General features: G+C 32.7%; 4 protein-coding genes and 1 pseudogene across 4 annotated transcripts; 1 reads left to right on the forward strand and 4 right to left on the reverse strand.

Moving 5' to 3' along the window:
- Positions 1 to 3,685: 3,685 nt before the first annotated feature.
- On the forward strand, positions 3,686 to 6,268 carry LOC114719630 (probable 2-oxoglutarate-dependent dioxygenase At5g05600). The gene is made up of 3 exons (XM_028905141.1): positions 3,686 to 4,295; positions 5,210 to 5,543; positions 5,694 to 6,268. The coding sequence occupies exons 1-3, from the start codon at positions 3,808 to 3,810 to the stop codon at positions 5,967 to 5,969; spliced, it is 1,098 nt and encodes a 365-aa protein (XP_028760974.1). The 5' UTR covers positions 3,686 to 3,807; the 3' UTR covers positions 5,970 to 6,268.
- Positions 6,269 to 12,241: 5,973 nt separating this feature from the next.
- LOC114719641 (PHD finger protein ALFIN-LIKE 1-like) lies at positions 12,242 to 15,339 on the reverse strand. Its single transcript, XM_028905155.1, has 5 exons — positions 15,100 to 15,339; positions 14,950 to 14,982; positions 14,224 to 14,446; positions 13,384 to 13,504; positions 12,242 to 12,722 (listed from the first exon to the last, which is right to left on the reverse strand). The coding sequence occupies exons 1-5, from the start codon at positions 15,188 to 15,190 to the stop codon at positions 12,474 to 12,476; spliced, it is 717 nt and encodes a 238-aa protein (XP_028760988.1). The 5' UTR covers positions 15,191 to 15,339; the 3' UTR covers positions 12,242 to 12,473.
- Positions 15,340 to 17,510: 2,171 nt separating this feature from the next.
- Positions 17,511 to 21,359, reverse strand: LOC114719637 (dnaJ homolog subfamily B member 1). The gene is made up of 3 exons (XM_028905149.1): positions 21,058 to 21,359; positions 20,458 to 20,870; positions 17,511 to 18,302 (listed from the first exon to the last, which is right to left on the reverse strand). The coding sequence occupies exons 1-3, from the start codon at positions 21,220 to 21,222 to the stop codon at positions 17,861 to 17,863; spliced, it is 1,020 nt and encodes a 339-aa protein (XP_028760982.1). The 5' UTR covers positions 21,223 to 21,359; the 3' UTR covers positions 17,511 to 17,860.
- Positions 21,360 to 22,498: 1,139 nt separating this feature from the next.
- LOC114719580 (uncharacterized) lies at positions 22,499 to 27,820 on the reverse strand. Its single transcript, XM_028905090.1, has 10 exons — positions 27,441 to 27,820; positions 27,226 to 27,332; positions 26,648 to 26,773; positions 26,360 to 26,453; positions 25,804 to 25,872; positions 25,651 to 25,730; positions 24,953 to 25,096; positions 24,424 to 24,496; positions 23,983 to 24,331; positions 22,499 to 22,928 (listed from the first exon to the last, which is right to left on the reverse strand). The coding sequence occupies exons 1-10, from the start codon at positions 27,706 to 27,708 to the stop codon at positions 22,853 to 22,855; spliced, it is 1,386 nt and encodes a 461-aa protein (XP_028760923.1). The 5' UTR covers positions 27,709 to 27,820; the 3' UTR covers positions 22,499 to 22,852.
- Positions 27,821 to 43,798: 15,978 nt separating this feature from the next.
- LOC114719628 (receptor-like protein Cf-9) lies at positions 43,799 to 46,916 on the reverse strand (annotated as a pseudogene).
- Positions 46,917 to 55,255: the final 8,339 nt, after the last annotated feature.

Below are 55,255 nucleotides of genomic sequence, written 5' to 3' on the forward strand. Positions count from 1 at the left end.
TAAGGTCTTTTGGAAGGGCATGAGTCCCGGTGATGCTACTTGGGAGACAGAGGAACGGATGCGTTATGAGTACCCTTACCTGTTTTCTTAGTAAGCACTTTGAGTTACTTTTGTTTTTACTTCTTGTGTGTGGTTGTTTGAATTTTGAGGACAAAATTCTTATTAGGCGGGGAGAATTGTAATATCCTATTAAAAAAATTAAAAAAAAAATTAAAAAAAAAAATAGAGTCAACTTTCCACCAAAAGTTGGTGGAAAGTTGAAATGTTACGGTGGAAATTTTGGGAGAGAGTGGAAAATAGGGTAGACGTGTGGAAAAAATGGGATTAGGAAGACTTAGGGGGAGAGAAGGAAGACTTTGGGGAGGAAAAGTAATTGCACGAAAGAAAAATGGTAAAGGGTAGTTAGAAGTTGCAGCATAAAAGGGAGAGGGGATGCAGAAGTTGGGAGAGAACGCGTGAGAGAGAGAGGGGAGGAGAGAAAGAGAGTGAGAGAGAAATAGAAAGAGCGTAGCAGCAGTCCTCGTGAAGGAGAAGGCTAAGCTTTGAAGATATTTTAGGTACATGAAATTATCTCTTTTCATCAAACTTTCTTCATAAATATTTCATATATATTTTATGCTTCCTAATAGTAGTATTATCATAGTGATTAGAGAAAATTTTGAGACTTGTATATGATCTAACTATTGAGTTTTGACAAAAGATGACTATAGAAATTTAGAAGTAAATGAGTTGTTAATTTTAATCGGTTTAGATTTCTCTATTTGCTAGTTTTAGTATTTAAATTAATTTATTTAGTGGAAAATCTGTTATGTATGAGATATACCATATTTTTACCGATTAAATTTAAGTTAAATAATTTATTTGGGTTGTTTGATATATTATTGAGATTTTAATCGGTTTAGTAGTTTTATTTATTGGGTGACTGAAAGTTTTAAAATAATTATTGTAGCTAAAAAGTTTATTATTTATGGAAATATATATATATGGTAGTTATACCATTAAAGTTTTATTATATTATTTAGTTATAAATATTTGAAGTATTATTGAAATTTTTGATAGTTTGATTTTGAGGTTTAAACTTAAAAAGAGTGTTTTTAGAATTTAGAACATAATAATTTTATATTTAGAAATTGTTGAAAATCCTTTTTATTAAGGTAAATAATTTGGAGGTGGTAAATAAATAATTTGGGGTTGTTAGAAATTTTAAGTTGTTTTTAAAATACTTAATAATTTTTGAGTTATGAGAGTTGCAGGAATTTAGAGTAAAAAAAAAATTTAAATAATATAGAGAAGTTTAATTAATTAATTTATTAGTTTATATTAATATGTGGTTATATTAATTGTGTAGATTAATTATTGGTTGAGCAAAGGATTGACCTTGTGGTAATCCTTAGTATTGCTTTGGCGAGAGGTAACCACTTTCCACTTGTTATATGTGCTAATATGTTGTTTGTGAGTATTTTGCTGTTTTTAGAATAATATTTGATATTTGGAACTTGAATAGATATGTTATATCTTTTGAGCTATGAAAATTGTCTTGTGGGATTTTTGGAATTGTGATTGAGAAGTTTGGAAAAGATATATGATTTATATCTTATGGATTATACTGGGAAAATATTGAGACATTTTTGTTATATTGTGAATGGTTGGTTGTTATTTGGATTTTGGATTGAGCGCTATCCTACCACGTGGTAAGGCCGCCATTGGTGCACATTGGTGGGCTTCTTCCTTCGTCCCTAGAGTAAGGGATAGACCTTTGTGGCTTTTTATTCGTCCCCCAAAGTGTGGGATAGGCCTGTAATAAGGGATGGATCTTTGTGACTATTTAATCGTCCCCCAAAGTGTGGGATAGGCCTATAGGTCGGTTTGATCCCCTATAGTGAGGGATAGACTTATGTGGCTTGTGTGTTAGCTCCCGTAATGAGGATTTGGATGATTGAGATTATTTGAATATACATATTTGTATTTTCATTGATATATATATTGAGATTTAATAATTATCCCACTTGACACCTCACGAGCACATGTTAGTATGTATGATGAGTTGGAAAGTTGGTTACTGAGGCGTTTGTCTCACCCCGTGGTTTAACATTTTCAGGCGATAGTTCAGGTGGTGGCCCATCAGGGAAGGCTCCAGAGGCATAGTGTGCTGTTATAGCTTGTATAGCCTCCCTGCTTTTGTTCTATGTGCTGACTTGTTATATATTGCCACATAGGGCTCATCTACTATCATGATGTAAAATAATACTTTTAATTACTACTATCTGGTATGATAGGGCGTGAGGAGGCCCGAGACATTCTAGACTCTACGTGTAACGCTCCTTTGAAAGTGTTGACTTTTGACTAATGAGCTCTATAGTTTATATTAAACTGATTTATCAGTTCGTATGTTGAAAATATAAGTTGGTTTGGGTAATGGTTGAATGATATTTCTGGACTTTGGAAGTCCAAGGCCCAAGGTAACATCGATGTTACTCTTATTATAAGTTTATTTCTTTTAACCATGATAGCGATTTTAAAATTTTAAGTTTTCTTCTTTTCTATCATGGTTAATCATTCAAATAAATTGTTGGATTTAATCTAAAATGGTTTTGAAAGAGCGGTTGTCACAAAACACACGTAGGGTATACCTGAAAAAGAAATTAAAAAAATGAAAACAAAAAAAAGTATAAAATCTTATACGCACTACTACTTTATCAACTGCTGGTCACCCCATCAATTCTCACTCCAAAAAACTAAGCACAATTTTTTTATTAGAAAAAGTAGTAAAAATAATAATAGCTAAGTGCAATTTGTGGGCCCCTGTATCCTTTTTCTTCCTCCTCCTTTTTTTACCTCTTATAATAACTTCAACTCATCACTACCAATCTATCCTAAGCCTTGCGGTTTTCATCCCTAACAACTTTTCCTTTTTACTGTTCTTTTTATGAAAGCTTCCCCTTACTTCATGCATTCCAAACGCATCCCTCAACTTTTCATCTTTCAAAATCTCTGATTCCCACATTTGTATTCGATTTTTCATATTTTATACGAAAGCCGAGGCAAACTTCTACACGAATAAAGTATACTCCTCTAGTCCTATTTATAGGATATTGAGTGAAATTTTTTGTATAGATGTACAATTTTATCCCTTATTTATTATTGTGTTGACTTGGTTTATATGAGATATAATGTATATCAAATAGGGATAAAGTTGGAAAGTCATTGAATTTTAAATGAGAGTTAATGAAGTTTAAGATTTTTCTTAGTCTGTGTGAAATATGCTGGAAGTGTCTTATAAATAGGACCAGAAGAGTATATGCTCATTTAGATTAGCAGTAGAAAAATGATTTTATACTGTATAAGTATATAAGAAAAATTTTTGTCTCATAGTAATAGTTTACGGATCCATATTACTACCTAGTATTATACTCCTCTGGTTCTAAATATAGAATCCATTTTGTAGTATAATTTACATTACAAAATTAGATTAGGACCGGAGGATTATAAGTTAAATTTTAAACAAATTAAATCAAACCAATTAAACTAGGTAGCAGCAGTAGTTGTGAAAGTGTTGGTGCGTGGACAAGTGTGACTGTTGAAAAAGAGGGAAGAACATTAATGCCCACGAGCAACTCAATTTCCTCACGGCGCCGAAAACAAAATTCCTTCTCCTCCTATTCTCATATACTCTCTATACCTGTACTTAGTCTTTGTATGTGCGTCTATGTGTGTATATAAATATGTATCCCTCTCTCCTACCCAATCCCACCACATCAAAAACACAAACACAAGCTAGCAGAACGCTTAGCTTCTTCGCCGGAAACGATGGAGTGCCAGGACTGGCCGGAGCCGGTGATTCGAGTGCAAGCTTTAGCCCAGAGTGGCATAAACAAGATACCAGAACGCTTTGTGAAGCCTGAATCCGTGAGACCCGTTGTTCACAAGAAGCCACCAGTTGATCATCACGATGACATTAACATCCCTTTGATTGATCTGAAGGGCTTGCCGGAGAAGGAGGCGGCGCGGCTGGTGGGAGAGGCGTGCCGGGAATGGGGATTCTTTCAGGTGGTGAATCATGGGGTGAGAGAGGAGCTGATGAGGAAGGCGAGGGAGGTTTGGAGAGAGTTCTTCATGCAGCCATTGGAGGAGAAAGAGAAGTATGCCAATTCTCCGACGACCTATGAAGGATATGGAAGCCGTTTGGGAGTGAAGAAAGGAGCCATACTTGATTGGAGTGACTACTTCTTCCTTCATTACACGCCTCTCTCTCTTCGTAACCAAGCTAAGTGGCCTTCCCTCCCACCTTCCTTGAGGTATCTTTCTTCTTCTTCTTCTTTTACTTTTAGCAGAATTTGACGAATTAGATTCTCCTTACATTCCTATTGTCATCATATTCACTTAGAAAGTTTCAAATCCTGTTTAGAGGCCGCACGATTCCTCCAACAGTAACGATACATATTATAATATTTTCAAGTTGGCCGGCACAACTATTTTATTTTTTTTAATATATCATAGACTGTGTGAGATAAAGTCATAAAAGCTTTTTGTTGCGGAAGAGGATATAGGTATTATTAGGGGAAAAGGTCTGTTTGCTTCTTAAGAAAACAAAGCAATACGTTGTTGGGGTTGAACAAGTTAGGAAAATTCAAGGTGGAACCTAATTGTGAGGTGCTGTGTTTGGTCATTAAAGCTGGAGAAAGAACTGATTAATGGTTGATGGACACAGTAATTGACATGCAAAATGCACTAGGTGGTTAATTTGATTTATAAAAAAGAAACATATTGATGCAGAAGTTAGGTATGAATCCGATTTGATACGAGTTTAATGATATCTGTTGATAAAGAACGAGGTTTATGAGATGATGAAACAACTAGATGTGGTTCACATGCAATATAAAAAGATGAAAACTAAAAAGAAGACCTGTGATGAGTAAAAAAGTGGCTTTGTGGAATGACAAAAATAAAGGGGTAGTGGAATATATTATAAAAGATGAAACTTTTTGTAATGTTGGAATGTTTTTGTGCATCACATGCTTCATGGGTCCATCTATAAGGTACTAAATATATGCAAACACTTCTGCTCCACCTTGTGTTTTCATTTCTGTGGCCACACAACAGTGTTTGATATATCATTATGTGCACTGTGTTATCTTTATACATATCCCAATATCTTTTGTGGAAATTTGAAGAAGAATTAAAAATTCACATATGAGAATTGGTACTGTAGGAAAGTGATAAATGAATATGGGGAGGAAGTGGTGAAGCTGGGAGGGAGAATTCTGAAGCTACTGTCATTGAATTTAGGGTTACAAGAGGATTTTCTAATGAAAGCATTTGGTGGAGAAGAAGGAGTAGGAGCATGCCTTAGGGTAAATTATTATCCAAGTTGTCCACAACCAGACCTCACACTTGGCCTCTCATCTCACTCAGACCCAGGTGGCATGACCATCCTTCTTCCCGACGACCATGTTTCCGGCCTTCAAGTCCGGCGAGCCGATGACTGGATCACCGTCAAACCCGTCCCTGGTGCCTTCATCATCAACATGGGTGACCAAATCCAGGTCCACTCTCTTCTTCTCTCTCTTTCCACAACTTAACTTTCTTGACACAGAATAGCACTTATACACTACACTACTGCAGAAAAGACTTTTAACATCGATCAGAAAAGGGCTTTTAACGTCGGGTTTTATGGTGTGATTATACGTGTATAGGTATTGAGCAATGCAATATTCAAGAGCATAGAGCACAGAGTGATAGTGAACTCAAACAAAGATAGGGTTTCACTGGCATTTTTCTACAATCCAAAGAGTGATTTGCTGATTCAGCCTGCAAAAGAGCTTGTGACTGAGGACAGACCAAGTCTATACCCTCCTATGACTTTTGACGAGTACAGACTTTACATTAGGACAAAGGGACCTTCTGGCAAATCCCAAGTTGAATCTTTGAATAATTCTTCTTCTTCCTCCTCCTCCTCCAAATCACCATAATCTCAAATAATAGTCCAAAGGGAAATTATAAGTTGCATCTAAAGATACAGATCCCGCGGAAGGATATTAAGTTCAATTTTCTTAAAAATCAGAATTTTGATTTTTAAAATTTTGTAACCTAGCTAGTTCTTTTAAAGATCTGTCTCTTGGATGTAACTGTTTCTTTTTCTTTTTTTTTGGAAGGAAAAAAGCCATTTCAATTTGTCATTAATCAGTATCAGATTCAGGAGTGTTCATGTCATACATATGTATATGTGAATTTTCTTTTAATCGATTTGCCTTTTTCCCATTTTTGTTTATTGGGCTCTTTTTGGCAGGCCCCACGACTGTGTGTGTGTGTCTCTATATATATATATAGCTGTATATTGTCTTGTCTGTGAAAGACATACGAGTGCAATTATTGGAGGTTGAAAGGGAAAGAAAAGAGAAAATAATAAAATATAAGTGAGAATCACATGTCAAATTTCAGGTTGTGGGTGTTTCTTATCTTAAAGCTCTGAGACGTTGGTTTGGCCAATTGAAGAAATAATTAATGAAATGTGATAAGGTTGTTTGTATTATTACTTTATACCTTCCTTTTTGGTTTCCCCAAGTGGCCACTGATCATTACTTTAGCATTTTGCCTTCATTTGCCAAAAAGAAGAAAAAGAGAAAGAGAAGGAAAATAAAAAGGGTCCTTAGTTTCCATAAATACAACACAGCACTTGAATAATTATTTTGTACAAAGTTAGAAATTGTTTAAATACGTTAAAGTTTAGGAATGGTATATTAGTGATATAATTATGGCAAATATAAATTCTTTAATAAGAGCTAGTTAACAAATTTAGATAAATAAATTAAACTAAATAAATTATTTAATTCTGAAAAATATGATTTAATCTATTTAAATAAAATATTTTTATATAACATTAAATTAGATGTAAGTTTGTAAGTTAAATAAATTAGTTTAAACAATGATAAATATAATCCAATCAGACTCCAAAGCCTGCCACAAGAGAGGACCTCCAATATGAAGCTAATAATTTTAGAACAGAAGTAAGATAAAAAAGACTGAAATATCATACTTAGGATTAAAATCATCTTTATATAAATAGTTTTTACATTTAGAATGGGAGAATACCATTATGAGCAATTAATGCATTTTAAAAATTTTTACCTACCTTGACCCTCTCTTGCATGCATATTTTATTTTCAATACTTCTTTTAAAATGATCACATTATATACATATAATATTAGATATATATTACTTAATAAAATTCATATCCTTTTATATTATTTTGCATGTAAACTTACTTTTTTTTTTTATCATCCAAATCAGTTTCAGCTTCTCAAATTAACTTTTTATACAAAACTCAATCCAAATATAAATCATATTATACTATCTTACTTTTGTCTAATCTAACTTCTATAAAAGCCAGATTGAAAAAAAAAATTACTTCTATCATCGCTAATCCAAACACATCCATAATAGATATAAGATAAAAACAAGTTTTAATTAAAAAAAATAAAAATAAGAGATAACATTTTCTTTGCAAAACGCTACTTCTTGCCGTTCTTGTTTCTCTTATGCGATAGCACTTAAATTTTTAAGATTAGATGTATGCTACAAAAGTCTATATTTATATAGTACTGGATATTTATGGAAGACATTTTCGATGAAGGAAAAATGTGGCAATAATTAAATTTTGACTTTATTTTGGTGGTGTTAAGTTTTATAACATGTGTAAATGGAAACATGCATATGTATGTACATATATCTAATAAGAGGAAACTTAAAAGGTTATCAAATTTTGAGATAGATAAAGTTAATGAAATTTAAAGATTGTTTTTCTGTTTCAGAAAAAAATATGTTAAAAAACTTTATAAATAGGATGAGAAGAGCATGTGAAAAAGAATGTTTTAGAAACAAATTAAAAAAAAACAAAAAATGTAAATGAAAGGAAAGAGTAGTGGAGGTGGTGCTCCATCGACATCTGCAGTAATGGTTTGTGTTGTAATGCAACAACTTTCCTCTTCTCATCATCAAAAGCATCCCTCCCTGGACCCACTCCCTTCAATGTGACCTACTTTTCTTTTTTCTAGCATGTAGGGAATGTTTAGGTAGAAACAAAACATAATTTTAAAAATATTTTTATGGTATACGAAGTAAATATATAAAGAAATTTGTTTCTATTTGTAAAAAAATGTTTTTAAAAAACACTTTTTCACCAACCCAAATACCTTGTAGTAATTGTCTAACGTAGCTCAGCTGAGTTGGATTTTATATTTTTTTTGTTTGTTATTGAATATGAAATAACATCGTTTTGAATTAAAAAAACTATAATGACATGTTAGCTTTGTGTTTTTATTATAACTTTGTTTTGTTGAACTATGTATTACTTATACATGAATATTTCATTTGCTTTCGAATAATGTCTTTTTATTTAAATATTACTTTTTTGAATGTCATATATGAATAATTTCTTATATACATTTTATTAAAATGATATTATTTTAATTATAATGAAATTGACCGATTTAATAACGGGTTCAATTTAGGAGATAATAAGCACGTTTATGTAGCGAAGCATATGGTCAAGAAAAGAGCTTTTTGTGTAGAAAAGATAAAGAAGATAGGGTTGCATTTCATTGACACATCAAGTCACCCACCATTTGGAGACTAGTGCATTACAGTGTGCACACACACACATATATATATATATATATATATATTTTGCTCCCTGATATTTCTCCCTTCCACTTTCACATAAATTTCTCTCTTTTTCTCAAAATAGAAAAATAATCCATATATATACATACTTTCTAGTATCTTTTTAAATAAATATCTAACAAATATATTCTATTTATTAATATCACATCAAGTGGGTTTTTTTTCCTAAAAATGAAAACATAATTTATACTTAATATAGATATCGCCTGAGAATGATTTTAGAATGATTATTCATTCGTCCTATACCAGGACGTTTTTCTTTTTCCTCATTTTTTTTTAACATCAGAAACATTATCTTTTTTTGCCCTTTGGCAGTCAACAATATTATTATTATTGGCCAAAAAAAAATCAACAGTACTTTATTCGTGGGCATAGTTTGTGTCGGCCATGGAAATGAATCTTCAGGGGGGAAAATTTTTTTTTTTTGGAAATTAATTTGTGTTCTAAATTTAAGACACGTGTCTCAAGGTTATAAGTGGAATACATTCATGTCGCCACATTATGAGGATACTAAAAAAGGAAAGAAAAAACACGTTACTGACGTGCCAAATTTATCAATGAGTTATTACAGATTGAAATATGATTGAGCCATTAGCGAGAATGGATGGCAGAGCCAGATTTATATGCAGTGGATAGCTTTGAATTGATGGCAGCCCATGCTTAAGAGATAATGTTTTTCTTTTTACTTGATGGGATAAGCTTAATTAACGTGGCCACATGTGCTAAATTTATGATTTCTATTCCCCTGAATGGATAACTCATAATAAGTCATAATTGTAGCTGCGGTTTTTAATATAAGAGCTAGTTGATTATTTTGAGTAAATTACAGAAGTTTGTCAAGTTAGTTATTTACAATAAATAGGTAATTCTCTCCTAGAATATTTTTACTGATCATGTATGTTAGTTATAACTATCATTTAATAAAATATTTAATATGTGCAACTATCACAAGAATTATTTTAAAAAAAATGAATAAATATGAGAGACAAAATGAACTGCGGTCTTATATTTAAAATCTAATTAAAAGTTAAACTATTTCTTATAGGGATAATTAATCCGCAAGTCCTTATAGTTTCAACGAATTTTGAATTAGGTCCTTATAGTTTTTTTTCTTTTTATCAGATCCTTATACTTTCACTTGTTTTTAATTAGGTCCTTGTATTTATTTTTCTTTTTATCAAATCCTTATAAGTTCATTTTATTTTAATTAAGTCCCTGAATTTTTTATTCTTTATTTTATGAATTCTAATAGTATTATTATATAAACATAAAATAGTATATATTATTTAATATTAGTTTATAAACAATAATATTCTAAAGATATTGAATTATTATAATGATTTTAAATTTTTTAGCAAAAAAATTAATTGTTCTAAAAAATTTTCCTGAATTAATTAATTCTATTATTTTTTATTACATAATTATTAATTTAATTTACTTATTAATATTTTATATTTCATTATTAATCTATTTAATTAAGCTTATATTTAATTAATAAATAAAAATTAAAACTACATGGACCTGATTAAAAATTTAATGAAATTATAAGGACTTAATTAAAAGAAAAATAAATACAAAGACCTAATTAAAAAAAGGTAAAAGTATAAGGATCTAATAAAAAGAAAAAAAACTATAGGGACCTGATTCAAAATTGGTTGAAACTATAAGGACTTACGGATTAATTAACCCTTTCTTATATTAAAGATCGGAGATAGTATAATAATTGTGCCGTACAGAAATGACAGATGGTTCTTTTCGGAGGTGGAAATTCTGAAAATTTATTATTTTACTGATTCATCAAATCATAAACCAAGGGCATTTTTAACTTTTTTATCTTTTGATGCTAACATGTATGTTAAAAATTTGACTTTCTCGTCAATTTTCACTTCCAATCTCTATGGAGATCTTTGTTTAAATGATAAATTATTGCTCTTTTAAAAATTTGTCTGGTAAATTTTCTAAAGTAGATTTTTTAGGATTTTCTCACTCTTTATTCTCTTCTCTTTTTCATCTTTATTTATGTAAACATATCGCTATTATGTAAACTTTTATTTATCTTTAGACTAATATATTTTATCTTTTTCTTTTTTTTAAAATATAAAAAGATGTCATCAATGGAATCCCCAATTCCCAAACCCTCTCCTATCCAATAGGACCAATGCACCAAAGTCCATACCATGGAAATATAGCATTTCCACATTTTGCCTTTATTTTACCGTGTCCCAAACGCAAGCTAAATTTCAGTGTGATTTATATGTTCCAAGTCATTTTATTTTTTCTCTGGAAAAAAGAAAGAAAAGAAAAAAATCACAAGTCAATTTTCAGTGACCACCGAGCATCCCTTTAAAAAAAGTACAACTAAGACATTTAATTTGAATTTTGAATTGTCCAATTTGGATCTAGATGTTTATGTTTTTTTATTAAAAATCTGACACTAAAAGAATAAAATTATCCATATTTAATCCAACAATTTAAATCAAATATATATTCGCAATCGCATACCACGTGAATCTGAGTATAATTGATTTTTGTTCAAAGAAAACGAGTACAATTATGGTATGGGTTTAACTACAGAAATTATAGACAAAAGCTACATAGTGTCGTTTGGGCCCATTGGGCCACATTTCAGGCGTGATTCCAATCAGGGAAAATTTTTATCAGCATTCCCCCAGTTCCTCTAAAGCTGTGTATAATCGTTTTGGGCCCAAATGGTCATTTTAAAAATGTAGTGTACCTAATTGAAACGGATTAGATGGGGATCGGCCCAATCTATGGACCCAAATCTATTTCACAGCGCTTGACATGATTTTGATTATCATGCTTCATGATTTCAACACAGAAAATTCTACTGGGAAGTAAAATATCAATATATCATAATAATTTTTCTTACATGTTCATATAACATCATGAAAGAGAAAGCTGAGGCATGAATCACAATTGAGTGAGTTTAAGTGTGCATCAGGGGAATTGTATGTATTTGCGTCTATATTCCTATATGGCCTGTATTCTTTTTCATTTTATTTATAAATTACTTTTAACATGTTTCACAAAAAAAATTTAAATATCACTAACTTTATTTGAAATTTAACAATTTTTTAGATCATTTTATTATTTAAATATACATTTTCTAAAAGAATAATAACCTATATAATAATAAATATAGGGTAAAATAGTACAATTACAGTAAAAATTTAATAAGGTAACTTATAAATAAAATAAAAAGATTTTTCCACATTGTAAATAGAACTATAGAGGAGTATTTTGCTTTGTTTCGTATTTATGAGAAAAATATGATTAAATAAATGAATAAATAAAGCATAAAAATTAGCTCCAGGGCATCCCATAAACTCAGTTTCCAAGCAGAGCAAGAGGCTCAAATTAAGATTCAAAAGTTTCCCACTTCAATAGTAAATTCGTAATCCATCCATCACAATAATTAAGTTGCATTTAGAGATTAGGATGTTTAACCTCTACCTGGAATTATCCAATCTTGCCCAAGGAAATAGCCCTCGGACTAACTCATAAAGACACAGGATAAATATTACGTGTGATAAGAAGAAGGTGGAGAAAATAAGCAACCATGCACTCTGTACATTCAAGCAAATTTCAAGTGATTAACAAATTAGAATATAACAAATTCTAATCTATATTATATATCATACACTAAAGTATTATCTGCGTGAAATTAAACATAATCCTTCAGACATGATCCTTTAGACACAGGCACCTTATGCAGGGCCTGGTTTGGGTAAGAGGCCAATATGTGAGCTGTTATTTTGTGGGGATATAGTATCTAGGGCTTGCCCCTCCTCATGCAGGATGGACATTTGTATTGCTTTATGCTCTCAGCCTTGGCAGGGGTAATCTTCACACATTTCCCGTGGAACCACCTCTCACAGACATCGCAGCCAATCCAAAATTCATCTGCATTGTAATTTCCACCACAGCTCCCACAAAGGGTTTCGCTATGCTCATCCTCATCCTCATCATAACCCTCATCTGTGAACTTCGGATTGCTTTTAACTTGCCCATCACTTGATCTCTGCAGATAAATTTATCGTGCATCAAATAAGGAATACATGTAGCTGCATGCCATTGATTTGATTGAAGTATGCTTACACCTTGACTCTCTTTTCAGTAATTTTATTCTCGTGGCACAATGACATAAACCCGACGTGGTTGAGAATAAAGCTTTGTACTATGCAGTCCAATGAAATAATCTCCGGTTTCAATTTTATTGGAGGTTCAAGTGATTACTACAGAGCAAACGTTATATGGCTTGGTTTGGTGCTCAACTACTACTTCCCCAAAGCTGAATCTAAAATTTGGTAACAAAAATTACAACGGATAAATGCATACCGTTTCAGAGTGATGCATGCATAATCGAACCCATGACTTAACAAAGTGAAGCCAACATGCAGATAAATGTGAACTGCATTTTATTTTCAATTTTTTTTCCTCAATAGTAGAACAAAGAAAAGGTACAGATAACTTTTTAAATGTATAACTTAAGTTACCGGTGGTTTTCTTTACCAAACACAAAATAGCTAAAAGATTTTTTTGGGGGGGGGGGGTTAATTAACGAAGTGCCATTGACAAAATTGATTCCATTGTTTTGAGGCAGTTCACAAGAAATATCATACTGAGGCAACCCATCCCAAAGAAACAAAGACGCAGCCATCAACTGTAAAGAAACTACTGACCTTGGTGCTGCCCCGGGACTTGCTTCCACTGTCCACTGTTGGCTTGTCCTTTATGGGCTTTCTCTCAGTCACAACTTCAAAGACAGTGGGAAGATCGTTGATCAAGCTAAATAAGCGCTTCCTGCCATAAAGAATCAAATTCATCATCAACAAAAAGAGCCGAGTGATTTGTAGCAACTCATATGAGGGACAACAGTTAAAACAAGAAAAGAAATCAGAGATAATGCATCTACTTATATCCCTTCCCATTCTGGTAGCTTCTATATAAAGGACAAGTGATTCAATTTTTCCCCTCATAAAAATCCGTATATCAAAACATTTCAAATGATTTCTGCCAGCCAAAAATTGCCAACAGTAATTTTACCCACCAAGTCATACTCAAAACCTTTAGAAAAAAGCAAATGTCCACGGTCGATGTCATGGTGTTTCTTAGTATTGGCATGTAAATTCCAAACTCTTTTCAACAAATTCTGCTCAACATTTCCTGGGGGGTCTCTTTTCAAGTTTTTATTTTTTATTTTTTTAATTTTTTGTTCAAGCTGTTGTTTCCAGAGCTTTTCTTGCCGCATTATATGTGGTTCAGCGTATTAAAACTTGAATGCATAAACCGATCTCGCTTCAGATTAAACCATAAAGCAAATACGGTGAAAGCTGCTTCATTAATGAACATTAAGCATTTATTCATTGTGATATTAATGCCACTTGAGTAACAACTCATATTATTAACCATTGTTTTAACCTCAATCTTGTATGCATTTAAGCATGTCCCTAACAGATACAGAGCACAACAAACGGGAATTATGACCTCATGCACGAACCTGCACAAGATCTAGATGGTACCTTTCATTGCGGTTGAGACGGGCCCCAAGATAAAATGCCACCGAAAGCAGCCATGAATCACTATGAACAGCGACAAGAGAAAGCCAGTCCCTGCGAATCATGCCATCCCTGGCAAAGTTGATTCCAAGAGCTGGCTCAGGAAGCTCCGGGGGGACTTCCTCTGCTGGCAGAGTTACTTCCCAGGTTTCATTTGGATGCCCATAAAGGCACAAATTCTCCTTTTCTTAAATAGATACATACACAACTTTAAACTTAATGAGATGAACATAAAGGATTGGAATGATTAGAAACATTTGGAGTCGACGAAAGTAACAGTAAACTTCAACAAGGTGAGTTGACAGTCACTCGGACATCCAATATTATACATATACCGGAACTTTAATTCAAACAGTAACAAAATAATCAAAATTCTCGTGTAAATCCAGTAAGGTAATCAAACTAAGAAACTTGTCTCACTTCCAGAGTACTGCGAAGTCAAGAGTTTTCACGACAACTATACTGCACAAGAGTCATGCAAGGCTTTGACTTTTGTTTTCCAAGAATTCTCCAGGAAAAAGAAAGTCAACATGAGCTATTCTAACGAGTGCTCATAATTCACATACAAACGGGAAATAGAATCATGAAATTTAGCTACAAATGATGGAAGCAACAAAAATAAAGTGACAAAAAATAAGCCTAATTTTACGTAAATGTCAAATGAAAACCGGATCGAAAACTTCGCGTTACCTGGATCACAGAGCCCGTAAAATTCATCCACATCTGAGAAGGAATAAAGCAAAAAAGAAATGTCAGATGCAACAGGTAAATTAAGAAAAAGTCACATTCAGGAAATAAATCAGAAACAAAAAGTTATTAAGTAAATAATCCGAGAAGAACCTTGAGTCAAAGCGCGAACAACACCGGCTCTTCGAGCACTGTAATCCTTGAAGATTTCCTCCACGGTGCGCGGACTAGAAGCCATTTCCATGAACAGCAACTGAGATCTAAGCGAAAAGGTTCGAATTGAAAACACTAGGAAGATGAAGAAGAGGAAGTGGAGAGAAAAGAAAAGGAGGGCCGTAGAAGAAGGGATCGACGAGATCGAAGGTGACAGAGATGCATGTGATCTGTGAGAAACGGTACAAGGAACAACGAGAGGAAAGAAGAGAGGGAGACAGAGAGGAGAAAAGCAAGGAGAAACGGGCGAGGGTGGGCGTGTGTGTGTGTGTGTGAACAACGCTATTGGCTTCTCTTGTCGTTTTACGGTTTTACCCCCATTCCATTTTCACTCCATAACATAGCGTTGGGTTTTAAATATAAAATTTATTTTATAGTATAAATTATACTATAAAATGAGCTTTATATTTAAAATTGAGGGATAGTACTTATCATTTTTAATTTTGCTACTACCATATCTGTAAAAATAATAAGTATGAATTAAAAAATGAATAAAAATAAATACATATAGGATATATTTTTATTATTTAAATATTTCCTTCCACTTTTACCTTGAAATGTTTTATACAATTTAAATTTCTTCTAAACCATCCAAATTCCTAACTTCACTTGTTCTTGTTATCACTTTCACTTGTAAACTCTCAATATTTTAAATTTCATTTCTTGGAAACGAATTTGTTTTTTTTTTTCCGGAAGAACTTTAGGATCGAATTTATTAATCATGAAATTACCTTTTTCTTTATAAATGACAATTTTTATAAAATAATGGTAAAAAATAGATACGAGATTATGCGCTTTCGTAATTAAGTTTAGATTATTATTTTTTAATTTTTTATAACTAGTTGGCCGTTGTTAATTGGGGAAAGTGTCGGAGGTATTTGTCTTTTTTCTTGTATTTCAATTATAAAATTGGAAGATGATGTTTCTTTAGTTGGATGTTTGAATAAAGTAAACTGACCCAGTCAAAAGCCTTCTCTTTTTCTTCATGGGCCAAAACAAGTCAACGCTTGACCAACGTTCATTTTGTAAGTAGAGGTTTAACAAGTCAACGACGGCTGGATCCATTTTCCCTTTAGTAACAGCTTGAACTGTCTTAGTAACAGCTTGAACTGTAAGGTCCAGCCTACCGCAATGTCAGCATCATATGCTGCACCATGGGTTAAAAGTTACTACCTTCAGATTTAATTTTAATATAAAAGTCAGTTTTAAATTCAATTTAGGAAGTATTTAGATAAAAATCAAACTATAACATATGAAGCAAGTAGATGATAAAAGTTGTCTCAACACTCCTTCTGTTTTAAATATCAGACCTCAAACTACTTTATTTTTCATAAGATGGTACTTGTAATAATTATACATGTTAAAAATTTCATCAAATGATAGTTCTAACTAATACACATAGTTAACAAAAATATTTTAAAAAAGATAACGCCTATTTATTATAAATAACTAACTTAACTAATTTTTTTAAAATTTACTTAAATAAATCAATTAGCTTTTATATTAAAGATAGGAAGTAGTAAAACTTAATTATCCACAGTTTATGACGGTTTCATACAAATCTTATGCACATAACAAATACTTTGACTAATTGATAGCATAAAAAAATATTTAAATGAAAACGAAACTATGATTTTAAAAATGATTTTACGATATACGAAATAAATATATGAAGAAATTTACCTTAATTTACAGAAAAATGCTTTTGAGGAGCATTTTTACAACTTCTCAAACACCCCGTAAGTATGATACTCTCAAGGCAAAAGTTCCTTCTATTCCTCAAATACTATTTTTAATTAAAATATTTTATGTTCATCGCCTTTTTTCTTTTAATATTGTCTTATAACTTGTCTGCTCTTGTCTGAACATAAAATGGAACCTACATTCTCTGATCAGTGGAAAAAGGAAGAAAAAAAGAACAAGAGGTTAGGCATTCCTCGGCATATTTCCCTCCCTCGTACGATAGTGTGAAGAGAATACCAACAGTTTTCTTCCATTTTTCTTCTCCTTTAACTAAACATTTGAAGATCTCGATTCTTTCACATTATTCAAAATTTTTCCATGAAATAAATTTTAGAAAACAAACAAGTATTAAGATTAGAACAAAAACAAAAAGAAAATGTATACATGAAGATTTGAACTCCATGCACAACCATACTGTGTGTCTCCAAAATCATTTTTGTAGAAGGTTCAGTTTATATTGGAACTAAAAGTAGTTAAGGTCAATTGCTAAGAGGAGCTAATATCAAAGAAAGCTCAAGGCTCAGTCAAATTTTTGCGGACAAAGCTCAAGGAAATTACTGAAACTGAATAAAGCTCAGCACTACATCAAACCATTTATAATACCAAAATTAAAAGCAAAACTCACTTAAATTGAAGCTGGCTGAAAAACACAGAGGAAATTAAGAGGACAGCAAGAAAGGTCCTAATCTGGAAGTACAAAGAAATTCAATTCTGGCCAACACTTTCATAGAAACAAGTGGCTGAACAAGATTCTCAAAACTCAAAGAAGACCAGAAACTAAATAAGATATGAGAAGCAATAAGCAACAAAACAAATACCAAACTCCTAATAAACTGCTCTAAAAGATTCAGTTCACCAAATCAAGAATTTCCATTTATAAACGAAAATCAGCAAGCAGCACAATTGCAATCTTACACGATTTGGTTAAAATGGTGGTAGGGAGAGCTACCTCCAGTGTTTATGGAGATGTCAATAATCTCTTAATGCCACTTTTCTGCTCTGATGTAAGCCTGGAGGGGAATTTGATGTTAAACTTGATTCTCAAATTCCCCTTCTTGGAAGGTTCTTTAGGAATGGGCATGCCCTCTCCTTTAACAACTTCTTCGTATGTGGGACTAATGATGGAGCTGATCGATACCGTAAGATTCCTCCCATCCAGTGTTGTCAACTGTGCCGTGTAACCTGTCAGTGCTTCTACCAGAGATACCTTCTGGGTGACAACAAGATCATTGCCATCCCGCTTGAAGACACCATGAGGCTTCTCATCAATAATAAATACAAGGTCTGCAGGTATAACTCCTTTTTGTTCATTTCCCTTCTCAGGAAATGTTATTTTAGTACCTTTCTTCCACCCTGGCTTGATCTCAATTGTAAGAATTTCCTCTACTGTGGTGGGCCTCCTGCGCAAGAAGAAAGATATGGCAGACTAAGTAGTAGAGACACAATTTGAGATACTTTGGTTCCATGGTTTCTAAATTTACCATTCTAATCTTCAGATGAGACAGCAAATTTCATATTTTGGCATGTAGAAACAGATGAAGCCCCAACCTTGAAAGCTGAAGCTTTGTCATGTTTAATGTTATATTGGACACTCATCAAATATAACACTTCAAATTGTATTCAGAGGTGCTAAAGAAATGATTTCGATAAAAAGTATATGCATGAATGAGTAAATATTGATAAACCATTAACCACTCAATTTTTGATAGACTATTCAACCAATAACCCATCAGTTAGGTAGCTAACTTGTATATAAAGTGAATACTAAACTGCACCATAAAGTTGTACCTACTTGACACGGCTTTACATGATTTAGGATCTATGCAAGATAAAAATCCTCACTTTTCCACTGAGTGAGCAGAAGGTTGAAGTAAATGACCTCAAAATGCACTTAAAAAGCAGTCCCCCTCCAACTGCAAGCATCTCATGCAGTTTTAAGACGCAGTAGCAATAGGAATACCAAGAGTAGACACTGCCAGTGGTTTTAATTTAAGCACCTCAGCTGCCGGTTCAGTTAAAAGTTTAGTCTACTGTTATTGCCTGAGATCTCTATAGGTAACAGGATTGAGCCCCTTCAAAACTAAAAATATGTGGGCACTTCAAAAGCATGTAAGCAAAATTACAAAAGCATAAATAAAAATCTTCCCAAAACTAAAACTCGATGGAAAACAATAGTTCCTCTCAAAAAAGAGAAAAAACCAAACAACCACATTGCTCAATCCGCCACATACCAATTTTCTATTAGTGAGAGAAGTTTTCAAATAAAATGGGAACGGAAAACATTATGAAGTTATGATGAATTCACACGGAAAAAATTCCTTTCATATTTTCATTGCCAGTAAAGCATAAACAAATCATCCATCCTTAATCCAGTTTTGCAACTTTTGTAACGTCCATATCTAGCATCCCCCTCCAGTTGTGCAAGTTGGTAACCTCACCATCTAACATCCTCATTACGAAATTACAGAAGACAGAATAATGTGGCTCAATACTTCGTTTCTAGTTTATACAACAGCAGATCCATACAAGACAGAGAATCCAATCTTAGCAATTCAGTTTTTCCACATTAAATAGAGTTCTAAATTAACATAGATTAATTCATCTCAATAATTTCTTTCTCACTCAGCAGACACTGGGTCCTTAGAAGAGAAAGAAAATGCAGCATTAACAACGAAAATAATAAGCTTGTCCAATGCAGCATTTACACTACAGATTTTTTACCCGCAAGTGTAACCCAGAATAAGATTAAATGCCTATTATAACAAACATAGCACTAAAGTAAATATGCAAAAATTAGGTGAATGGTATGATGACAAACTAGCCCATTCCCAGATAAACTTTAGATTCAACTGGGGTGCAAAGCTTTTCGTACAACATAAATAAATCAAATTCATAAGGAACAAATAGAAGTCAGCATCTGTACTTAGAACTTCTTTCATCTGGATTCCCACTAGCCATCAAGATAACACATTCTATTCTGGATCACATTCTGCTGTAAGTTAGAATTACCACCAGAAGACAGGAGGAAGATATGAAACATTTGCCAATAACAGAATCAAGATAAGCACAAAGATGTGATCGAGGGCTGAGGGTAAGTATTTTCTCCTCGGATTTCCTCAGTCGTCCAACTCAAATGGCATGGTATTGTGCTAATAAGTGTGGACATGTGGAGTTCGTCAATCTATGTCTAGATTCAAAAGACCAACCCAGAGCCTATAAAGGCATTCAATAGTCAAAAGTCTCAAGCCAACACAGAATCCACTTTACCTTTGGAAAGTTGATTACTCTTAGCACGTGAGACCACAAATTTTTAGTCAAACTTCAATGGCAAATAAATAAATGAATCTGCCCGTTAAAGCTTCAAATCAAACAGTGAGACAAATAAGCAAATAAACACAACAGATTCATTTGCACAAAGCATCAAACTGTACTTGGTTTTTGGGGTCCAATCACTAGCATATTTCAAGTAAAAATCTCGTGGTGCAATATTTCTCTCCCTTTGTTTAGAAATATAAATAATAATGACGTGTAAGGGGATTAAAGCAGACAGCTCACCCACTGGGATCGGTAACATCCCTCGAAATCTTCATCTTCTTCGTCGTTCCTTTATACAGATCCTCCAGACTGCATGGCAGGTTTCGTTCGATGGGTGCACCTTTCCTTGGCATATTTCCAGAGCCCTCTCCAGCACCACTCCTAAATGAAGTGAATATATCATCGCCGAACATACCACGAGGAAACCCAGAAGCACCAGCTCGACCACCCATATCACCCATTCCACCAAAGGGACTGGAAAACCCAAAGAACTCTGAAAATATATCGTCTGCGCTCCTGGGGTTGAACCGAAACATAGTTGGACCGCCATCAGGACCACCTGAAAATCCGGAACCCGGGGGTGGCACCTGTCCCTTCAATCCCTCCTCACCGTATTGGTCATATACTGCTCGCTTTTGTGGATCACTCAGAACCTGTTTAAAATTCAAAACCCAAGAATTCATACAGACCATACGGTTTCAATTTCCTGAGAAAAGTAGGAACTTCGAGGGATCAAATTTGAGATACTTGAATAGATTTCGAAATTTCCTAATTTAAACAAAATTCCCAATACATTGAGATTGAATTGAGAAAGAGAAGAATGGAATGATAGAAACATACATCGTAAGCCTCGGAGATTTGCTTGAATTTAGCTTCAGCCTCTTTCTTGCTGTTAGGGTTCTTATCAGGGTGCCACTTCATGGCAAGCTTCCGATAGGCTTTCTTGAGATCATCATCTTTGGCATTTCGGTCTACCTGAAGAATCTTGTAGTAGTCGACGCCCATTGCCTCCTCTTTCACTCACTCTCCGTATCTCTGCGTGTCGTGGCCGGAGTGTGTTCCTACTCACCGGTCCGAGGAATAGAAGGCGAAGGACCTCATCGACAGCAAGGTATCAAAATCTGGGCTCTACTGATACATAATAAAGCTATCTCATTGCTCGGCCCAACTTCAAAAATTAAAATTAAAATATCAAACAACATTGAATGTGCTTTTATCATGATTGTTTGATTGTTGACTTCTTGTTATTTATGCTTTTATTATTAAATTAGTTTTTTTTGGGCCAAATATTATTAAATTAGTTCAAAGAGGATAATAAGTAATAACAACGTTTTTCTGGCCATCGGATAATAACAATCTTTTTAGTTTTTAATAATTTCAGTTTTGAAAATGGATTATTGAAGAGGGAACACCATTACTTGATGATGAAATTTTTTATTCCCTTCAGTTATAAACATAGCATTGTCTTAATTAATTTATAAAATCTAAAAATGTAGCTAAGTTTATTATTTATAATCAATATATAGAGAATATGTACTTTTTCAAAATACTCAAGGAAAAAAATTAGCATAGGAAATAAGAGAGTATAAGACATTATATTTAGAATTAAGCAAAAATGATCAAATAAATCTTATATTTATAATCAAACCGGATATGTCTTCAATAAAACAGAGTCATCTGGCGGGAAAAAAATTGAGTCAAAGCAAAAAGCCAAAAATTTTTAAATGTTAGCATGAGAAGATGGAGCAAGAATAAACTGGTGATTTACTTACAACGATAATTATTAATACGAAGTAAATTAACAATAGGAATTATAAATACCTTAACTACACCTTAACAAGAGAAATGGTGAATTCAGCCCCAAAAAACGAAAAAACAAGAGAATAGGTGAAAGTTCTCAATAATTTACGAAAATCATAAATTGAAATTAATTGTAAATCAAGTTTTTTTGTGGTTTTTGGTGAAATTTTTTTTCCCGCGTTGATATTTATATGCTCTTCCCCTTTTTTAGATATAAAGGCAATTTTTACTTGTTCTTCCTTATTCATACTATTTAATAAATCTTACGGTCACTAGTCTCAACACATTAGGTGTAGGATTCTTTTGTTCTTTTTTTGCTTTTAGACTCTATTAATGTTTTCTTCTGCACGGTTTTAACCGTGGCTCTGTATTCAGAACAAATAAATAAAATACAAAGAGCCATATTTATGGGAGAATGACAAGTCTAGAAGCTTGAACCAGTGATAGTTAGACCTAGGAAAATATTTTCTGAAAAAACAAGTTGCAAATATTGATTCTAACAATTGCAAAAGAATTACATTTGAAACTTACATGTCTTGTTCACAATTAAGACTTCTAAATTTGCAATTTGATGGAGGCTCAACCATCATTAATTCACTACATAATTGTCATTCTCCCCATATTTTTCAAGGGCCAGACTGTATATTTACTCCCAAACAGAAAACTTGTACAATCAACATGTCATTCCTTCACATTTCCTCAACAAATGGTCATTTTCATTAACTACCATGAGCTGATAAGGAGGACAAAAACATATGATGACATATATAGCCACACATTAATTGATCTGTGTGGTTCAGCTCTGCACAATTAGTTAGCCTCACGCTGATAATGCTCAGACGGTAAAAATCTTCCTTACTTTCTTGGTCTTCCTACGACAAACAGGGCAAGTCCCATCTGCTTCTGCTATCCTGTAAACATAGATCGGTCATTTCATTTACGACCCACAAGATTCTCCACCAGCTAACTATGAGTACTTTAGTTTCCCATTTATTTGAAATTATATATCTTCACAGACACACGCACAGACACCAAGATGTGTTGGGGCAGACCGAAGAGTGATTCTTTTTTTCTTTGTCCACCAGAAGGGTTGGACTATATTTCACATTTTGTTTTGCTCTCATCATTTGAACTACCCCCAAATGACTTATAATTAGAACTAATTTTAAGCAAGACAATGAGAGGAGAAAATCATCATCATTCTTAGGTCACAAATCAAAAGTTTGGATTAATGCAGAAGTCATCTGACATGTGTAGTAAACGGCTTATTTTAATTTTTGTACTAATATCAACTATTGATTTGCGACTAAGATGGTTATTTCTTCATCTCAACTCACTTAAAATCACTCCTCACACTGGAGTGATACATAGAAGAATCAATCTATTTAATGTTATCTGGAATATATGTTGAATGTGCATGAATAGAAGATAGTCTACTCAACAGGATTGTTAATACATAGATTGTCGATGTGTTTGTTGTCGTGTTAAAAACTTGTTTCCTGCAACTTCTGCGGAACGTACATATGTGCCTCATCAAACATGAAAAGAAGCACACTATATTGAAGAGCAAAAGTTTATGAAAATTTCTATGCATGTTAAAAGCCATTTTTTTAAGGAAAAGGCAACCCCATTTATGAGAACTTATGCTTATCGTTAGCTCAGGTGGTTGTTGAATGGTGGGGATTAAAGGAAGGACATCCCAATAAATCGGGGGAGAACAGCCCTTCACTGGGCCCCCCCCCCCCAAAAAAAAAAAATCTTTTACTACTTTTACCAAACTTGCTTTAGAGACGACTTGACAGTTTTAGCCGGGAAGGCGTTCCCTATGCAGCCTAGATATCACAATATGCAATCTCGCAAGAACGGTAATTTCATCTCTGTTCCCTTTCTTCACGTAAGTTACGTTACTAAGAAAATGTGGAATTTATGTGATGTAACTCAGATGAGTAAGTGGAAATTACTTACCTGTTTCCACATTCAAAACAAGCAACACAGTGTCCACATGGAAGGAAGAAGCAGTCCCTTGGGGCATCAAAGCAAATAGCACAAAGACGCCGGGTATTATTACTGGTTTCACCTTCACCTAAAGACTTTCCATCAACGGAACCTACTGTAAGAAAATCAAGATCCTCCTCATCACGTGACATGGATTCATAAGATGAACCCCAACTTGAAAGATCGTCATCTTTTTGAGAAAGCAAAGGTGCTCTCTGAGTTGCTGTTTCCCCAGCTTGAACTCTTGCCCTGTTTACAAGGGCTTGCTGGAAATTCTCTATTAAGGTGAAGCTCAAATACATCAACAAAGTCATTCCGCCTGTGGTGGAAAAAAAAGAATTAGTAACGCATAAATTTGGTCAGGTCTTCAAGTAGTGAATAGGGGACTGAATATGTGAATGAAACGCATACCAATGCCAATAATGTAAGAGGTCCATCTTGGTCCAAAGGACAATCTGACACGCCACTCATCCCTTGAAGTGTTCTAAACCAAAGAAAAGAAATCATGAAACAGTCTGATGCAGAGTGAGAAGACAAAGCTGTAAGTTTTTAATTATGTTAAAATGTAATTCTTTGGAATAATTTAGGGTCTACCTCAAGTAGTAGGTATGTCAATGGGATACTTGGGCCAAGGTATATCTAATCCCACGGTAGAAGGATTAGATTTCTAGAATTTGTATGTGACGTTCACAAAGATTTCTTGTTTGAATTATCTGTTTGTCTATAATCAATCTCAAGAAGTCACCTCTTTCTCATGATATATTAAAGAAATTGAAACCTATAGTCAACTGATTTGATAACTTGAACTAGCTAGCCGTTTGCAATATTATGAAGAAATAAACTCCCAAAACATGAGTACAAGCTTTCCAAACATACTTCATACGTGAGAATGGCTGTATTTATTCTATTTGCAGTGACTATATGTCAAAAGTAATCGTACCTGTTGTGAATCAGAAGTTAAAATAGCCGCATTCCCCTCAGGAAAGTAGATATTAACACGACAAGAATTATTTGTCAAAGCACATTTATAGTAAGCTTTGGTTGTATTGTACAAGGAGGATCTTATTCTGATGCTCAATTTGACCTATCAATGATAAGAGTGATTCAAGTAAATAGTGATGAACCGGAATGAGTACAGAATTACCAATACAAATCGGTCAAAATCGCAATCAATAAACTTTATCCAACTACTTTAAGAAGAGAAGTTCCTAGGCATTCTTAGTGAGTCATATCGTTTATATCCTCTTCGATTTTCTTTTTTTTTTTTGGGGGGGGGGGGCATATATATATATATATATATATATATATATATAGGTCTCACATTCTCTTACCTCTACTCCGTTGTCACGTAAATGTTATGTGGATCAACATTCTATTAGTCATCGTTGCGCTATTACATAAATGAAATGTTGAGAATTTTTACATGATTTGGCTCCATTAGACTAGTTGATCTATCTATGAATGCCATGGTAAAATGAGCGTACGTTTGTCTAATGTGAAAGGAAAATGTCATCTAGGGGGGGGGGGGGGGAAGCACTTTTATAGGCTCATTATCAACGAAGCTAACCCTCTCAATCATTCCTCAGATTCTATCAAGTGAAGCAACCTGAAGAGAAAATCAGAGCTTTGCAGAAATACCTCCACTTCCTCATCCAAATTTCTTGCTATCACGTGATAGCTTGATGAAAAGAATATGTCTTGTGTAATCATGCCCGTTCCTGTAATGAAACAGTAATTGACATAAATATTAAATACATATTTAAATATAGTGCAATTTCCTGTCACTGTTACCATGGACTTCGTTCCATGAGAGAGTGCTCCCATATGTTAGGTCATCAAGCCACTGGGTCCCATCACCCCCTGCAAGAAAGGTCATTGGAATGTCATGCTCATTGAATTTGTGCTTTCAATTATTTGGGATAAATGAAATAATATTAACGCGTGAGTATACAATTCTAGATCAAAGTCACACAAGGGAGTAATGCCTTAAATGCAAAGGTCTTGATGAACACAGGGTGATGTCATAATTCATATATGACTTTGTCCTGAGAAGAAGTGAAGCCCGAATGAAGTAGAAAGATTTCAGCTAACAAAGTTCAAAAGGAAATCCTATCTGCAAATGCTCATTGGATTTGCTTGAAGCAATGCTCATTCAAATGGAATAGCTGACTATGAATTTATGATAAAGGTTTTTTTTTTATTTTAATGCAAATTGGTCCTTCTGACAGGTACAAACTTTCTAGCAATTTTTCAGTTAGTTGTGTTGAGAAAGCAATTATGTTATTGATAAGCATTGTCATGATAAAGCAAAGAAAAACCACACAACAATCTCTTATCAAAGGCCTACCTTCAATTATTAATAGATAAATAGAGGAGCTCTCAGAGCTCAGGTGATATGAAATATTCACTTGAGATCCTTTATTCAGGTAATATTTCCATTCCTGGAGAAAATAAGAGAGTATAAGCTTAACAGCAAATATATGAGGGATCAATAATAAACTTCAGCATCTAAAATCTTAAACACTCCCTTCACTGTTTTCTGACAACTAAAATCAGAACCTTAGTATCATGTTGTGAGAATGAGAGGGTGACAGAGACAACAAACGAGATTACAAGAGAACGAAAACATACTTGCCTTGCTTGTAAAAGATGAAATGGATGCATTATAACTTTCTTCCCAGGTGGTGACAACATCAAGAGGTGGAGATCCGTATGTACCATAGAGCATAATTCCTGACTCTGACCCAACCAAGTCTTCCACCTAACGCAAACAAATCCATATTACTTACCTAGATACCACTAGAAATAAAAGAAGGGTAATTTAATTTCAGAAATTATGGTTTCGTACAAGATCAATCTGCTTCTATATTTAAAATTTGGCATTCAATCCCACCGTGGTTTGTCCATTCACCCCTCAACCATCTAGCAGTTTCTTGCATCCACGTTTTATCGAAAGTAATCATATGAATATTAAAACAATGAACAACGTAATAGTTAAGTATCTGTTTCCCTTCCCTTGTACTTGAATATCTTCAGAATGCTATTTCTGGGATCAAGCAAATAATTTCAATTCCAAAATGATCTATCCTGCTCGAACTTTAACCCAAATCACTATAGAGGGTTGGGGGGGGGCCACTGGGGAAAAACTACCAAATTCCCAGAGAATAAGAAGCAAGGAAAGGAAATATTAGTAAGTAGTAACCAGTGATTGACCTTCATATATTGGACGAATAGAGGGCTGGGTCGGAGAAGAATGGAAGAATGGGGGCTAACCAGTAGGGTCATAGGCCCATAAACTCCCAGAATGATAGTCAGGGAAACTGTAAAAATAAAGCGTAAATTCAGCATTAAGCTGAGAAGCTCACAAAGAATACATGGAAATTGTAGATTCTTCAAGCATAATTGAAACCAATTGGAATGGTCAGTACCGAATAACCAAAAGGCCAAGAGTACCACAACACAAGGCCAGGCATCATCCCTGGCAAGCCAAGGCGCAATGGCGAAATCCCAATTGCTTGCTTCAAAGTTGAGCAGCATACGCCGGGGTTGTGCGTCGGACTCAGGCGACTGCAATGGAGGAGGGCCGATACTGTGTTCCTCTTGTCGGACTTGTGAGGTGCTCGTAGACGACGAAGCAACAGCGGAAGAAGAAGAAGAAGAAGGAATCGCAGCAGGAGAATGCTGTGGATCTTGCATTCTGGAAATGTAAAACGAAGAATAGTAAAAGACCGGTGGCGGGAAAGAATGTCCATGGGGATGGAACTCATGGAAGTGAGCATAGGGTTGAGCTTGAGCGGTGGGTCGTTGTGTTGGTGAGAATGGTAGTTGGGAAGAGAAACTGGCAGTTATGTGTACGGACGGTGCTCGCTGCGCTGAGCTGATCAGCAGAGAAGAGAAGAAAAACTAGCCGTGCATTATCAGTATCTCCGAAGAATCAACAAATCAATTTCAAAATTCTCTTCATTTGTTGAAAAATTCCCCACTTCCATCCAATAATCCATCAAATCTATAGTAAATCACGAGTAATGATGAGATTCAAATCTATCTTGACTGTGTTCAATCAAGAAACACATCGACCAGTCCCGGATTACGAGAAAACAACAATATATGATTAACTAAGAAAGGTAATAATACTTTTGACATCTCAAAAATTTAAAATAGGGATCATGGTTCGTTTTTAACGTTTAAGAGGAAAACCAAGCGACCAAAATGCCTTTGTTCAATGTTCACGTACAAGTTGAAAACTAACTGAAAGAGAAAAAACTAGAAGTTATTTGCGCTGAAAAGAAATTTATTGATCTCAAAAAGGTTTGGGTCTACTTCAACTAGCATCATCTAGAAGGATATTTCTAGTCTACTATAAATGATTTTTGTTTTTTTAGTATTACAGTTCGTACTCCCTGGAGTTAAACGTATTTTTTTTGTAAGTTTTCTATTTTTAGTTATTGCCCTTTTACCCGTTTGTATTATAAAACTGTTGCCCTTGTTGTCTTTCATAAATACACAATTTGGTCCCATAAAAAACCAAATGCTCATTTTATCCTATTTATAAATTATTTTTAATATGTTTCACATATACTAAGGAAACATTAACCTTCATGTACTCTCATTTAAAATTGTTAACTTTCTAATTTTATTCTTATTTAATATATGTTATATTTCATGTAAACAAAATCAACACAATAATAAAAAATGGGTAAAATTATATATTCATATAAAAAATTTCTCAATATCCTATAAGTAGGACTAAAAAAACTTCTCTATGTCTTATAAATATGACCAAAGGAGTAAATAAATGCACACAAAAGTTGAAAACGTTCGAATCATTTTCAGTTAATATATTTACATATGAGTTAGAGATCTAAGAAAGTTAAGTTGGAAACAATATAAACCGAAAGGGGCATTAAATTAATTTTCAACACAACTTTTAAAATTTTAAACTTAACTTTGGAGATTTTTTTTAGCTCGTATGCTTTTTTTTAAACTTGTATAGCTGTGTGTGAATAGGGGCCTTTTGATCGATGCCTATAAAAAAGTAAATTTTGTAAATTAATTTTTTATTAAATGTCAATAAAAGATGAAGGTCTTGTTGGCAAAAAAATAAATAAATAAAAGATGAATTTCTTAATTGGGATTTTAAAAATTGGAATCTTAAAATGCTACTACCTACAGTCCTTAATATAAAAACTAATTGACTAATTTAAGTAAATTAAGAAAACTAGTTAAGTTAGTTATTTATAATAAATAGGTGTTATCTTTCTTAAAATATCATTGTTAATTAAGTATATTGGCTAGAACTATTACTATTATAAGGATTATATTAAAATAAATAAATAAAATATATTAATATCTTATATTTAGAATCAAAATAAAAATTAAACTAAGGATGACAGGTAATATTATTCTTTTCCTTTGGTTTCGAGGTGTCCTTTCCCATTAGGTTACCTTACCTCTCTGAAATGGGCCTGATGCTGCATATGGCTTATTGGGTCGTTGATGTGCTTCCTAAAATTTTCATGGTGGGCTACCTCTTGTGTTTTCAGTGTTCTTTGGGCTGGAATTGTTTTTGTCGAAGAAAAAAATAAATTCTTGTTAAAAAATGCGTTAACATTTAATATTTAATAATGTCTCAAATTAGATTATCTCGAATAGGTTTTGGCATTTATTTTTTTTTTTAAACACACATACACATTTTATCCCCTTTTGAAATAAAATGGAAAAATGCACTCCTCCACTTCTTTTTGTAAATACTCAATAACAATTTTACTTAAATTAATAAAATTAGTTAAAATTGATTATTTTTGTGAAATATCAAAATTGTCCTCGATAAATATTTATTTATGACTTAAATGTATATTTATTTTCTGTCTTATTATTTAAGTGAGTCTTAAGTTGTTAATAAAGTACATTTTAAATAATTTTTTTAATCAAAACACTTCGATTATGATCTAGGCTGGGAATTATGTTCATTTTTAAAATGAAAAATATTGTATGATTTACCTGAATGAATAATGAATATTGAGATTTAAATGAAATTTGCATTTGGTGAGAAAGGAGAATGTGATGGAAAATTTTCAACATCAAAGAAGAGAAGGGGGTTGTTGGGGGGATTGAGATGGCATTATATGGCTTGTCTTATGCCTTAATAATGCTTGACCCCAATTAACGTTAACCTTAACAAATCAATAACAACTAATCAGAGATTACAATCAACAAATCTGATATTGGGAGGCTTAGGTTTTTGGCATCTTCCCAGATGCTAACAACTTAGGTTGCTTCTCAAAGCAACCCACTCATACAGTGACCTGGTGCGATTGAAATTACTTTTAAATTCATTTTATATAAGTTGAAACAAAACTTTTCTTATATACTTACCTCGCATTTTGTAAAGCACGATAAAAAGTTTGTTTATAAATCGTTATAAATGGACCCAATATTTTCTCCCTATATACCCTAATTTTTAGTTTGGATGGAAAGAAAATTAGAGGAAAAAAAATATTAGAACGGTAAAAAAAATGCTATATTTGATTTTTTTTTCATTAGTATTCTTTTCCTTATTTTTCTTTCATTTTCCCCTCAATCCAACTTTAGTTGAATAAAAAAATTAGATAACTAATTTATAAATATTAAAGAAATTAATTTAGTCAGTTATTTATTTATGAAAAAACTATTTATTGATTCCTTAAGATATGCTCTTTAATTATTACCCTCATTGATAAAAAGAAATCCTTTTAATTCATGCAATTAATAAGAATAATTTACCAAAAAAACTATAAATTTAAAAAATAAAATAAATTGAAGTATTATATTTAAAATTAAAATAAATCCTGAACGAGTACATATGTATATGCACACCGTGTAGCCAAAAATATTTGGTTAGCTTTGTAAATTTGTGTGTTGGTGACAGCACTTCAACTTGGTCCACCCTTTCCTGCTATGGCACCACCTTGTTGCCATCCTTCATCTTTAAGCCATCTGTTTATGACCTTTGGCATCGGACACTGTGAAAATGACGCTTTAAGCTCTTTTCTTCGTTTGGATATTTATGCCGCTCTCTCTGGATGATACTCCAACATGATTAACTTACTGCTTGTTTGGAGTGCGGTAGAATCCCTAAAGGTTCCGTTCGGGAAAATGAGAGGAAAGGAGTGGGAAAATTTTTTTAATAAGCTTGGTTTTAAAAAATTAAAAAAATATGATTAAACTTTTTTAATTAATTATTATTATTTTATCTTACTTTTTTTAATTAAAATTTCAAAACCTCATTTTTTTAATTTTAATTTTATTTAATTTTCATTAAAAAGTGGGAAATAAAGGAGAGATACGAAAAAGATTGATAAAGATAGGGAGAGAGAAAAACTTTAATAAGAACAAAATTGAACAATTTTGTTAATGTAATACATTTTTTGAGTAAATAGTTGACAGTACAAAAAAATGGTTGATTGTTTAATTCATAATTTTCATATGTAAAACAAATTTGATTGGAAATGACTTACTCTTCGGGTCATTAATATACTCCTCCGGTTCTTAATATAAGACCCATTTAACTAATTTGATTAGATTAAGAAAGTTAGGTAAGTTAATTAATTATAAGAAAAGTAACACATTTTTCCTAAAATACTATAATCATTTTTTTTAATACCTCTCTCCCCTTCTACTTGATTATGGTTGAAAGAGTATCCATAAAGGTAATTTAGAGAAAATTGATAAATATGAAAAATGGCTCTTATATTTAGGACCAAAACCAACTCAAGAATTGGGTCCTATATTAAGGACCGGAGGAGTAAGATCTATTTAACTAATTTGATTAGATTAAGGAATTTAGGCAAATTAGTTAATTATAAACAATATGACATGTTTTTTTTTAAAACACCATAATCATCTTCCTTAATATCACATCTCTCTCTTCTACTTGATTATAGTTAAGGGAATATTCATAAGGATAATTTAGAAAAACTGATAAATATAAAAAATAGGTTTTATATTTAGGATCAAAATCAATTCAATAATTAGGTCTTATATTAAAAACCGAAAGAATATTACTTATCTATCCATTGTATATGCCGTTGGTGCATGACATTTCTGGTCTAGAATGATCTAAAGAAGTTTCAACACAAAAGTAAAACTCCGTATGCCCCATCTGTTCGTCAACTCTTACTAGGAAGATGTTATTTTGTTCCAACATATCAAATGTGCTGCCACCTAAAAAAAGTGAAAAAAATGACAACCGAAAACACCTTAATAGTATTATCATTAGAAGACTGAAAAAATATTCTATAAAATTAGAAGAACAACCTAAAACTTTAAATAAAATTGAAAGTCTTAATGTATAATTTTGCAGTTGCAGTCTTATTACATGTTACTGGGTTTCATATGTGATCAAGAATTGAGGATCAAAAATCATCCACAATCAGATTAATAAGTGACAAAAGATTTACACTTCTTAAGCAGCGTGCTAAATTTAAGCTTCATAAATGAAAAAAACGCATTGAAAGAGCTCTTTTGTTTGGGATAAGGGTCAAATGGAAAGCGCACACAAATTAATGCCACTAAATCCCAAACTAACTCATCAAACTCAGATTAACCAAGAGAACTTGATACTAAATGACTTATAAAGAAATGGAAGATCCTGAAGAGGATAGAATCTCCGCAAAATCTGGTGAGAAGGATGGGTTTTTTTTTTTTTTGAGGCACTGACATGGATAACGGACTTGATTGAAGCATTATTAACACCAACATAATCAGCCATCAAATTAGTTCTTTGCAAAATTACCTCATTTCAAAAGTATCCATGAGAATATGTGATCAATGCAAACCCAAAAGAAGAGCTTAATCTTAAAAATTAGTTTACTAAGACGGCTAACATTCGCAACACAAAAGTATCCTTCTGAAATGGGCCTGATGCTGCATTCTAAAACATTTTCCTCTGCATTACAAAACGCGGAGAGCAATTAGGACAAGATACTAAAGAGGAAAGAAAGTGAACCAATTCAAAACCAGTTCTTTAGATGGAATATATAGCCTCTTGCATAGTTGTAAAAAAAAGTCATAAAATCCCAAAATGCCTGGTGAAAGGAATACAATGCAAAAATACTCCTAACAATTCAAGAAAACAAGAAACAACGATGATTTGATGCCCGAGAAGAAAGAAGATGATGGGACATGACAAATGACAGTAGCAGTGTCCTCGTTAATTAATACTATAAAGTGCCTGTTTGGATTCACTTAAATTGAGCTTAAAGTCAACTTAAATTTTAAAATAAATTGGGTTGCAATGTGGACCTGTTTGGATTCACTTTTTTTCCAATTGGACTTATGTGCCAAAAGCCTGATTCTACACTCAATTGCCATAAGCTAGAGGAAGGAGCTTATGCTTAATCCAGAAGAGAAACAGAGATGGTCTGTTATCTTGTCAGAGTTATTCTCCTTCCATTATTCTCTCACTCCTTTCATTATTCTCTTATTGTTCACTCCCTTTTTTTCGACCAGAGCTCATTAAACCCATGACCCGTCTCTGCCGTTGGACTAGCTCTGTCGCCTCCTTGCCAAAAGCTCCGTCACGTCTGCCTTGCGAGCTTAAGAGCAAACCCCTCTTCACGATTCAGGGCGTCGATCATGGTTTGGGGGTCGATTGTATTTTTTTCTCCCAGTTCCGTGATGAAGTTTTTTGACCAGCAGTTCAATGATGAAGTTAAACTGTTAAAAGTCAAGATCTTTTAGAAAAGTTTTTCTCCATATTATGCGATGAATTTTTGTTTGGGGAGAAAATCAATAAAACACATGTTGTCATGTAAGTCACTCAGATGCCACATGGATGATTTTTTGTCAAAAGTCTGCCTAGTCAACAAAATACAATAATTTTTTATAATTTCTCTAATATTTGAAAATTTAATTTACTCATTCAAATTCATTTTTTCATATTAAATTAATTTAAATTTATTGTATTATATAAACTTATTTTTTTATTATGTTCCAGTTTATATTTACAAATTTTTTTATGATTTCTCTAAAGTTTTAAAATTTAATTCATTCATTAAATTTGACTTCTTCATATTAAATTATTTTAATTTCATTGTATTATGTGAAATCATTTTTTAAATCATGTTTCATTATTTACTAAAACTCATATTTATTTTAGTCATTTTACAACCAAACCTACTTTTACTCAACCATAATCCAAACAATCTTTTACCAATCTCACTTTTGCAAACTAGCTTTTCTGAACTCTAATCCAAACACAATTCAGCTTATCCAATTTAACTTTTACCAACTTCACTTTTCCATAAGCTACTTTTTCTATAAGCTGCTTTTCCAATCGCTGATCCAAACGGACCCAAAGTGGAATCTTTTAAACTTGTATAATGGTTACAGGAAGGGCAGGAGTGTTTTGGGTCTATACGACCATATCTATGAAGTATATGTATGAACCCTGTTCTTACCTCTCTTTTGAATTCATTCTCACTATCATGTATGATATCATGTATGATGAAAATAGTTTGTGGTTTTTATATTTATTTAGATAAAGATAAATTTAATAGTCAGCTTCATACGGTTTACTTTTATTTTAAGCCTTCTTTTATTTTAATATTTTTGCTATTTATCTTTTAATGATCCAACTTAATTATTGGCTCATTTGTCATCACGTCTAAAATTATTTATAAGTATATTATTCTTCTTAGAATTAAAAATCTGCTTATAAACCATTCCAAATAGATTTTACAAAATTGACTTCTCTTCTTTACCTTACTCTTTTTCTCTTTCTTTTCCCACTTTCATTACTATTAAATATCGTTTTAACGGTTCAAATTCAATATTTTGTAGAACTATCATTATAAATTTATAAGAAAAATATATAAATGAATTTAAATTGTTAAAGCTTGATTTGAACAATCCATACATAAATTTTAAAAAAAACTTTTAATAATAATTTATTGTTGTAAATCTAGTTACATCAAATTTTAACAATTTATTCAGATTAAATTTTAATAGCTTAAGTCTAAATAGTTGAAATCATAATTAATGGTGATGAGAATGAAAGGTAAAGGATAGGAAAACAAAAGAGTAAGATAAAGAAGATAAACCAGCCCTATTAATTACGTGGCAGATACTGAGGATAATTCCTCCATTATTAACACCACTTTTTCCTCCCTGCTTCGTAGTAATTAAGCAAAGCAGTAATAGAAAATAATTAAAGAAGTAAAACAAAAAAAATATTGGAATGGCCATTAAAAGTAAAAAATTGCCTCCTTCTTCAAAAGGCAAAGACATTATATTAACTCCATGAGACGACTTTGACCGCAATCAAAATTTTAGGATTCCCTCAAAATATATTTTCCATAAAAGGTGACTGCTTCGCAGCTGCTTATGGCTCCGCACGGTTTATCTTTTCTTACCCTTTGCATGGTACTGGTAGATGCCACTACTTTTCCCTTCCACCTTCGTGGTAAGCATAATCAGAATAATAATTAAAAAAAAAGGGAAGGAGAAGTAGAACATAAAGTAAGGAAATTAATATTAGGAAAAAAAATTCTTATTAACAATTTTATCAGTAAAAAAGAATTAAATCAGACTGTGTATGAAATTTGCATAATGCTAGGACCTTTTTTTGTATAAAAATATATTAAAGAATATTGAAAGGAAAAACAAAGGTAGAGTTTGGATGGAGGAGCGGGTTGAGAGAAGCTGAAGGGAAAGAGAGACAGGAAAGATTGTTTTTTCACACAGGGTAAACTTAAAAAAGAAAACACCAAAATTATAGGATCTTCGATTGGAATAATTTTCAATTAAAATGTTTTCATGTGGCGCCAAAAAAATAATTAATTGGTTAAAGAAAAGTTGCAGAAAAAGCAGGGCTAGACCTTGGGATGTGTAGAACAGCAAAGGTCTCCGTCTCACCATGTGCAAGGATAAATGTTTTGTCAACAAGGTTGTCAAGACTGACCATAAGAGAAGCCGCATTGTGTTTTGTCATGTCAATACTTTTAGGAAAAAATGTAATAAAATCCGACACAATTTTTTTTCGAAATCATTAAATTATTTTGAAAATTAAAAGACCTTATTATAAGATATTTTATTTATTTAATTATCAAATTATCTTTTTTTAAGTATATATTGACAACTAAAAGAGCAGTCGTTAATAACTTAAAGTATAATGATTAACAACTATCACGGTAGATAGTGACAACTCATGTATTATATTTTTGTAATGCACTAAGAAGATGTGTTTTAATGCTTGCTATTATAATTGTTAATCATTATACCTTAGTTGTTAATGATTGCTCTTTTAGTTATCAATGCATACTTAAAAAAATAAGATCAATTTGGTAACTGAATAAATAAAATATCTTACAATAAAGTTTCCCGAGATTTTAGAATAATTTGAAATTTTAATAGCCTTTTTGTATTTAATTGTTTTGAGTAGCACCTTATTGTAATTTTTTTTTTATTAGAGGTAAGATTAAAAAAGGTGACCTTTTTATTTTATTAAGAGAACCGTGATGATACGCCAAGTAATAAATATAATTACCAAAAATTTAATGATAAGTGAGTAGTTGTTATTTACTACTCTAAAACTTGTCATCACAAGTAGTACTGGGAATGCGGGCTTTCCCAGCCTTGCAGGGTTGAAATTTCAGAAATATCCTACTTTACGAGACCCAACTCTTAAACTAATGGGCTTAGGACCAGCCTGTGGGCTTTCGGCTTATTTAAAAAAATTACAATTTTTAATATTTCTCACATGTTTTATTAAAAAACAAAAATAAAGCAGCAAAATTACTAAAAAAGGCATACATATAAATAAAATGAAGTTAGAAACACAAAACATTATCATATCTAAATATTCATCAATGTTTAAAATATCCATCAAGACAACAACATTCAAAAGTTCTATCAATAATGCAAATATGCAATAGACAAATGCTATCATTAATGTTTTGAAATTTCCTGATCACTATCACCAACTGCTCTTCTTTATGAGTATGCTCATTCCTAGTGGCAAAAATATCAAATTTTTCTTCATGGAAATTTCATTTTTAAATTTTGTAATCTAGCTACTATTTTATTTTAGTTTGAGATACATTATTGTTCAAACTTATAAATTTTTAATTTAAATTATAAAATCACAAGTTATATAAGTATAAAAATACTTTCTTATTAAATATATATAGTTTAAAAATACCAACACATATAATATAAATTAAATTATTATTAAAGTCTAAATTAACCTCATTTTTTAAAATTTAATTAAATAAATTATTATCCAAAACTAAATAAATTCAACTATTTTATGAAATTTAATTTTAAAATAATAATAACTAAATATTTAAAATATAATTAACAATGTAAAAAAAGTAATAATATTAACATTATATAAAAAATTTAAAAAACAAAAAAAATATAAAAGGGTCTAGAGAGGCAAGCCCTCATCCTTATAGGGCCGGCCCTTTTAAACTCTCTGCCTTATAGGGCCTGCCCTTTTGTGTCCGTTTTTCATTTAAAAGGGAAAATTCTAAGTGAACTGGCCAGTCCAACTTGTTCGGCTCGTTTTCCCAACTCTAATTACAAGTTGTTCTATTGTTATTGAGATTTTTTAATAATTATGTTCCTTATTTGAAACTTCATTGCTTTTTTTATATTTTATTTGGTGCAATTTTATTCTTGATCTTTGAATGCAGGGTAAAACTCCACACAAAAAAATATGGGTAAATCACATTACCAAAACTTGTACCATTAAGAAAGTTTAAGGGTAAAATTGCATTTTGGTGTAATAGAAAAAGTAAAATATACTTTTTAAAACACTGAATTCTACATGAAACGCACAAAATTATTTGAAGTAACATAAAAAATGTTATATGAAAATGACGTTTTTAAAAAAGAAATTCAAATAACTAGGATAATAACAACACATCAGATCCCATGCCATGGTCGTAAAATGCTAATTAAGCGTCTTCATCCACTTAATAACATAATAATTTAGTTGAGAAAAATACATATATTTCCATATATGTTACAAATCCTTTAATTATTAAATGCACAAAACAAACAACAAGCCTTATCCCACTAAGTAGGGTCAGCTATATGAATCACACGACGCCGTTATACTCTGTCAACAACACAGTCCTCAGATATGTTGTTGACTAAGAGGTCTCGCTCAATGACCTCATCGAGGGTTCTTCTCGGTCTTCCTCTATCTCTTTTTATGAGACTCCAAATCATTTGATCTACCCTTCTTATTGGGGCCTCCAATGGCCTTCTCTGTATATGTCCAAACCATCTTAAGCGATTTTCAATCATTTTCTCTTATATAGGTACCACACTAGCTCTTACTTTGATATTTTCATTTTGAATCTTATCTTTTTTTGTATGACTACACATCTATCTCAACATTCTCATTTCTACTACCCCAACTTTGTGTTCTTGTTTTCTCTTTATCGCCTAATATTCACTACCATACAACATAGCTGGTCTTATAGTAGTTCAATAAAATTTTTCCTTAAGCTTCTTAGGTACCTTCTTATCGCAAATAACTCTGGTATCCTTCCTCCACTTTAACCAGCCAGCTTGTATTCTATGAGAAACGTCTCTATCAATTTCACCATCCTTATGTATAATGAATCCAAGGTATTTAAACTTTGATACTTGAGGAATGATTTCATCCCCCATCTTCACCTCCAAATCACCATTGTTTTGCCTCCCTCCAAAATTGCAATGCATATATTCTGTTTTGTTCTTGCTTAAACGAACTTTCAACTCCAAAGTCCTTCTCCATAAGTCCAAATTAGAGTTAATCTCTTCTTTTGACTCTGTCATGAGGACTATGTCATCCACGAAGAGCATGGACTTAGAGATTCTTTCTTGAATAAGCTCGGTTAGAATATCTAGAACAATATTAAACAAATAAGGGCTCAAAGAAGATCCCTGATGTAGGCCAATCTTAATGAGGAAGTCCTTTGTCTCACCTCCAGGCGTTCTTACACTAGTAGTTATCCCCTCATACATATCTTGTATGGCTTTGATATAAGTAACCCGTACACTTTTCTTTTCCAAAGCCTTCCAAAGTACTTCTTTTTGCACACAATCATATACTTTTTCCAAGTCAATAAAAGCTATATGTAAATCTCTTCTTTTACTCCTATATTTTTCTATTAACCCCCTTAGTAAATATATTGCTTCAGTTGTGGATCTCCCCAGCATAAATCTAAATTGATTCTCCGAAATAGAAGTCTCCAACCTTAACCTATGTTCAATCACTTTCTCCCACACCTTCATTGTATGACTCATAAGTTTTATCCCTCTCCACAGTTTTGAATGTCTCCTTTATTCTTGTAAATAGGAACTAAAAAGCTATTCCTCCAATCATCCAGCATATTCTTAGAGTGTAAAATTTCATTAAAAAGCTTGGTTAGCCACAATTCACCATCATCGTCCAAACATTTCCAAACTTTAATAGGAATACCATCAGGCCGAACTACTTTACCACTGTCCATTTTCTTGAGAGCTGCCTTAACCTCTCCCATATGGATCTTATGGTAAAAAGCCAAATTCTGATCATCTTCGCTACTTAACAAATCCTGTAAGTCCTGAGTCGCACATTCGCTTCCCTCATTAAACAACTTGTAGAAGTAAGCCTCCCATCTGTCTTTAATATCACTATTAGTGACTAGCATTTTACCATTTTTATCCTTTATACACTTCACTTGATCCAAATCTCTCTTTTTCTTCTCCTTTTGCTTTGCAATCTTGGTAAATATTTCTTTCCTCCGCCTTTGTTCCTACCTCCTAATAAAACTCCTCATAAGCTTTAGTTCATGTTTCGCTCACTACTCTCTTCGTCTCTTTTTTAGCCAAACGATACTTATCCCAGTTTTCTGCACTATTGGACAAATGTATGGCCTTAAAAAATCTCTTTTCTGTCTGATTTTCTCTTACACACTCTTATTCCACCACCAAGTCTCCTTATCTCTCTGACCAGAACCTTTGGATTCTCCTAAAATTGCTTTAGCTACCATACGAACCCTTTTAGTAATCTCTTCTCACATCATGTTTGCATTTCCCTGCAACTCCCAAATCCCTTCCTCCAAAAGGGTCCTTTTGAATAACTCCTACTTTTCACCCTTTAACTGCCACCACTTAACCCTAGGTTTTACCGCTTGACGGTACTTTTGTTTGCAACTCTTAAAACGTGCATCAAGAATAAATACTCTATGTTGGATAGTCATCCCATCTCCAGGAATCACTTTACAATTAGTACACAATCTTTTGTCCATATTCTTAACCAAAAAGAAATCAATTTGTGATTTTGAGGTACCACTTTTGTACGTGATTAAATGCTCTTCTCGCTTCTTAAAACAAGTGTTGAGAATCTTGAGATTGTGTAACATCTTAAATTTTACTCTAAGGATTTAAATATTTAAAAATTGGAAAAAGGGGTTCCGAGTTGTTATTTCTCCGTTTTACCTAGGCCTTTAACTTCAGTTTACCCCGAGTGTTTTCTTTTTACCTTCTCCCGTCTTTCTTTTCTCTTCTCCTTCTCTCTCTCTCCGTGTTCTGGCTTGCAGCGTCGCTCTCTCCCTCCTGTTTCTTTCTCCATCATTACAGATTATTTTGGTAAGCAAAACTACTTCTAATTATAAAACTTCCTTCATGAAAGTTGTTCTGCTCAATCAGATCTATCTAACAATAGTAATTTTATATTGCTTAGAGAAAATTTTTGGTATGGAATTTGGAGCAAGTATTCAGTTTTGATGAGTATTAACCACAGTATTGTAGATCTATTATAGTAGATCATTTCTACTGGTTTAGATTTGTCCATTTGTTGATTTTAGTATTTGAAAATTAATTTTTAATTAAAAAATATGTTATTTATGAGATATATCATATTTATACCGATTAAAATTAAGTTAAATAATTTATTTGGGTTGTTTGACATATTATTGAGATTTTAATCGGTTTAGTTTTATTTATTAGGTGACTGGAGATTTTAAAATAATTATTGTAGTTAAATTTTATTATTTATAAAAATATATATATGCCATTAAAATTGTGATTAGATTATTTATATATATAAATATTTGAGATACTATTGAATTTTTGATGGTTCGGTTTTGAGTTTTAGATTTCAAATGAGATTTTTTTAAATTTAGAATATACTAATTTCATATTTAGAAATTTTGAAAAATTCTTTTTATTAAAGTAAATAAGTTGGAGGATGTAAATAAATAATTTGGCTTGTTAGAAAATTATCAATTAGTTCTAAAGTACTTAATTTTGGGTTATAAGAGTTGCGGGAATTTAGAATGAAAATTAAATTAAATTAGGAATTTAACTAATATATAAGCTTGATTAATTAATTAATTAGTTAGTTTATATTAATATGTGGTTATATTAATTGTGTAGATTAATTATTGGTTAAAGGATTGACCTTGTGGTAATCCTTCTATTACTTTGACGAGAGGTAACCACTTTCTACTTGTTATATGCATTAATATGTTATTTGTGAGTATTTTCCTATTTTTGAATAATATTTGTTATTTGGAATTCGAGTAAATATATTATATCTTTTGAGCTATGAAAATTGTCTTGTGGGATTTTTGGAATTGTGATTGAGAAGTTTGGAAAAGATATATGATTTATATCTTATGGATTATACTGAGCAAAGATTGAGACATTTTTCGTTATATTGTGAATGATTGGTTGTTATTTGGATTTGGATTGAACACTATTCTACCACTTGGTAAGGCCGCCATTGATGCACATTGGTTGGCTTCTTCCTTCTTCCCCCATAGTGAGAGATAAGCCTTTGTGGCTTCTTACTCATCCCCAAAGTGAGGGATAGGCCCATATGTTTGATTGATTCCCCCATAGTGAGGGATAGACTTATGTGGCTTGTGTGTTGGCCCTCATAGTGAGGGTTTGAATGGTTGAAATTATATTTCTATGGATATATCTATATTCAGCGAGAATTAATAATTATACCACTTGACACCTCACGAGCCCATGTTAGTATGTATGATGAGTTGGAAAGTTGGTTACTAGGCATTTGTCTCACCCCCGTGGTTTAACATTTTCAGGTAATAGCTCTAAGGCTATTCTGTCAGGAAAGATAGCGGAGGCTTAGCTACCAAGTTTTTCTTGTATAGCCTCCCCTCTTTTGTCTTATGTGCTATTTTATTATATATTGCCACATAGGGCTCATCTATTTTGATGTTGTGAACTAATACATTTGATTATTACTAATTGATGAGAGAGCTGTTAGAAAGCCAGAGGCCTCTAAGACTTTGTACGTGACCTTCGTTTGAAAGTATAAGTTTTGTTTGGGCTAAGGGTGAAATGATATTTTTAGACTTTGGAAGTCTAAGGCCCAAGTTAAGTATCAACATACTCGTGATATAAGTTTATTTCTTTTAATCATGATAGTGATTTTAAAATTTTAAGGTTTTCTTCTTTTCTATCATGGTTAATTTTCAAATAAATTAAATTTTGATCTAAATGGGTTTTAAAAGAATGGTCATCACAGATTGTATGCAAGAGAAAAGTCAAGAATAGATTGTCCTCCATTATTAAGCTTCCCAAAACCAAAACCACCATGAGCCCTACCAAATTGTCCTGCTTCCTTGCCGACATGTCGATTAAATTCCCACTGTAAAATATTTTTCTTCAAGTGGTATGTTTGAACCAACCCCTCCATATCTTCCCAAACTTATCTTTAAAGTATGCCTCTCCCCCTAACCTGAGATGTATAGGCACTAATGATATTGATAGTATCATTTCCAACAATAACTGTTAATGATATTATTCTGTCCTCAAACCTTTTAACCTCCACCACATTCTTTTTTCATGTTCCATCAACGATGATACCCACCCATTCCTTGCACTCACTTTTCCTATGTACCAAAGTTTATACCCTCCTAGTTCCGCTGCAACTTCTCCAGTCCATTTGGTTTCTTGGAGGCACAAAATATTAATCCTTCTATCCCTCATAACTCCTACTACCTCCATAGATTTCTTGTTCAATGCCCCAATATTCCAAGTGCCAAATCTAATCTTGCTCTCATGAGCTAACTTCTTTAACCGCCTCTATCCGAGAGAGTGCGGTAGCTCTTGCTCATTTGACACTACATCTAGGCGACAATAAAGTGGCTCTAGCTCACTAATCACTGTATTCGAGCCATACAACATGTCACTTCTAGGCAACGACCTAGTATTAGCATAATTACTTTGTTGATTCATGTTCATGAGATTCGACGTGTTTTTACGTTGGCTGTCGAGGGCCTAACACAACCCTCCTCCTTTATTTGGGTTGGGACCGGCTATCCAATATAGGTGAGTTTTAATTATTAAATGCATAGTTGAGGGAAAAAGATTTATAATAAAGTATTGCCATAAGGCTAAACCCTTTAATTGATTTGAATTGAATGTAAATTTAATTTTTTCGTAATTGAATCTTCCGAATTATTTTTGTATGGTGTACTAATTAAAATAAATAACCAATAACTAATTAACACAAGTTGCTCGTATGTGCTAGCATGAGAAACAAATTCTTTTTTTTTTTATCTCAAACTTGTATGTATTTCATTGACCTTCAACAAACACAAAACAAAGCAGTGATAACAATAACTTAAAATTGCATAAATAGAATAATGGGCTATTACATTTAAAGCAGCAGATCATACACTTTCAACAGACAAGATACAAACAAACAAAATAAGAAACATAAAAACCAACAACTTGTAACAATTACAAAAGCCACATTTTTGGGTAATTCGTTCTTCAATTTGCATGACTTCTATTTCTTATCCCTTTTGGCCCGTTTTTTGGATTGACCTCCAAAAGTCCTTACAAGCCATTGAGGTTTCCCAATTGAGAACACAACATACCCCATGAGGATTCCAAATACCATTCCACATCCATATCCCCAGGCTACTGGTTTCCAGCCAAATCCAAATTTCTCATCAGCATCAAAGATTTGTGTTGGTAATTCTCCTTCATCCTTATTGCAAGATTTTGGCAATGGAACACCACACAATGCTACATTCCCCTCATATGAATCTCTTTCAAATGTATCAAACTGTTCACCTCTTGGTATCATCCCCTCAAGCTGATTTTGTGAAAGGTTCAAAACAGCAAGAAAGTTGAGATTCGTCAATGTCTTAGGAATCTCACCCTTAAGCTTGTTGCATGATAGATCCAACCATTCTAGACATGTCAATTTTCCAATTGATTTTGGAATAGAACTAGAGATTCTATTGTGTGAAAGATTAAGCCCTATTAGTGCATGTAGCTCTCCAATAGCTTTTGGAATCTCCCCATCAAATCTGTTATTTGACAAGTCAATAGTGGTGAATATTGTCAATATCCTTTTCAGCTCTATGGTATGACCTTTCCATGTGATCATCATTGAATCCTTATATGTTGAATAATTTTTACTTCCCATATATTGCGGTCGAGCTTCAACATTATCTGTTTTCATCATTCCTTCAAACTGCTTGATGTACGTTGCTGGCAAAGATCCATGAAAATGGTTGCTGGAAATGTCAAAAATCCTTATCTTGGGAAATGGATGCTTGGTCTTGGAACTAGAAATGGCCCCGTAAAACTTATTCTCTCTTAAAACAAGCACTTGTAACTCTAGCAATCATCAAGCCAACCAGGAAAGGTATCCCTGATCTCGTTGTGTCCAACATCAAAATTTCTAGCTGAGTACAACGAGCCAAAGATAGAGGTAAAGATCCATTGAGTCGATTGCTATTGAAATGCAAAGTTTGCAAGGCACTGTTCTTTGAAAAATTGTTTGGTAAAGTTCCAAAAAAATCATTCATTTGTAGATCTAGAACTGAGAGATTGGGAAGGCCAACAAGACATTGTGGGATAGGTCCTGATAAGGTATTATGAGACAAGTTGAGTATCTCAAGTGAGCTTGCATTGCAAAAGAGAAAGGAGATATTCCCACTAAATTTATTATTGAGACTGCAAAATAATTTGCTCCAAAGAATGGATTCGGGAGGCTTCCGTGCAACATGTTGAAGCTAAGATCAAGAAATGTCACACTTGTATTTAAAAGGGATGAAGGGACTTGACCACTGAAATTATTATTATTAAGTGCCAGATATTGTAATTCACCAAGCTTTCCAAACACATCTGGTATTTCATCACTAAAATTATTCATTGAAAGATCTAAGGTGTAGAGATGTTCAAAGTTTGAAAGTGATGATGGCATTTGACCACTAAAGCTATTATTGGAAAGAGTTAAGAAGGAGAGATTTATAAGTGTTGCAAGAAATGAGACCCCACCACTAAATTTGTTGGAGGAAAGGTCCAAAAATCTCAGTTGAGTGAGATTCTTGAAGCTCAGAGGAATAGGCCCTTCAAATTGGCAATATGGAAGATATAAGATCTCAAGAGACTTCAAATGGCCTATGGAATCTGGTACTTCTCCGGAGAAAGGTATGTAAGCTAGACTCAACCTCACTAAAGGGGAGCTCCAGTTGAGCTTTGGAAGTTGAACTTGAATATTTCTATTCCCTCCCAAATCTAGAACTTCAAGATTTTCTAAATACAAAATGGTATCTCTTACATTACCTTGCAAAAAAGTGTCCCAAAGTGAAAGATGGACCAAAGAGGATGACAAATTCCTGAGTAAAGACAAGGAGTTTGGTGTAATAGAAGACATGTTCACATAATCTAAATCAAGCCTTCTTAAATTAGTTGTGTTTAGAATAAGCTTTTCCCAGGTAGAACGGCGGTAGTCAAGTCTTAGTGATGAACTCCCCGTCATGTCAAAATTGAAAGACAAGTCAAGTGAGACCAATTTAGACAGGTGCGAGATTTCGAACTGGATTTCACCAAAAATTATTTCCAAGCATGTGAGGTGTTCTAGGTTTGAAAGGAATGAGATCTCACTACTAACCTGTTGATAGCAAGGTTCAATAAGTCAGTTGAGTGAGATTGCTCAAACCAAGAGGAATCTGCCCTTCAAAATTACAGCTTTCTAGATCCAAATGATTTAGATATTTCAAGTGGCCAATAGAATCAGGCAGTACTTTTTCTAAGAAATCTATGCTACTAAGATCCAAAAGTGATAAAGGAGAGCTCCAATTGGACTTTGGAAGTTGACCACTGAGATTAGTGTTACATGACAAATCTAGTTGTTGAAGGCTTTCTAAGCATAGAATGTCACTTCTAATATTCCCCTGCAACCTAGTATTAGAAAGTCTAAGAGAGACCAATGAGGATGACAAATTCATGAGCAAAGACAGGGAGCTTGGTGCAATGGAAGACATATCTATCCAATCTAAAGCAAGTTCTTGTAGACCAGTCATGTTTAGAACGAGCTTCTCCCAAGTGGATGGTTCTAGTCTTAAACCTGACCAAGACAAATCAAGAGAGACCAATTTAGACAATTCTGTAATTTTTGGAGGAATTTCACCAACAAAACCAGAATCGCTTAAGTTTAGATGCATGAGAGTGGAAAGATCACCAAATTGAGATGATATCAAAGACCCACTAAAATTGTTGTGAGCCAAGTTGAGTGTTTGGAGATGAGAAAGTTGGAAGAGGCTATTGTTTGGATGGAGTTGACCTTGAAGCCAACTACAACTAAGATCAAGGCCAATCACATGGCCTGATAGGGAGTCGCACGTAATCCCATCCCACAAGCAACAATTTGAATCATTTTCCCATGAAGCTGTCTTTGGGTAAGATGAGTTCTTAAACAGAGGGGTATGGGAGTAGCCATCATAAAACTCATCACACCCTATTGAAGCAGACTGATCAACAGAGAAAGAGTTTTTGAATTGGAGAAGCATGAAGGAGTCATGAGGATTACATAATGGGGGGTTGAGAGAAGAAGAAAGGGAGGGAGAAAGAAAGAAAAAGCAGCAACATATGATGAGTGAAAATGCCATGAGTGTAGTTAGAAGGCTATCAAGAAGCGAAAGATTGATATGGAGTTTAACAAATGAGGCTATATTTATAATAGTACCTGCATTACAAATCGCGTGATGCACATGCAAACTCAAGATTTTTATTACCAAATGAACCCCAAAACCAAAAATATAAATCAGTAATTGTTCTTTAAAAAAGGAGAAGCGATAGTTGATGCTCGAAACAAAAAGAAAAACACGGCACTTTGCTAATGTTTTCTTATTTGACTTGGTCCATAAAAGAGAATATAATTACAGAAAAAATATAACGAACGAAACTTGATGGTTGTTTCTTACTAGACTTCGCTATTGATAGTTCTACAATATGGGAAGATATTGTAAACCAAATTGAAATGCTTGTCGTATGTTTTTTTTTTTTTGTGTAATTGATATCTAAGAAGACTTGTCCTTATAATATGATGGGCATAAAATATACCATAGAAATATCATCTCAGTCCATTCAAAATAAACGTCTACAGAGGGACTTTTTTTTTTTTTTTAAAACATGGCAGTGGGATAATCCATATTAGCAATATTAAACGAAAAAAAATATCTTTAGAATTACATCAATATACTAAGATGAGAAATTATAAATAAGACAACTTAGTTAATCATTATCATCAAAATAATTTAAAAAGTATAATATACAATTAAAATTTAAAATATATACATGTTAATTGTTCGTTGATGTTTATAATTTATACTGATAAGAATCAGCCAAGAATTGACAAATCATAATATAATTATAAATTTGATTACGACAAATTAAACGTAATATAATAGTTTTCTCCTCCAGAATTAAACAGAATCTACTGTTAAACGACTTATCAATAAACCAAGAAGGACTGACATTATCTTTTTCCACTCCTTTCATAATTTTTGTTGAATTATGGACGATGTGCCGTGAATAACGATTTGCAGAGTCACGTTACAAAGAATTTCAAAATGGTCCCATTTTAAACAAATTATATTGACCACATGTACATTATGGTACGTAGGGAAAAAATAATTAGATGTAAAAAAAAAAGCTTTACGGTACTCGAAGCATTTGCAAAAATATTTGGGGATACTAGATATGCTTAAGAAAATATTTCAGAGTGTTGGATTTTTCTTAACCCTAACTTTACACAAAGAAAACTTATAACCTAAATATTTATTATTGTTACAGACTCCTTATTAGTCAATGGAAATTAATTGTAATTAGTGAGCAGGAGTTTCTCTAGTTTTAACAAAACTTAGAAAATTTCTTCTTAAAAGAATTTTTTCTCCACCAAAACTTAGAAATATTCATTGTAATTTATTTGGAAAAATTTTTTCTGAATTAATAATCTAACGTGAATAACGGTTTACAGCAAGGCAAGCAGAACTTCCAAAAGTTGGAAAAGTTGGAAAGGTTGGTTGTCATTCAATTAAAAGGGCCCCATTTTAATAAAATTTACGGACCACACATTTCGTGTGATGAGCAAACAAACGCAAGGACTTTTTGTTCATAATTAGACTAACATCACATATAAAATAATTATCAATATAAACAATTGAATTTGTTTGCGTAATTTCTGGTAAAAAAACAAAAGAACTTGTTTGCATAATAGGAAAATCTATAGGAAGTTTCAAAGTGATTTTACACAGGTTTAGGGAACCAAACCAAATTTATTGTATTAATCTCTCTACAACTATCTATATTTACATGTCTTAACTATTTTAGAAAAAGTAAAAGATAATTGAATACCAACCAATGAAAATTGAAAGGAAAAATAACCAAAAAAATAACTCTTAAATTTTAAAAAGACAAATAGATCATGCTAATATAATTGGAAATGTGGATAATAACGTGAATACCAACCATTGAAAATTTATTTAACTCAAATTAAATATACGTATAGCTGTAAATAACTGCACGCAAAGAAGACTCTTATTTATTTGACTTGGATGCATGCTTTATGACTATAGGGTCATTTCTTATTATATTCCTCCAATCCTAAATATAAGACTTTTTTTGTAGTGTAAATTATATTACAAAAAGGTCTTATATTTAGGACCGAAGGGGTATTTTTTTTCTCTATTTTATTACTTTAATGACCAAAAATAGGTAAAAGACCGTGCACGGAGAGCTAATTGATACTAGATAGACTGATCCCAAAATTTTCTTCCCCCACCCCCTCATGACCAGTAGACTCTAAATTTAAATTTACGTCAACTAAGACTATTTACCCCAAAACCATTTCAAGAGTTTGACATTATTTTAAAATAAAATTATATCATATATATAACATAAAATCTTTATTGCTTTCGGTCGTTCATTTATGAGCTACATAACTAATTCAAATAAATTAAGAAAATTAAATCGATAAGTTAATTATATGAAATATTACATGACCTCCCTAAAATACCTCTTTATGACGTGAGATTATACATTGGTTTATATGTTAGGTAATTTAGTTTGGAGAAAAAATTAAAAACAAAATAAGTTAAAATTTTATATTTAGAATAAAAACTAACTCTCTTAAATTAAATTAGCTCTTCTATTAATATCTAGGGGAGAACTGTCTTGCATATGTGTTTAGGTTGCGTGCAAATTTTCCACATTTGTTTTGTTTGGGGAATTCTAACTTTGCAAGTGAACTTCGTGCAAATGAATTGATGTGGCGTGGATAAAGCTTTGTAGACTGAGTCATATTATGATGAATTTTCAAAATGGTCTCATGTTAATAAATGGAAAAATTAATTTGCTAATCCTTATAATTTTATTAAATTTTGAATCACGTCCTTACAATTTTTTTCTTTTTATTTCATCCTCACTATTTAATCCGTTATTTGTGCAAGTCCTTCCATTGATAAACATATATACACCGTTAGTTGGAGCTTATGGGAGATCTTGTGACAATCTGACTTGGGAAAAAACACTAACATGATAGGAAAAAGAGTTTTTTTTTCCCCGAAAAGAATTTTAGGGAAGCACCAAGCATCATAAACTACTTAATATAATGATTTTTACTATTCTTATAATAGTTTTGACATGTTAAAATCACCTTTTTATCATTTTGAAATTAATTTAGCATTTTTTGTTATTGTCCAAAATTTTAAATAGGGTTAAGATGCAAAGTACCCATAAAATATTCCTCCAAGAGCACCAAATATCATAAGTTTTTTTTGAGTGCACAAGTACACATGAAATTTTTAAAATGATGCAAAAATGTCATAACCATTAAGTCAACTAACCTTAATTTTTACCACACATGCATGTCAAAAAATGGTGCTAAAATACATATAAAGTTTCCAAAATAGTGCAAAAATGCCATGTGCAAAAATGCATCGTTTTGAAAACTTCATGCGTATTTTTCCACCATTTTGTCAATTGAATTTCAGCTAAATAGTTAATATTAGTTAACTTAACAGTCGTAATATTTTTGTACCATTTTGAAAATTTCATTTGTATTTTTGCATCTAAAAAAATTTATGGTATTTGATGCTCCTGAAGGAATATTTCATTAGTAAATCTATACCTTAACCATATTTAAAATTTTCACAATGACAAAAAACACCAGTTGAATTTCAAAATGATAAATAGGTGATTTTAACATGTTAAAACTATTGCTATTGCAAGAATAATAAAAATAATTATATGAGTAGTTTATGGTGTTTGGTGCTTCTGCAAAATTTCTTTTAAGGTAGATTCACACTTTAATCCTTTAAATATCTCTCAATATATAGCTGTAAATAATCATAAAGAAGACTTGTTTGTCTTTATTTGACTTAAAATTAATGTAGCAGCATGCTTTATGACCAAGATCAATCCCTAAAATTCGTAAAATGCGGTGGAAATTTCTTCTTCTTCTTGTTTTTTTTTTTTTTGGTGGCTAGTGGAAATTTCATCTAAGATGAAATGCCGTGCGAGGAGTGCCAGTAGACCATATAGATTGGCCCCCAACCAATTTTCCTTCTCATTTTGACCAATAGACCCCAAAACTTAATACTTGGTAACTAAGATTGCTATTTATTATGAAAAATTCCAATAGTTTAACATTTCAAAATAGAACAGTCCATCCTACGTTTATATATCCTGAACATCTTTATCACAGTTGTAGATATTCTATTAATTTTTGCACGTCTTAGATTAGGTGCAAATTATTCAGATTTTTTTGGCAGAATTCCAAACTCAATGACATTTTAAGAAAATAGTAATTTGCATTATGGGTTTCTCTGGCTCAAATAGCAGGAGTTTCTTTAGATTTAACAAAACTTAGAAAATTTCTTCTTAAAAAAATTTAATAACATGAATACACTGAAAATCTAAAGAAAATAGTTTCTTTAGATTATCTTAGCACATTGACAAAAAAAAAAAAAGATTATTTCAGCACGCGCACACACTGAAAATCAATTGGAAATGTGGATAATAACGTGAATAACAAACATTGAAAATTTAGATAAGTCAAATTAATTATACGTCTAGCTGTAAATAACTACACGTACAGAAGACTCACTTTTATTTATTTGACTTGGACGCATGTTTTATGACTATAGGGTCAGTTCTTATAATATTTTTTCCTCTATATTATTATTTTAATGACCAAAAAATAGGTAAAATTCAGTGGACCCTGCACGGAAAGCTAAAAGATACTAGATAGATCGATCCCACAATTTTCTCCCCCCACGCCCCCTCATGACCTTAAATTTAAATATTCGTGACTATTTATCCCGAAAACATTTCAAGAGTTTAACATTATTTTAAAATAAAACTATATCATATATATATAACATAAACCTTTATTGCTTTCGATCAGTGATTTATGAGCTACATAACTAATTCAAATAAATTAAAAAGTTAAATAGATAAGTTAATTATCTGAAATATTACACGACCTTGTTAAAATACCTCTTATGACATGGGATTATATATTGGTTTATACGTTAGGTAATTTAGTTTGGGAGAAAAAATGAAAAACAAAATAAGTTAAAATCTTATATTTAGAATAAAACCTAACTCTTAAATTAGCTCTTCTGTGAATATCCGGGGGAGAACTTTCTTGCATATGCCTTTAGATTGGGTGCAAATTTTCACATTTGTTTTTTTTGTGTAATTCTAACTCTGTAAGTGAATGACACTTCATGATATGTACAACAGGTGAATTGAATTGATGTGGCGTGAGCAAAGGTTTGCAGAGTCATATTATAAAGAATTTTCAAAATGGATCCCATATTAATAAATGGAAAAATTGATGTGGCGCGAATAAAGGTTTGTAGGGTCATATTATGAAGAATTTTCAAAATGGGTCCCATATTAATAAATGGAAAATTTTTGATGTGGCGTGAATAAAGATTTGCAGAGTCATATTATAAAGAATTTTTAAAATGGGTCCCATATTAATAAATGGAAAAAGAGTTTTTTGCTCCCCAAAAAATCGCTTCAGTCTCCTTCCCTCTCTGTCACCCACACGGTTACGCCACTCTCTCTTATCTCTCATCAATTTTCCAGTAGTGATTTCTTCAGCAACAACAGCTTTTGCTTCCTCCACCTTTTTTCCTCCTCAGCCACCACTCGCCACCGCTTCTTCAGAATCTGAGTTGCTCATGTCAAGTTTGGGTGGAAGAAACTTCATGTCAATATCAGCACCAGTGGGGGATATGGAGGGTCCTCGCTTCAAAAGCAAAGCTATGATGGATTTGAAGCGAAATTTCGAACGGATAGTAAAGAAAGATAATGCTGACAATTTTTTTATTATTTGGTAAGAATAATAGCTAATCTAGAAAGGAGGCGGATTATGGAGGGTTAATGAAGAAAGAGGAGACGTGGGATGTGGGGGCGTGAGCTTTTTTTTTTTTTTTTGGTGGGTGGGGGTAGGGTAATGGTTTAGAGAGAGGGAAGGGCGAAGAGGAAGAGACAATTGGCAAGGAAACTATGCTCAAAAACAGTCGCTCTCAAGCAAAGAAAGTTCATGATTTTCAGATCAAAGGGAAATTCAATTTAAAAAAAAAAATTGGAAGGATTATATCAAAGGCAAAATGAATCTGGGTGTGGTGGTGGTCTGAAAAAAGTTCTCCAGACATTTTGATTCTTGGCCAAAACTTGTTAATAAGTTAATTAGAGGATGGGGTGTTTGGTAACAAAATTTGTTTCACCCATTGTCAGATGTAGACCTTATATGAGCATCACTTGGTCGTCTTCTTCAATATTTTAGATCACAAAGAAGCAGCATGGTTTTCGCTTTTTATCTACAAAAGAAAAGAAGAATTAAAGATGGTTGGTGTTTAGCTAAAAGTTTGAAACGCAGTAGGGAGCGGAACGATGGGGAAGAAGATTGGAGCTTGTTAGTTTATTTTGGAGAATCATTATGCATCTTAAAAATCAAGCAAACCAACAGGAGTTTAATTTCTTTACTTTCAAAAAACCAAAACTTGCAAAAATTCTTCTTTCAAAAAATTGAATGTAATTTACTCAAGAGAAAATTATGTTAATTATTAATAATATAATGTACCGTGAATAAAGGGTTGTAGAGTTTACTAGGAATTCAAAACTTGAAAAAGTTGATTACGATTTTAAAATGGGGCTTTTTTGAAGTAATGAAAAATAATAAACTAATTAATTATCGTCGTATGTGCTATTATGACAAACAGTTTTTTTTTTTTTGGCCTCACACTTATGCTTCATTCACCTTCAACGCCACAATGAAAGCAGTGACAACAAATCACTTAAAATTGTAAAAACAGAATAACAAGACATTACATTTAAAAGAAAAACATATATAATACACTCTTAGTTTGTTAGAATATTTGACAGACATGATACAACTAGACAAACAAAATAAAAGAAGAAACATAAAGACCAAACAGTTGTAACAGATAATTAAGCCACATTCTTAGATACTTCATTTTTTATTTTGTACGAGCTCTGTTTCTCACTTTTTGGCTTGTTCTTGGAACGACCTCCAAAACTCCTTACAAACTATTGAGTTTCCCAATTAATATATCCTATGAAGATTCCAAATATCATTCCTCATACCATATCCAAGGTTATTGGTTTCAAACTAAACCCCTAACTTTCTCATTAGTATTCTCTTTCCATCCTTATTGCAAGTTTTTGATAATGGAGCACTACATAATCTTAAATTCCTCTCCTCATATGATCTCTATGAAATGTATCAAATTGTTTACCTCTTGATATGACCCCTCCAACTTATCTTTAAAGTTCAAAAATGGAAGAAAGTTGATATTGTCAATGCTTATAGGAATCTCACCCTCTCGAGCCTATTGATGACATATCTAAAATTCTAAACTTGTCATTTTTCCAATTGATTTTGGAACAGAACCAAAGATTCTATTGTGAGAAAAATTAAACCCTCTTAGTACATGTAGCTCTCCAATGGCTTTGGGGAATCTTTCCATCCAAGCTATTATTTGACAAGTCAACAATAGTAAAATATGTCAAGATCCTTGTAAGCTCTATGGCATAACCTTCCTTTCCATGTGATCACCACTGAATCTATATACGCTGAATAATTTTCACTTCCCATATGCTGCGAACCAACATGAACATTTTTTTCGTTATCATCATTCTTTTAAACTCCCTGATGTGTCTTGCTGGCAACGATCCATTAAAATTATTATTGTTGGAAATGTTCAAAAATCCTTCGGTTAATTGGGAAATGAGTTGCTTGTATCGGAACTAGAATAGGTCCATAAAACCTGTTGTCTCTGGCAAATCATATCAAGCCAACTAATATACTTAAAATTACGAAGTCTTTGCATCTTAAACTTGCATCATACATTCTCTCCCTCCAGTGAGAGCGAAATTCTCTCCTCCCGTGAGAGCGTAAACCGCCCCATAGTGAGCGTTTTCCATCGGTGTCCTCTCCCTGGCGGTGGCCGGGGAGAGTGAGTCTGGCGTGTGTGAGTTGGTGTGTGCGGGTGTGTTGGTAGCGGCATGTCTAGATCTGAGCGAATGGGAAAAATTTGAGGCTATTTTGGTTAGGGATTTGAAGGAGAAAGATTAGGAGATGCTGCGATTAAGAGCGTCAAAAAGATGGCGACGACGGAAGCGGAACGGTCGACGGAAGGATTTGGATCTATGAGAACTGATTCAACAATGGTAAAATATGATATCTACTTTGTGCAAAGGAGTACTAATAGTAAGTCGATTGGAAATCAAAAAGCCTTGTGGAGCGACAGAGGATTAGGGATTGAATCAATCAAAAGTCAGAAATCTCGCCTTCAATGGCATCAGTTCATACACCTTCTAAGTCTTGTGGGGTGTTGGATTGATGTTTCTCATATCTACGCCAATTTCGCAGCAACTTGCCATAAATCTGTTCCAATGGATTCATTTG

The sequence above is a fragment of the Neltuma alba genome, unplaced genomic scaffold, assembly GCF_004799145.2.
Source record: "Neltuma alba isolate B1F8T4 unplaced genomic scaffold, ASM479914v2 tig00011927_pilon, whole genome shotgun sequence".
NCBI lineage: Eukaryota > Viridiplantae > Streptophyta > Magnoliopsida > Fabales > Fabaceae > Neltuma > Neltuma alba.

What these genes read in the sequence shown, in the direction of transcription:
- LOC114719641 (XM_028905155.1), bottom strand. Translation starts at nt 15,190, where the DNA reads ATGGAAATGGCTTCTAGTCCGCGCACCGTGGAGGAAATCTTCAAGGAT. An exon ending in TTACGGGCTCTGTGATCCAG is followed by an intron (nt 14,447 to 14,949) that starts GTAACGCGAAGT and finishes TATCTATTTAAG; the next exon opens with AAAAGGAGAATTTGTGCCTT. An exon ending in AGTCCCGGGGCAGCACCAAG is followed by an intron (nt 12,723 to 13,383) that starts GTCAGTAGTTTC and finishes ATTTATCTGCAG; the next exon opens with AGATCAAGTGATGGGCAAGT.
- LOC114719637 (XM_028905149.1), bottom strand. Translation starts at nt 21,222, where the DNA reads ATGGGCGTCGACTACTACAAGATTCTTCAGGTAGACCGAAATGCCAAA. An exon ending in AAATCTCCGAGGCTTACGAT is followed by an intron (nt 20,871 to 21,057) that starts GTATGTTTCTAT and finishes AATTTTAAACAG; the next exon opens with GTTCTGAGTGATCCACAAAA. An exon ending in GATGTTACCGATCCCAGTGG is followed by an intron (nt 18,303 to 20,457) that starts GTGAGCTGTCTG and finishes CTTCTTGCGCAG; the next exon opens with GAGGCCCACCACAGTAGAGG.
- LOC114719630 (XM_028905141.1), top strand. Translation starts at nt 3,808, where the DNA reads ATGGAGTGCCAGGACTGGCCGGAGCCGGTGATTCGAGTGCAAGCTTTA. An exon ending in TCCCTCCCACCTTCCTTGAG is followed by an intron (nt 4,296 to 5,209) that starts GTATCTTTCTTC and finishes TTGGTACTGTAG; the next exon opens with GAAAGTGATAAATGAATATG. An exon ending in ACATGGGTGACCAAATCCAG is followed by an intron (nt 5,544 to 5,693) that starts GTCCACTCTCTT and finishes ATACGTGTATAG; the next exon opens with GTATTGAGCAATGCAATATT.
- LOC114719580 (XM_028905090.1), bottom strand. Translation starts at nt 27,708, where the DNA reads ATGCAAGATCCACAGCATTCTCCTGCTGCGATTCCTTCTTCTTCTTCT. An exon ending in CTTGGCCTTTTGGTTATTCG is followed by an intron (nt 27,333 to 27,440) that starts GTACTGACCATT and finishes TTATTTTTACAG; the next exon opens with TTTCCCTGACTATCATTCTG. An exon ending in TATTCGTCCAATATATGAAG is followed by an intron (nt 26,774 to 27,225) that starts GTCAATCACTGG and finishes TGTTTGCGTTAG; the next exon opens with GTGGAAGACTTGGTTGGGTC.